Source organism: Zonotrichia leucophrys, chromosome 4 (assembly GCF_028769735.1).
Source record: "Zonotrichia leucophrys gambelii isolate GWCS_2022_RI chromosome 4, RI_Zleu_2.0, whole genome shotgun sequence".
Classification (NCBI taxonomy): domain Eukaryota; kingdom Metazoa; phylum Chordata; class Aves; order Passeriformes; family Passerellidae; genus Zonotrichia; species Zonotrichia leucophrys.
In genome coordinates, this window is record NC_088173.1 from 28,917,485 (window position 1) to 28,989,573 (window position 72,089).

At 40.1% G+C, this 72,089-nt stretch overlaps 1 protein-coding gene across 2 annotated transcripts; it reads left to right on the forward strand.

Moving 5' to 3' along the window:
• The first annotated feature begins 1,981 nt into the window (after positions 1 to 1,981).
• Positions 1,982 to 60,180, forward strand: EGF (epidermal growth factor). 2 transcript variants are annotated; one of them, XM_064710960.1, is made up of 25 exons: positions 1,982 to 2,590; positions 11,549 to 11,680; positions 15,126 to 15,325; positions 16,298 to 16,479; positions 17,790 to 18,020; positions 19,589 to 19,791; positions 23,962 to 24,087; positions 25,087 to 25,209; positions 27,405 to 27,527; positions 28,654 to 28,779; positions 29,962 to 30,098; positions 31,954 to 32,102; positions 33,714 to 33,818; positions 35,524 to 35,747; positions 38,829 to 38,996; positions 39,728 to 39,877; positions 40,333 to 40,479; positions 41,109 to 41,225; positions 42,239 to 42,364; positions 44,478 to 44,597; positions 47,343 to 47,493; positions 49,845 to 50,021; positions 52,862 to 52,964; positions 55,880 to 55,982; positions 57,444 to 60,180. In XM_064710960.1, exons 1-25 carry the CDS (start codon positions 2,464 to 2,466, stop codon positions 57,665 to 57,667), a joined length of 3,774 nt encoding a protein of 1,257 aa, XP_064567030.1. In that variant the 5' UTR covers positions 1,982 to 2,463; the 3' UTR covers positions 57,668 to 60,180. The 2 variants fall into 2 exon arrangements, with proteins under 2 accessions (XP_064567030.1, XP_064567031.1); XM_064710961.1 differs by lacking the exon at positions 55,880 to 55,982 and having other exon boundaries at positions 57,444 to 57,597.
• Positions 60,181 to 72,089: the final 11,909 nt, after the last annotated feature.

The following is a 72,089-nucleotide window of genomic DNA, read 5'->3' on the forward strand; positions in this document are numbered from 1 at the left end:
TCTCTACCTGGCTAAAGGGAAGGGTTCTCTTCCTTCAAAAAAGGTTGTTGGGGTACCGGCATGCCAGACAGTTCTATATTTATATTTAATTTAGAAGGAAAAAAAGTAATTCTGGGATGTGCTGTGTTTTGTGTAAAGGCAAATGTGGAAATGGAGCAGTGTGGGAAGATTGAGGGAGATGCTCAGAAAATACAATATGTGTAGATGAGAGATGAAAAGAATGTGAGACAGAAATTGTTTCTGGGTTTTAAAAGGGAAGGGAGAGCTTATTCGCTCTGTCTCCTTCAATAAGTTTGTGTGAGTCTGCCCTGGAAGAGGTCAGGATGTGCTGGGATGGCCACCCTCACGGTCTGGCAAACATTCTGCTGGTGGCTGCTCACAAAGAAGTGACACATTCCTTCTAAGCTGTCAGGGTTGCTTTCTCCCAGCTTGAACAGCGAAGAAAATTGTGTGAGGAGGAACTGATGACTGCAGAATTAGTAAAAGAGGTTCATGTGGAACATACCACAGTTCCTGAGCGGGATCCTGTAATCCTAGATGGGATGGCTTTATACTGTGCTTTCACATTGTTTGCCCTTTTGTATTCCTAGGGACTATTTGGAGAAGCAAATGCTCTTTGGCATGAGTCTGGCCCTGCATAATTTACATTACTGTTACTGTATTTTATAGCATAGAATGAGGGATAAAGACTGGGCTCTGAACAGAGTGTATGGAAAAGTGGCTGCCATTTGTCAGTCTGGATTTAATTGCAGTGGCTGTAGCAGTGAAGATTGAGAGACTAGAATGTGCCTGCACACAGACAGAAACATCAAGAATCAGTTATTTTTAATGGAGAGTGGTCCAATTTATCATCAGATTTTAATCCTGTTTTCTGACAGCACAAGTCTGGACTCTTACTGATTCAGGCAAATTTGGGGAGAGGATAGGAGAAGGAGAATTCTGAGAGGCAGAACTCATACAGTTGTAGGTACCTTCTGATGCTGCTGTATTATCCAGCTGTTGTGTTCATTCCAGCACAGCACTCCAGAAATAAAATTTTATCAAATCAAAGGAAAGAAAAAAGTGACAGAACCAGATTGTCTCACAGTAGTTAGCTCAACAAAGCCTGGCACAATCAACTATTTAAACACATGCTTAAATCCCAGCACTTTCAACATTCGGTAAATCTTAGAAGCACAAACTTACTCTTGTGCTTTAGAGCTTTGCTGGTCTAGGCTGATGAGCTGTGAAAAAGGAGTTTTTTTTCAATACTGAAGAATTATGAGCCTCTGGAATTTGTCTAGTTTTTATACTTCAGTGGAACAGGTGTAAAAGAGCATTGCACCCCGACAGCAACCTTGTGCAGCAGCAGTGCACATATAAATGTCTGCAACATTTATATGGGTGATGCAGGCTCAGAACACATTACCTCAGAACACATTACCCCTTGCTCTGACAACAGGTATTCTTCTGGAAAGGCATAAGGGCCAAATTCAGACCTGAGAGAGATAGTTTCAACTCAAAATTACAAACACATAACCTGAATCTGAACTTGTCCTTAATCTGATTTGGATTTCCAGTAAAAATATATCAGAGAAACCAGAGGGATTTTTTTTCCCCCCTGATTTTTGCATGAAATGTTTTGATGACAAAATTAATTTCTGGTGGTAAAACACATGATGATATTAATAGGAATGCAACTAATTGAGAATGAACAGGAATTGAATAAATTTGCCTACAATCTCTGTGGAAAAAACTTAACTGGCAAGCTGCAGGTACTTCTCGAGCAGGAGGCGTTGCTTTTCTAAAGAGACTGTATTTAATATGGGTGGCTGGATATCTGCATGCTGGCTCAGTTCCCTGTAGTAAGGAACTGACCACATTACTATGTGCAAACACAGGGTTCACTCAAGTGGTACTAAAAAGAGAAGAGGTGGGGCAAGCAGAGCTTTAAAAAGAAAAGAGGAGTCCATCCAAGTCTGGATGTAAAAAACAACTGCGGGTCGGAGAAGGACGGTACCTGGAGATTTTGCTCCCTGCACTCCACTGAGAGCTGTGCTGAAGAGCTTTCTGAATTCTCTGCTTTAAAGATTTAAACAGCAGCATTGTTGCAAGGAAATTTGAAGTGATCCTTGCGAGCATGGCTTTTGAACTGTGTTAAATTTGTGGCAAGAGTGTCAGGCATTTCATACTTGGCTTCCAAAAGAGAAAAAAAAGAAACGAAAGAGCGAGAGAAAAAAGCCCTGATGTGTGTGGGGAAGAAATCTCCCAGGAATTTCTTCAAGGTTGTAGTCAGACGCAGTAAGGTCTAAAGTGACAGGAAAAGCAAGGCAAAGATAAAACTTGAAATTGTGATAAGATGCCTGAGTCTAAAGTGACAGATTGCAGAAAACTTTTGGGATTACACATGCTCATCTTGTCCTGGATATGACTGAGTACAAGCTAGTTTTTCTCTAGTGACAGCTCAAAAACCCCCTCAAGATTATGTTTCTCTTCCTTGTTGCTTTTTTGCCAGTGGTTTTTAAAATTGGTTTTGTCAGCCTCTCAGCTCTGCAGCACTGGAACTGTCCTAATGGATACAGACTAAAGCCTGAAAACTCTGCTTGTGTAGGTAAGTTGCTGAACATTAAGAAGTGTTTCCACATTAAGAAAACTGCATTTATATTCTCTTAATTTGGCTTTAAAATTTTTGAAAAGCTTTTTTACAGATTGCTTGTGTGTTGTACTGGCAGAACTGATAAATCGGCTTCTCAATTCCTGTTGCATTTCAAATGTACAGAACTGGTTTTTTTTTTTTTTTTTCAGAAATCAGCACTGTCTGTTTAACTATCAGAAAGCAGAATAGGTTTTCATATGATCATTGAGAGATATGAACTGTTCTCTACCATGGCTTTAGTGTCTCCATAGTTTCAGTACATGAGCATGCATGTATTCATGCTTCAATATATGAAAATTTTGAGTATAGGTGTATTTTTTATTTCTGTGTGCATATATGAAGAGTGTTTCAATTATTATGTATTAGTGTGCATTTAGATGTGGGCTAGATAACTTTAAAAGCTATTTTTTTCTATGCTCATTATTACATCTACATGGGTGAGCTCATGCTAATAATGCATCTCATACAGTACATGAATAGCAGGTTGTTTAATACTGTGCTAGGGAGGTCTGGGAGAAATGTGCAATGCTAACATTCCTGTAACATCTCCAGTGATTTGGAGCACGTAAAATGCAGGTTCCAATCTTTTAGAAAGTGTAAGACAAAGGATGACAGAACCCTTCTTCCTCCATTGCTACCGCGAGGTCCAATTTTTTCAAGAAATCCAGAGCCAATTAAATTGTGAACTTTGCAGTTAGGAAATGAGGAAATGTACTGAAAGGATTCAAGCAGCTCCTGATACTTGGAGGTAATGCTTTTGCCTTAGATTCCTCGGGCTTCAGAAGCTCTGACTCAGTTCTTGTCATGACTCTAGTGATGCAGTAACAGGTGCTTCCTCTGTGCTTTCTGCCAAGACATTTCATCTCATAAGCACAAAATAGAAGCCTGCATGTTAAATGCTGTCAAATTGAGGGGGGAGGAGCTGGGCATTTTTTGTGTACAAATTGTAAACCTGACTGAAGGTTTATCTGAGAGCCAAACACACCAAGAGTGCTCCTACCCTGATGCTTCAGTTCAAGGGAAAAGCACACCTCTGAAATTAATCTCCATATTGCTACCTCCTACTACGTTTGCTTCATGTAGAAAAGCACTCTCAAAGTGCACAGACTGAACTCCCTTTAGGCAAACTTAAACCAGAGGGTGTCCCTGTAGGAATCATCTTCCCTCTTTTTGCTCTTGGTGGCCATTTGGTCCATGGGACCAGCCTAGGCCTGGTACTGTAAGTTCAGGCTGAGATACATGCAGTGGGTGTGCCATATCCTTAGCAGCTGCTGCTGTTTACACAGCCTTTCCCATAGATCCATACCATTTGCTAGCATGTACTTAGCTTCCAAGAGCTCTTTAGGATGTCCATTATCTATGGCTTCTGCATTACTGGGTTTCCCAGTTAAGAGCTTGTGTATAATGGGAGAATCCTACTGAGATGAAGGGAATTGCTTGGCTACTGTTCAATGAGTTAAAAACCCCACTCTAAATATTAATATGCAAAAGGCTGCAAAGGCTTTTTTTTCCCAGTGGACATATTTTGCACATTGATGCATATTGCTCTTCCATTAATGAAGACATAACCAGCTCTGCATAAAGTCTCTTCTGTTGAAAATTAGCTGCTGTATGAATGAAGAACTCTAGATAAAGCACTGAAACAGATTGGCTGGTAGCTCAGCAAGCTCTTCAAGAAATATCAGCAGAAGAAGTATCCTGCATAAGAGTTGATGTTACTGTGACATACTCTGAGCAATTCCATGTGACACAGAGCAAGTGAAAAATGAGAAGCATTACGGCAATTTTTCAATTACAGGCCACTGGATTGCAGGGGATTAAGGAAAGGTGAAATTTTGACATGAAATGTAAGACTGCAGGATGCTTTGGTGTTAGGGATTTCCCTTTCTCTTTCCTCTGTGTCCTGGACACATGACTGGTGCTGTGAGCAGAAGACCGGATGCGTGATATTCTAGTTCAGTAATGATGTGAGACAGAGGGTGCAGTGGAAGCAAGTGGCAGGAAGCTGGAGGCAGGCTTTGAAGGTAATACTGGGGTTAAAAGTGGTGAGTGGGAGATGCGATTCATACCACTGCACTGTGAACAATGACAGCAAGCTGAATCGTGGCTTGGCCACCATTCTTGGCAAGCTGTAATAGATACACCGATTGCAAAATGGTCTTCATCCTCTGAGGCTGTGGTGGCAACCTGCCAGCCATAAGGGTTCTCCTGAATTGAGAAGGTGTCTGCTCTTTGTTAGTGAGCTGCTACAAGTGATACTTGCAGGAATGTGTGTAGGCTTTTCTAGATCTGGTTTCCACACGGAGGCTGAAGACGAAGGTCTGGGTCATCTTCTTCCATTGCTAAATAGCTCACTCCTTAATTAGTTCCTTTTATTTCTATAGATATTCAAAGATCAAAGACTTCCTCATCCTGTGGAAATATAATGAAATCTAACCCTAAATGTCTCACATAATTTTATACAGTTATTTTAAGAGGGATTATTTGAATCCTGACTTGTTATGGCAAGAGAGAAGGGACTTTTCTGAGGCACTGTTAGTCCCAAAACTGCAAAGCTTATAGGAAAGAAAGTTTGGGAGAAGAGATCACAAGGTCAGAGCTAAACTAGTCTGATGAATGAATGCATCAATATATTGACAAGTTATGGTAGAATTGTAAGCACTTCTGCAATTTTTGACATGCTGTCTTGAATTAATAGCTTATTTTGAGATGCTATAAGGACTGTGGATCAGTTGCCTTCAATAACTCCTGTTTTGTAGACTCCAGTGGAAACATAGAACCTTCTACCTCTGAAAAAAAATAGTCTGGCCTACAGAGGAACTATTATTGCTACAAGGAAAAAGCCACGTGCATAGTTGGTCTCAGGAGGGCTTTGATTTGTAACATATTTGACAATGTAAGCACAACAGGGTGTACCAGAGGATGGGCCTACGCCCGCTAGAATCAGTTGCCTTGTGCCCTCCTGAAACACCACATTAATAACAGTATTTTTTATTCTCTCATGGTGCATAGATGCTTTCCCTACTCAAGACTGAAAAAGTTTTCCATGTTTGTCTGAAGAAGGCCCTAGAGCAGCCTCTTGCATTATCAATTTTAGAGTAGATATTAATGTCTGTTAGTCTTGGGCTACCCTAGGTAAATATATTATCTTCTGGATACTGCAAGACTGGAAGTGTACTTTGGTTTCAGGGCTGACTTTAAATACTGTGTAAGTTTGAAAAATGAAGAAAGATAATAATTTTTAATATACCAAACAGTATTGTAAAAAAGTCTTGGAAGAAGGCAAAACAAGACCCATACATTGAGGTTTTAACTGATCCTAGGTTTTTAAACTCAGCACATCTCTACCAAATTCTGACATTAACTGCTGAGCCCTTGTCAATTCTACAGGGCTAACATGCTGCTCATTCCTACAGAGCTACAGCCTGCAATTAGAAGGTGACAACTGCAGCTATCTAGGTCACCTCTTTTGGTCACATGCTTCCTTCTGCGTGTCAAGCTTTACTCTTTTCTTTCTTCCTGTTCACCTCTCTCCTACCACTGAGATGAGGAACATAAAGTTATTAGTCTTTGATTTACATCTTTGAATTCCCCTTAATTATCTAAATCCTGTCTTCACTTGTCCATATTTCTAAAGACATACTGTTAAAACTTCTTGTGTGTATTCTGAGAAATATGAAATGCCAAAACATTTTTAACTCTCCTTTCTTTCTTTGCAAGCATCTCATAAGGAGCAGTAAGAGCCAATGAAATGGGCAACTGCTCCCTACCCCTGTCATGACAGGGATAAACCCGATAAGATGCCTGTGCTTCCCTCTGTATTTCAGAAGAGCTGCAGTGGAGGTGTGTTTCTTCCTTGTTTTCAGTAGCAGTCTTCCAGATAGCTTACTTCTTATTTTACTGATGTGGAAAAAGGAGCTTGTAAATATTTTTACCAAATAGTAGTCAGGAATTCTTGAACATGAGTCTGAACCACAGACCAATTCATAAGAAGATTCACATTCAGCTGGACCCAGCTGAACGTGGAGAAATACTATCCTCAGCTGTGAAAACTTGGATCAAAATAGGAAGGAGGCAAATATGTTACAAGAAAAGACAGAAATGGCATCACCCATCACATGATGCCTAGTACTAAAGAGGTCTAAGGGGCAGATTCCTGAGCCAGTAACTAATATTAAAAAACTCATTGTAAAATAACAGTTACTAATTTTGTATTTTGTTATAAAAAAAACCTGACTACTTTTTAGTATCTAATTTGAAATCTGATTTTAAAGGGAGCTGGATGACAGTATTTGATGATGCTTCATGGCCTCCATCTTTGAAAGGCAAGCCAGCAATAATATGTTGGAAATTGCATGATCCAGGAAGCAGAGGTCTGTTTTGTAGCTACTAATTTACACATAGACTTTATTTCATATAAAATTGATTTCAAGGGTAGAATTTTTTTGCATTCTAGTGACAAAACACTTGAGATCGGAGTCCAGAAAGGGGAAAAAAAAGAGATGATGTTGTTCCTGGGGATCTTTTTGTCCTTTCTCTACAAGATATCTGCAACTCTTTTCTAAATTTTATTTAAATTATAAATTTGATTTGCTTTTATACTTGATAAATCATATGTTCTCTCTTGGTGTCATACCTGTGACATGGTCATCTCTGGCCTGGAAGACACCAGGAGTTGTAATGCCCTCATTGTGTTCATATTGTATTTCTAACCATGGTACATGAGCATTTCACAACCTCTACTCTCTCAAATTTTAGGCCTCATTTAAAATTGGAGATAAAATATACTGAACTGTGCATCATCTGTTTCATTTTGAGCTGCTGATAGCTGGAGTGTCTTCTTCCATTTCTAGCTATCTTCTGTTCTTTGAGCTGGATGCTTTAAACACAATAGATAAAAGTGATGGGTTTCTTTCTTTGTCACCTAGATGAAATTTCATATTCAGCCTTGTCGAAAAGATTATGGTGGTGGTTGGGCACAGCTGATTGAATTAATCATGAGTCCAACTCACCAGGAGCTAGATTGGCATGAGGTTATTTGAGTGTATGTATCTGTATGTATACTTCATGTATATAATGTATGAATTTAGGGCCATAGTGAAATTCAAGTTCTGGCTCACTGTGGTTTCTCTGTGTCCCTGCCAGGCATACTAATGCTTCAACCTTCTGCAAGCAGAGCCTTTCTCAGGACTCTCAATAAAGTAGTATATTTGTATGCAAAGTCTTTGAGAGCTGCCAACATCGTGATGACATGATTCATCGTTTTTGCTGATTCTCAAGGCATTTTTTGCATAAAGAAGTCTTTGAGAACTAAGCAGAACCTCATTCTTCCTTTCAGGGCTGGCTGTCAGGGCACTGCAGACAGCTTTTGTGTTCACTAAGCCGATTTCTTTCACAGGGTAAAGTTCCCACTGGGGGATGTGGTTGCCAGGACACGTAAAACAGCTTCAACAGGATGCAACTCCATGCTTTCCTTTGGCACTAAAAGTGCAGATGAAGGCACTGCTAGTTACACCTGATGGATGTTTTTCTGATTGAGTTCTCCTAAACCTTAGAAACCAGATTTTTTTGGTTTATTTTACTTTGGGGTTGGTGGTTTGATTGCTTGATTGGTTGGTTTGATTTGGGTTTTTTGCCTGGATTTTTTTTTTTTTGTACTTTAAGCAATGAAGAGAGGGTGTTAAGCATAGGATGCCCTTCCATTGTTAAAGCCATAAAAGCCAAACATTGGCAGTGCTGTGGCCTGTTTCACAATAACAGTGTCTCTTGGCTCTTCCTGCTCACCACTGGAAGGGCACTGTCCAATGGCTGAGCTGCCTGTGGTCCTGGGCCCCTGCTCTGTTATTGGGAAATTCTCCTTGCTCGAGAGCCAGTCTGCAGCTGGAGCCACGGCTTGCTTTTCAGTATGTGTGGGATTTGCTTTTACTGTGTGAATTTTGGTGGTGATGAAAATGGGCAGGCTGATAACCCTGAAATCTTTTCTTAAAGTACTTTTACTGAGAAAAGAGTGTAAATTCCTGCACCCTGACCAATCAATGTTCTCATTCTTGGACAGTCAGTTTCGTATACTCATATAAACCTGGAGAATCACCCCTGGAAATAAAGGGCCATTGTCCTTTTACCTTGGTCTGTTGCTCAGTAACCTGTGTTTGGCAAAGGATGTCTTCCCAGTCTGACCTTGACTTTAGGATATTCACTGCCTTCATGGTTTTCCTTGGTAACTAGTACCCGTAGTGATTCACCCTTCCTGTTAAAATGTGAATTTAATGTCCGAATTTGAATTCCCTGGCTTTAGTTCTCAGCTATCACTGCTTGTTAAATTGTTCCTGAAAAAGATTATAGTGTCTTTTAGAAAATCTGCTACATTTTCTTTGTGAAGGTATTAATTTGCTGTGCTTAATCCTTCTTCCAAGCTTCTTTCTGATAATTTAAGCATTCTGAGCTCTTGAATTTCTCATAGAAAGGCACTTTTCTTTACCTTCAAATCAGGCTTTCTATTCTTGTTGTATACACTTTCTAATTTTTCAAGATCCTTTAACAACCTTTATCTGAGAAATACAAACAGCATGCCAATATAGTCTGACTACTGCCATATGTAAAAGCATTTTTTGTCCTCACAGTCATTAATTTCTCCTGTGTTTATTTGTGTTGTGATTTGCATTTTCTTGTCAGCTTTCTGTCCATTATGAACACAAATTCTTCTCAGAGAAAGCAGTCTTTCAGGTCTAATCTATAGGCCAGGCCTATTTTTTTTTAACTCTCAGTTTTATGTACTCTTTATTGTGATTGAATAATAGCTCAACTGTGCTTCACACTGCTTAATCAAAAAACGTCCTTCTTTAGCAATCCTATATCTACACGGTTGCCTTTTTCACCCATACTTATGATTTCCACAGAGAAATAAGTTCAGGCCCATTTAGCAAGTATAAAGTATATTGACAAACATGAGCCACATTATCAACACATTCTCACACCTGCTGTGGGGCTGGATCATGCCAAGTGCCCAGCTTAGTCAGCCAGTTTCTTGATTTGATAACCAGTGCACGAGGGAGGGAGTGGCAAACAGCGCTCACATCTAACTCTGACAGCAGCTGGACAAGGAGCTGAGCTCATCACAGCCCTTCCCCTTGGGCCACCAAAGAGCCCTTTGGTGTCACTGGCATCCAGGCAGTGTTTGCCAGGAGTATCTAGTTTTAGTGGTGACCTGGAGCCCATGGTGTCTGTAGCACATTAACACACTTCTAAGCCCATCAAACCTTCCTAGAGGGGATTTGGAAGAGTTTCTCTTTTAATGCCGTGGAGAATGGAATGTACAATCCTAGTACATGTGGGAAAATATGCTCCTGAAAGCTGATTGTTTGGAAAAAATTGTGGGTTGGAATTAGAGTACTTTATGGAATTACATTGCTGAAAACGCTTCTGCTTTATCTTTGTAATCTAACAAGAATCAGTTGCATGTGCTCTGATTACATTTCATACGTTGTCAAATTACTTCAGCTGCTATTTGGAGCATGAACTTGTGGGAGAACTCTGTAAACAATATGGAAGCCTTCCCTAGTTGGTACAGACACATTAGGTGGCTGAAAAGCATTGACATTCTTTTTGAACACCTTTGGTACTTGGGCACAGATGAAACCCTTTGGAACACTTCTTTCTAAGCATAGTTTCTTAAAGCAGTTTGGAAGAGTGGTTTGCAGAACCACAGGATGTCAGAGATCTGCTTGCTTGGGTCTCCCTGAGTTGCTGGGAAAGTTTCTTTCAAAGTCTTTTGTGAGTTGGTTAAATTGCTGCTCCTCGTAGTCAAGGCGTTGTTCTTTAAACTAAGCGAATTCTCACATAACACACCCAGACCTAGTTTGTTGTGAATCCAAATCCTTTAGTGACTTATTTAAATGTATCTCTCTTTAAAGCAAAATATGTTTATTCCTTCGTTCCTGCATGTGCTGAGACACGGGCAAGAAAAAAGCTACTCCTTAGAGCAACCATCACACAGTAGTTGAAGAAGGAAAATATACAGGAAATATACCAGCATATTGTACAGTCAGATGTCAAGTACCTTGGGAAGTTAATATCAGATGTGTTTGTTTTCAGTAGGAACAAAAATTTATCACAATTTCGTGGGACAATTATCCATGGTACTGCACATTTCTTTCCCTCTTAGTACAAACTACAGTCCTCAGTGGTAGACTTTTTTTTAAACAGATTCCTTTGTTTAGGGCTTAATTAATAGTCACTTCCTCAAGCCTTGACAAAACACCATAAATACTTCAAATGTCTTTCAATTCCTAAACCTTCTAGGCTAACCTACCAGTTAAAAGCCTAGTTTCTAATGAATTTGCTCAGTGCCTTGATTTGGGCTTGTTTCTGTCAGAATACAGTGGGACTTTTAGTGCTTTGTATGTCTGTTTGAGATTTGACTCAAACAAAAATGAGCTCAGTGATGACCTCAGTGCTGTGACAATCTGTTTTCTGCTTTGCTGTTTTGCAAAGTCTTTTAATTTGTTGGCAAAATTATTACTGTTGAAAAAGGGATAAAGACAGAAGCAAGCAGCTGCAAGCTGCATTTGCATAGCAAATAATAACACAAATCAAGACAAGTCTGTTCCCTGTGTTTGAGCAATTAGAGGCCAGTGCCCAGACACTAGGGAAAAGGGTAATTTTCCTTGGCAATCAAAAAACCCAAAATAAAAACCCAGCACCCTGCAAAACCACTCTGAATGTGACAATGATAAATTACCCCCCCCAACCCCCTATAATTCTGAAACCAACGCATGAAGGAAAGCATAGCCACCCTCATTTAATTTTTACATTTTGTGACAATTTATTATGGGGTAAGTTTATCAAATTTTATTCTTGTTCTTTGCTGCCTTTGCTAGGTGAATTTTCCTGATCTTTTTCAAATACCTATTTCAGATATTGATGAGTGCCTTGAAGGTGGTTTGGGAACCTGTGGCCAAACCTGTATCAATATTCCAGGGTCGTACATCTGCTCCTGTTTGCCTGGCTACTCCTTGGGCATTGACAAGCAGTCTTGCTATGTGAATGGTAAGGACATTTTCTTTTTTGATAACTGAGAAAGGGCTTTGGAGATTCAGTTAGCATTCCTTTTCAAAATGAGCCAGACCTGCTGGTCCCTACTTGTCAATGGCTGGGGTTCTCTGGTTTGCTGACAAAAATCCTGCTACTGTGTGGGTAAGAGACAAGGCAAAAAACAGATACCACATAAGAATGATGATGAAGAATGCAAACTATAGTGGTAGAAAGATGAATGAACATATGAAAACAAACCACTAAACTTAAAAATTACTTCCAATTTGCCCTCTCTGCCAGTTTGAAACTGTAAACTCTCTTATCCCATCCTTACTTCCAAGAAGACATGGCAGTACACAATATTCTGCTACCTTGGCTGCTTTTGGTCTGTTGGCCTTGGTGTCTTCCCAGTATGTTTAGGTTTTCTAGGGACAGTGCTGTAAGATCAGAAGCAGGATGCCCTTATTTTTGCTTTCATCCATTGGTTTTCATGCATTAAAACACAAGTGCCACTGTGAGTTATTTCTCTCCCTTCCTCTGACATGAGTGTATAAATTGATTTTTAAAGGCTGGAGATGCATTGAATTTTAAAAGTTTTTAGCTCCTCTAAGAGGAAAATTTCACAGTTACAGCCTTTGATTAAGCCTCACTTTGTCCTCAACTGATGCTACCCAGGGAAAAATAAAGAGTTGGATTTTATTGATTATCTTAGTTCTATATTGCATCTAGAGTTTCAGGTGGGAATGCTCTGAAGTTCATCTCTTACCTCTACACTTTGACTTCCTGAAAGCTTGGCTTTTGTTCCTGCCTGGGATACACCATAGCTCCCTTCTGATCCAGGACCTCAACTTTTCTAGTTTTTGGCTAGTATTTTTTGGCTAGTATTCATCTTGCTGATGCAGAGATGGGATGTGACAAGGCACGTTTCTGACCTGAGAAGTGGGAACTGTACTTGAGTCCCTATGTGTATAGATTTTGGGACCATGAACATAACCAAAATTATTCTGTAGAGCTCCCAAACTGTCATCCACACAATTATTTTAGAATAGAGGCCGTAGAATCATCAGAGTTATCAGCAACACGTAACTCACAAAGACTCAAACTGGATTTTCTGTGGGCCTGCCTAAACATCCATAGTTCCTCTGCAAACTCTCCACTCCTGAACTGAAGTGAAAACCAGTGTGTTTTTTCCCAGTGATATTTGTGCACAGGTATCCTTCAAAGAACAATCTTTCCTTCATATTGGAATACATAAAGTTTTTAACATGTCATTTCTAATATTCATAGTAACTGCAGGAAGTGACAGATAGAGCTCCTGTGATGGATAAGGAGCCCTTAAGTCAGGTATAAACCCTTCTGTGGGGGATACACCAGGTGAAATACCCTCATGTTATAAAGGTAGGAAGATCTTTGGTGCAGATATGGTTTACTTGGTAATTAAAACTGAGTTTTAATTGATAAAACTGATAAAACTGAGTCCTTAATCTGACTGGTGCCTCTGTAGCAAAAGTTGGCTTTGTTCAGCTCTTTTTCCATTTAGAGCCCTCATTCACAGGTACCTGGCAGGGAATTCAGGGAGTGGAAAGGAGAAAACCAAAGTGTGTAAATATTCTTGGTCAACTAATTGGCAAAACTGCAGGCAGTAGCTGTCAAATCCCTTAGATAAATCAGCCTGGCCACTCTTCAATGTTCATTTAACACTCACATGAAGCAAGTTCATTGTTCAAATATGGGGTTGCTCAGTTCAAGTAGCAGCAAGAAAAGGGAGTAATTAAAATCCTGTAAGCAGCAGTTATAATTAGGTGGTAGCTTTAAAATTTGAGATACAAAATATTCTGCTAACATAGAAACAGTGTACTGACCATTTTCCCTGTGAACAAGACAAAATTACATTTTGGGCGTTCATCAGAACTTTCTTCACTTGAAGAAATCAAAATTTGTCTCATTCCTCTGCTTTGAAAGGAGAGTTAAACAACCTTGCAACTATGAAGGTGAAGCATCTGTCTCAATTTTGTAGAAGAGCTTTTAGTTGAGATTAAAGACTCGGTTTTCATTCTAATAGTAAAGATAGTTAAAAAAAGAAGTGGTCCTTGTCAATAAAACCAATTTAATTTTCAAAGGTATATGTGTAAGGAAACTGGTGGTAGTGCATCTTTGGTGGCATCTATTCCCAATTAATGGAATTGTGTAATAATTCAGCAATTGATTACACAGGTTTGAAAGCTGTCATTCTGTTGGATCTGTATCAATAACTTTATTTCTAAGTCAGCTGGGTTGAGGACTACTTGTATGCCAGGATCTGTTGTTTCAGGCAACCATGTTCTAAAATTCCAACATTATCAACACAATGGGATTTATGCTTTGTATGAGTTTTCAGTTAAAAATTAAATTAAAGAATAGACTCGATGCCTGCAATTAAATATTTATATATAAACAAACAAAAAAGCAAACAATACACCTATGTTTATTTTCAAAATGAAAGTTAAAATGTGTTGGTTACATAAGAACTGCTTTCCTATATGCACCTGATAGATAGCCTAAATGAAAACCCTTGTGGTTTGGAGCGGTAGTTAGGGTTCCTTGAACAATTTTAATTGTAGTTAGAGTTCCTTGTGCAATCTTAATCATGCTCTATTAGTGATACCCTAAAAAGAACCAAGAGGACTTAATAAAACTGGATCAACCCCAATTATTTTATCATACCAATTGTACTTCCATACTTATCACCTTGTTTTAAGGTTGCATGAAGGCTATTGGGATCATCCTAGCTGCTCATCACTTTCAGCCTTAATTGGTTTTCTGGAGTATGGGGCATAATTGGAGCACCTTTCATTTTAACTTATTTTATGTAAGAGTACTTACCATTTGCTCATTGCAAATAGAGATTTTGTCTGGAAGAAGTTGTTGCTTTTGAGCTGTCAGAGTTTTAAGTATAGATCTTTTGCTTTCCTTCAGCCTTCTGCAGCACAAGAAACCTCCGCAGTCTCCAGTTTCTTCCTTTTTCCTGTCTTGGGATCTTCAATTTCTCTTTTTGGATAGTTAAAGGAAGGTTCCAGGCTACCTCTCTGTGATAAATTCTTGCTATAGCACAATAGTTTGAAGTGATCTTCAGCTTGGAGGCACATCCATGGCAAACTTCTTTCAACCTCAGCTGGCAAGCATGCAGCTGTTGTTCTGACTTCTGACTGGGCTGTGGTTGTTTGGGATAAGTGGTAATTTCATTGTCATTTCAGTTTCCTAACTCAGCTTTTTGTCGTAATTTTCAGCATCAAATGTGAAAGGACCATTCCATTTATATATAATTGGTTTTCTGTGATACACCTAGAAAGTTGCTATTAAGAAATGAGACATCTAAATCTTGAACTTTCTCTTTACTTAGTATGCAACTGATGAGAATGTAATGCAACAAAAATGCAATGATTATCAATTAATTTGTCTCATTTTGCTTTCTCCACACCAGACCCAGCACCATTCCTGCTTTTTAGCCATGGAAATGCCATCTTTAGAATTGACACTGAAGGCACAAATCACGAAAGATTGGTTTCTGATACTGGTCCATCAACACTTATGGATTTTCATTATATAGAAGAGAAAGTGTATTGGGTAGACTCTGAAAGGCGACTACTTCAAAGAATTAATCTGAATGGCACAAAACGAGAGGTAAAGTAATCAGTTCTTTGAAATTCTCATGGTTAATGTGTAAAGCCCTCTGTGGAAGCCACCTGCTCCTTGGGTGCCATTCTGCCTTTACTGTTCATCAATTAGCACTTTACTTTTGCTCTTGTAATGGTTCTGACCCTGAGCCCAAGCTGTTTTACTGGCATTCACATTCAGGACATACAGTATTTTCTGTGGATCAGGTGAATGCAGGAGAGGATTGAGTTAAAAATGCGGGAGAGGAAATTCAAACAAATAAATGCTGTCTAGACTTTATGTTTCTATCAGTTATAGATTATTCTCTGGCATTAAACATTGTCTTCAAGATTATTGTAACACAAGCTGACACAAATGCTATGAGAAGAATGTGCTTGGATTCCTACTCATTTCTCCTCAAACCTTTTATTGGTTTCTATGGTTGCAAAAATGCCATTAGCACTTTATTCTTGGTTCAGGAAAAAACCTGTGTAGTTCATTGCATCTGGCTGATTAGGAAGGGCAGACAGGCTGTTCTGGCTGACTTTTATTGCTGTGAGAGTTTTGTTTTCTTTGAGAGAGATTGCCAGTATCATTTACCTCTGTGGAGTTTTCACTCATGTATTTTTACTGATTTTAAGGGATCAGGGCCCAGCAGCAGTGTGTTAGGAGACTTCCATCTGTAACAGCACAGGCAGGGGTGCTGCATGGTGTGCCAAATGCAAAACTGTAGCTAAATATTAATCCAGCATATTTCCTGTGCAGAACAGTTTCTCCTTTTGCAGGGAGTCACTCAGTTCAGAGGAGGTATGTGTAAGCACAAAAACCAAATGAAAGTGATGAAAGAAAAAGAAACAGCTATAGGTCTGAAAGAAAATAAAGCAGGCAAAGGAACGAATGGGAAAGTTTCAGCTGGGTCTTCTATTCCCTGTAACAAAAGCCAAGTTTAGAGTAGTCATTAGGATTCCTCTTGTCAACTCATTTTTTTCTTGTTTACAGAGACTATGTTACATAGACAAAGGCATTTCAGGATTTGCTATTGACTGGATAAATCAAGACATTCTCTGGGCCAACAGGCAGAAAGGAACCATAGAAGCAACTGACATGAACGGGAGGAAACGCCGAGTTCTTCTGAGAGCTGTTGGTCGTCCCACAAGGATTACCATTGATGCTGAGCAAAGGTAATTATATAGGGATCAGTAATTTCATTGCAATGGACCCCAAAATTGTAAAGTACTACTGTGGTTTCATGGAATCATAGAAATGAGTTAGAAGAGACCTTAAAGGTCATCTAGTTCCAACCCACTCACCAGGGACAGGGACACCTTCCACAAGACCAGGTTGCACAAATTCCCATCTGATCTGCCTTGAACAGATCCAGGGGTGAGGCATCTACAACTTCTCTGGGCAACCTATTCCTGTGCCTCACCACCCTCACAGTGAAGAATTTCTTCCTTATATCCAATCTCAATCTACCCTCTTTCAGCAAAGTTTCTGGGTAGGAAAGCAGTATTGGGAAGCAAAGGGAATGATGCCTGCAAATGCTGGGAGTCACTTGTGCTCCAGACTCAGCACACTTAGAACAAAAATTGGTATATTTTCTGAAAAAAAAAATAGTCAAAACTGACAGTTTGCTGCTGTTTCCCCTGTTTCTTTATCAGTGTCTCCAAATATTCGTTCTGAATTCACTGCTGCTGCTTAGCATCACTAGCACTTTGGCCTTCATAGAGATGCTCCTTTCAGCTTCAAGTAATTTGCATGGAGAGCCATGCTCACATGAGAGGCCTGGCTCCTCAAGGGTTACCAGTGTGAATCGTCACAATGGTGTCCCCGTGCTAATTTCCCCTTACACAAAAACCTCTCACATTAAAGTTGCAAAAAAAAAAAGAAAAAAACAAACTTGAGAAGAATTTGAAATGTTTCTATTTTGTTTAGCAAGGGCATATATTTGTTGCCACTTTGGATTTGCATTAAAGCTGCTCAAGGTGTGTGTAACTATTTTAATATTAAGACTCTTGTGTCCATTCCTAACACATTTGTACATAAACCAATTTTCTGATGATAGCAGCATTGCTAATACTCTTTGGAATCTTGGCATCTCAGTGGGATTTAGGGCAAGGACATCAGACCTGCCTTTCCTCAAATTTGCAGATGCTCCCCATAGATTTGAGAAGTAATTCCAGTTTCCTTGACTGCATGTCTGAACAAAGTAGAGAGACAGACAAAAGTGCCTTGTGGTTAAGCTGGGCTGATTCCTGCTTGACCTACTTGAGGGAAATTGCTACTACCTCTAGTAATGCTAGTTTCTAGTACCACCAGCAATACTTGTAGCTCTAGTACCATACAGAGAAATTCTGTATACAGGAGCAACTAAATAACTTTGTAAAGAGCGTGTAGCTGTGATGTGATTTTGAAAATGTGGGGTTTGTTTGTTGTGGAGTTTTTTGCTTTGTTTTGTTTTGTTTTTTGAACATGCCTCTCTTGCCTGCAGGCTGTTATTTTTGTCTTCAGATGGTACAGTTTCCAGCATATACCGAGCATCTCTCAGTGGAAGTGATACGATAAATATTTTGAAAACTACAGAAAAAATAAAGACCATATCACTAGATTTGGTTGACACAAGGCTCTACTGGATCCAACATGACCACGGTAAAGAGATTTCCCACATTAGATCATGTGACTATGAGGGTGGAGCTGTTCGTTTCCTCAGAAATTCTGTCCGGTGAGTTTTCCTCAGCTTGTCAGAAATAAAACATTCATTTCAGGGATGCAGTTAAGCTCTCTCCCTCATCCACCCTTTTATTGGGTCAGTCCACAACATGAGGAGTATAAAGTGTAATGCAAATGGCCTGTGACTGTAAATGTAACATTAATGATAGGAAAATGGAAAAATGTCGCTGTTATAAGAATAATAATTGCCACTCACCACTCTCCAACTTCCAAGCTTTCAGCAAATGATAACTAATTAATCCTTAGAAATCCTCTCTGAGTGTTTGTTAGTGGCCTTTTTCTGCAGAGAGAGGAGCCGAAAGGAGAGATTAAATGATTTATCCAAGGTCACAGTGGGTGAGCTCAGGTGTCTGAGCTGTGCTCAGGAGACTGAACTCCATCCTCATCTAAGCCTGTTGTCCTCCTTAGCTGCAGCCTGGGGAGGCTTGGCCCTGAGCTCAGGCTCTCCAAGAAGCATCAGCAGATGTGGAGAAAACTGTGCTGTGCAGGAGCATTGTCCTGCCCCAGTGCCAGTGCTGAGCACATTTAGGGGACTCTTAGACCCACATCCTTCTGGTGTTCCTGCTGTGCAGGGGTGCAGGTGCCAGTGGTGGCCACGGGGCCAGTGAGGGGATCAGGAAAAGGCTGTCACCACAGAGTCTTTCAGTATGGTTGGCTCTCCATGTGCGGAAAAGGGATTTCCGACAGTAGAGAAAAATTCAGTTTTGCTGGTCTGCTTATTTAAATATGTGGTCACCATTTTCATATGATGAACACAAAGTTGGCTTCTCCTGCAACACCAGCAGTCAGTTTGGACTTTTCCTTACTTTTTCCCCCTTTCTCCCTTGTGTTGGTTGTTGTTCACTGGGGTATTTAGCCTGGATGATCTGGATTCTGCAGTCTTGATCTGAATTCTCCTTTCCACCTGGAATATGTTTTCCTGGAAAGCAGAAGACAAAAATACCTTTTCCAGTATTTTTTCTGATTTCTCTCTTATTTAAAACTTGACCCTTTTGTGATTTCTGCTAGCTGCTGTAACTGTGGTCAGTGAATGGAAACTACATTCCTGAGATAGGAGAAACAGCAGAAGATGGGCTTTAGGAGTGCCCTATTACCATGTCATCTCCACCCTGATTTCCTCAGACAGTCAGAATTGTCAGAGCAGGCCCTGGATATTGGGAAACAGTGGAACTTATCTGACCTACATCCCTGAACTGACCAAGTTTCCATTTTGGTTGCTGGATTCACCAGAAGCAGGGTCACACCCAGGATATCTCTCTCAGTTAAGTCAGTCCTGACCAATAGATCATTAAACCTGTGAGAAATGCAGGTTATCCATTTTGTGTCTATTTCCTGCAAATAAGCAGGATTGAGTGCTGAATTATTTTGGTAATGTCTCTGCACCTCTTCTGATTCTCTGATTCTCAAATATAGAAGATACTATAGTGTGTGTGTATATATACAATATTTAAAAAAAGGTAATTTTCAGTGAACCTGACTAAACTAGGCACTCAGAAAATGTTTGAGTGAGTAAATATGTAGGGATCATGTAATGTGCCACTTTGCTCTCTTCTCTTGTAGACATCAATTGCTTGGTATGTCTCTCTTTGCTGAGCACCTGTACTACTCAGACTTGAAGTCTGGCATGATATGGAGGGCCAACAAATATACTGGAAATGTTGTGGTCACAATTAGCCTGAAACCATCATTTTTCCCACCAGTGGAGATAAAAATAGTACATCCATTTAAGCAGCCAGGTGCAAGGATTGATTCTCAGGATTTGGGTAAGTAAATGTAATGCTGCTATGTGTGAGAATAATAATGTCATACCCTCTGATTCTCTGCAGTAAGAATTGTCTTTGGCAAAATTCCAGGCATCAGTGAAATGAAGGAAAAAAATTTTTTTCACTTCAGTGATCCACAGTTCCACTTGGTGTGTGCAGCTCCAGCTGAGTATCAGGGTAGAAGCATGCCAAGCATGAACTGCTTGTTTCATTAATGTATACGCACATGCAGATAAATGTGACTTTCTTATTCTCTTGCCTTTCTTTACACAAAGACTTTTTTATGCTTTCCTGCTAAATGCACAAAGCATACAGATTTTTAACCCTCTTTCTACATTATCCTCACCAAATGTCTGCTTCATTCTGGAAGTTTTAGTCTAAAGCACATGTAAACAACTCTGAATTATTATGGCAGCGAAGGATTTTAAGTACACAGTATGTTCTACAAATGGATGTCTCAGCTTTGCTCACTCATCACAGTGAAATGATTCAATTAAAATTCAGCAGATCTTAGACAGTCTTGAAGCTGCTATAACAACTATAGGATAAGAGACTCCTGCCTCTTTAATTGATACCAATTGCAGCCCACAGTGTGAGTTGGTCATCTCGCTGCCTTTCACTGTGAATCCAAAATTGAAGGTAATTGGCTATCAATAGTTCACCTTCCTTGGGGATTCCTGCTGAGGCAGTAGGAAGTGAGGGATGTCCAGGGAAATAATATCTTGTTCCCTAATCTCTGGGGAGCAGAGCATTCTTGGCTTACTGGAACAGTTTTTGTCACCAGTTTTGCTTGGGTAAGAGCAATGGGGCAAAGAATGTGGAGGCATTTGTGTGCCAAGCAAGGGTTGCACAGCTCCCAAGGGAAGACAGCCATGGATTCCCAGAGGTATAAAGACATGGGGAAAATATAATGTTTGTTTTAGTTCATATGAGCAAAAATCAAACTGTAAATGTGTCTTTTTGAACTATTCCTAAATAGCTACTATAAAATAGGCTTTGTCTTTCTTCATGCCAGCCAACAGCTGTGCCCTCTGAAGATTGGTCTGAGTGGCAAAATCAAAACCTTCAAAGGAACTTCCCCCTCACACACTTTGTTTGCAGTGCCAAGACATGTTGAGATGCAGAAGATAGTGCTCCTGGAAATCAAGATTACCCTTGTAAGCACAGGGAGTCTCTATTCAGAGACAATACTTGATCTGTCCTTACTTTGGGGAAATTGGTTGTCCTGGCAAATGGAAACACTTTTTTCTGCTGACACGTTTGGTGCTCTCACATAGAGGAACTAGGGCAAGAATGTGCAGCTTAATTTCAGTGACCGTGGGTGCTTAGCCTTTATTCTTCTCTCAGAAGATTTACTCCACTTCTTCCACCAGAGCGTTCTGCTTTCTAGCATTTCTCTTTCCATGGAAAAGGGTTTTCTCTGCTTTTATTAATATAGGACCTGCCAATGTTTTCAAATGGATGTATATTTCCAACATGTTTAGTAAATTTTTGTACCATAGGCTGTTTACATGTTTAGTAAATTTTTGTATGATACTGTTGTCAGCAGTAGGCTTTTTTTAAAAAATTCCAAATAACTTCTTGTAAAATGTCTGGGAAGGGGTGGAGAAGAAAGAAAGAAACTTAAGAAGCTGAATCCAGATGAACCTTTTGGACTTTGTATGTGCATTGCTTGGCTTATCCAATGCAAGAACGGGGATGAAAGGAGGACTAATGAGCCTGGAGTTCAAATGAGATTTATAGCTGATCTTACAACAGAGAAACCTGGAGATAAAAGCATACCTAGACTAATTGGATGCTCTGTACAAGCTAAGAAATTGTACATTGCAATGTAATGTCAGCTGTGAATTACCAAGCGTTCTTTAAAGCAGATAACTAGTGAGTTCCTTCAGATGAAAAGGGAACTTAAGAGAAGTGTGCAACTGATATGATTTGATTTTTTTACTGTTATTTGAATTATTTACTTTGCTACTTAAATTCCTTATGTTCCCTCTTCCCTTTCTCTTTCAAACTACTTCCTTGGATTGGTCAGGGCCAATTAGTAGAGGGAAGAGCATTAATTCATCTATGGGTTTGCTGTAACCCCACAGAACAACTTTGGTGTGTCACTTTTAATAACGGCACATAAAATATCTGAAATACCTTAAAATCTCAAATACTGCTGCTGGAATTCTTTGAAAGAATCTTTCCCAACAGAGTAATGATATTCAGTATTCTTTTAATTTTTTTTTTTTTGAGAAATTGTCTTGTATTTCTTTACAGTGTAAGATACAAGCATCAGGCTAATATCTGAGCATATGTATTTCCATGTAAGACAGGTGATGGGAGGGGAAAAAACTCTGCAAAACACAAATAAGTTAGTAAGAGTGGTTTGTAATGGTGTTCTTCCAGAAAATATTACATTACAGACTTTGTGATTCATAATTTAGTCCCCATTCTCTTTAAGCTTTGAAATGTGATTGGATTTTTCTGCATCGATATGGCTACAGAGAGTTCTAATACTTAGTTAAGAATTATTGTCTTCCAGAGATTGTCCAAATAGCAAAATTATAGCTTCTATTATTTATTCCATAACTTCAAGGTGTCTTAGGTCTTTTTAGGCCACTTAGATCAATAAGGGTACAACCATGGGGAGAAAAATCAGAAACCATGATGAGCATATGATGCAGCCTTGAACGTGGTCTTGTTTGTGGATTCTCTTTCTTTGTGGTTGCATGCACTTACACTTTTGTCATTCTAATGAGTTCTTTATTTGAAGATTAGACTCTCTATTACTTTATGTTCCCAATTTGGTTGCAGGAGAAAAAGATTGCATCCAATTTAAAATTAATTCTACAAAACAAGAGGCTCACCTAAAACCGCACAAAATTCTAGCCCATTGAAAGATAGCACGCTAAATAAGATAGATAATATCTACCTCATCATCCATTCATAATTTTGGATTTAATGGTATGACCTTTGCTAGAGAAGACTTAACTAGTTAACCAAATATGTGCAAGGTGTCTGTGCCAAGCTGTCTGGGAAGTTATATATTATTTTATAGATGTGATCTGTCTTTCCACCAAGGGGCCAATGTTTTCTCTGTTGCAGCTGGCAGAAGAATAAACTTGGAGCTTAAATATTATGCAGGTTTCCATCTTTTGGAGTTTAGACTGTGAATGGGAAAGAGCAGAAGAGAGTTAGTAACATACTCATTTATTTGCCTGTACGAGCCCGTGATGTCTTACACACACAGCCCAGGGCAAAGACAGCATTCTGTGTGGCTGAGCACCCACATTCAGCAGCATCAGTTCAAACAAAAATAACCATTTTGGAGACAAAAATAAAATAATGAGTGCTGCATATCTGTAAAAGCACCAGTCCTGAAAGGTAGCTGAGCTGAGACATGAGGCTCTGCAAATCCCCATGAGAAAGGAAACTGGAGTAGCTTTTCCTGAGAAGCAGGAGAAACAGGAGGGCTCCTGGACTTGTTGGGCACATTTTTTCTTCTTCCTTTGAAGAAAGGTTCTGAGTTTGAAATTTGAACTCAACATTTATAATGCTTGTACTTCTCATAGAGCCACACCAATACAAAAATTCTCTAAAATGGGCCAAATGGACCTTTTGCCCAAATGAAGCACATGGTCATTAAAATCTCCCATTATCTTTTTTTGTTAAATAACATGAGTAGTAATGTGGTAATGATACTCCAATAACAACAACAACAGTCTTTGTATGCTGTGTCTTAAAAATCTATTTTCTCTCCTTTTTGCATTCATGCTTCCTCTCTGTTGTTCTTATTCCTGAGTGTTTTACAAAGTAATATATAATATTGTGCAGGACTGGGGGCATAGGAAACTTGAATTTTCCCTTTCGTAGTCACTCTAGGTATGGACCCAAACCAAACCATCCCTTAGTTCATGCTCTCTCTAAATCTGCTTGTGTTGACATAGAGCTCAAAATGATCATTTGGACACACCTACTCCTAGTACTCCTAGTACTTTCATTTTTACAGTGACTATTTTTTTCCTGATTTTACCAATGGAAAAAAATGAAGTTATTTTGCGTTAATAAGAAGTTCCTCAGCTTGGTTGAGCAAGTAGTTGTTGACAAGAAATACATCTCTTATCTCTACTGGAGGGTTAATACGATAAGAACTCCAGTCTACTTATGCTGTGATTGTTCTTTCAGAAAAAGGAATCTGTGATTGGAACAGAGAAAAGTGCAGAAGAAGAATCTGCAGGCCAGACTGGAGGACTCATAGGTGTAAATGTTCTAGTGGCTTTATTTTAAGTCGAAATAAACAGTTTTGTGAAGGTAATACAAGAATTTTTTATCCACTTTATTCTATCACATGAAAAAATTCTTCTGTTCTTTTACTTAGTATCTTGAGTTTGAAAAATTACTAAGAGCTTTTAAAAATTTCAGTGTGCCACTTCAGTTTTGTGTCCTTCCAAGTCTGAAGCAGTTTAAAACAAGGCTTGTGAAATTGTCACAGATGTTATTCTTGTGAGAAATTTTGGTCTTGGTCTGAGTAGGTAAAGGAGCTTCAGACAAGTAGAAATGCTTATGTGTGCTAATTTAATTTTAAAAGAAGGATGAAACTGGATGTACCACTGAAGGTGAAACATGGAATAATCCAGCAACAAGTCTGTCTGAAATATAATTTCAAAAAAGACATAAATACTTAACATGCTTCTAAATATTTTAATCTGGATTGTTTTATTAAAAATCTAAAATTTCTATTAATAATAGATAACAAAATGCTTTTTAAAGCCTCTCTTTCACAACGCGACCAGATTTTATAAGACATAATGGCACCAGAATTCCTAGCTTACAGGATTTACAAACTTGCCTGAGCATCAGCCTCCCAGTTCTCAGGAAATTCTCGGATTTGATTTCTGAATTTCAACTTTTAATACACTTGTGTTTTGAGGCTTTTACTTAAGTCATGTTGAACCCAAATTTTTAAAAAGAACTTTTGCTTTAGGATGGTGTCTAATGTACATGTTTTGGATGTACACAGGATTTAAATGGCACTGGAATCTGTATGAAAAGGCATCTTTTGGTAGCCCTCTAGGCACCTATGCTGGACACACGGAGCACGAGTATATTTTGCTAGAAGGTTTTTAACACTGATTTGAATGAGGTCTGCAAACTTGTTTTCTTATGGTTCATTAGAAAAAAGCCTATTTTTGTGAAATGAATGAAAAAAAAGGTTGTACTTTTTCAGACTATTACTTTGTTTCATTAATCTATTCCCTAACATTGGCTGATGAGGTTATTCTGACACAACAAGTTCTCTTTTTTTTGCAGACATTAATGAATGTGGCTTCTGGAATCACGGCTGCACTTTAGGCTGTGTAAACATCCCCGGCTCCTATTACTGCACCTGCCCGAGAGGCTTTGTTCTGCTGCCTGACAGGAAGACATGCCATGGTAAGGAGCTGAAATACACAAACGCTTGGAGTCTCCTGTTGGAGAGAGTCCTCATTTCACACTGGAACTGCTGAAAGTTTTGTGTATTGCATTGCTGCTTCCAATCCCATGTTATGTAAGCAGGATCGGCTTAAAGTGAGTGAACTGATTTCAGGTGTCGTGTTCAAGGAAGCAGAAGTTACACGTGAGAAACTGTGTGCACTTCTTCAGAGGGGGAAAAAGGAAACAAGTCATGTCTCCAGAGAGACCTCTTCTCAGATTAGGCCTGGTGACACAGCAGTTATGTATTTTTAAATGTGGTCTCTGAATTTGGCTCATTCTCTAAGGATTTGCCCAGTCTCTGAAAGAGCAGCTCACAGCATCATGTATTTTCGTTTCAGATCAGGGCTGACAGCCTTGCCAATATGTATGACATTAGTGGAATTAAATGTGTATGCTCAGCCTGCAAATGATTTAAGGCTTTCTGACGTAAGTCTAGAACATAAAATGTGAAATGCTTCCAAGTTTTGAGGTCTTGGAATATTGTCCGTCACTTTTGAAGTGAGGCATATGCATAGAAAAAGGTCCTTCTAATTTGTTTATTTGAAATAAAACATTAGTATAAGGCCTAAGCAGGAATGTCAGTGCACACCAATGAGTTCTGTTTGGATCATGGCAGGATAAGGATCTAGGGTATATTAAATATCTCTACTGGAGAGTATTTATAGCCACAGAATCTAACAGACTCTAGCAGTCAATCTGTTTTAGACTCCGAGAGTCCTGGGCAAGGCCAGGAGTTGGACTCGATCTCCATGGATCCCTTCCAGCTCAGGATATTCTGTGATTCTGTTAGAGCCACTTCTTCCTTTTTACTAGGAGGAAGCCAGGAGCAGGATTCAGTGACCCAGAGTGGGGGTCCAGGGTGCGTGTGGCAGCTGCAGAGGGCAGCCAACTGCAGCAGCAGAACTATGGCAGGGCTGCAGCCAGAGGTTCCTGGGAGATGGGATATCACTTTGCATCCAAAACAACATCGAGACACTCTGAAACTCAGTCCTGCTTTGCCTGACCTGCTTGAACTGTATGCCTGCATTTTGGGTGGCTCAAATTAGATAGAAAATAATGTTTTTCCAGCACAGGCTAGGGATGCAGGATGGACTGTGTGACCTGCAGCACAAGGCAGATGTTCACCAACTATCAGCTTGAGAGACACACACAAGATGAGAAGTCCAAATGCTGGCCAGAGATTTTGATACTTTGTTCTCCAAGTCCTTTGTGAAGGTCTTCATCTAAAGCCACAAGCTCTGGTCAGAAGGAATTTTCTGGAGCCCATTCTCTGTACTGGAGTGTTTGGCACACTCCAGTCCAGCATGCAGGTGTCCTGCAGAAGCAATATTTGCGAGAACTATGCACCATGTAGGCCAGTGTGTGCTGCTGATTCATAGAAGCAGCTGTGGAAATCTTGCATTGGTTCCAGTCATATGGCACTAGAACTGGGACAAAGAGATGGAGTGCTGCAGTGCAGGAGGTGGAAGGAGCACATCTTGTGAAACTGCATTAAAGAAATACAAAAAAAATGTTGGCACTGCAATATTTCTAATAGCAAGTAAAGGAAAACTCTTGCCAAGCCCTCAGGTGATTTTGCCCTTATAACTTCTAAAATTGACACTAAGGAACATAGTTTTGTTTCTGGAAGGTCCATCTCCTGTTTTGATTGATCTTAGCTCTTTTATACTTGGAATAGTAGGAAAGTGGTTCTTCCTCGTTCTCTTGGTCTTTTATATTTATTCTTTCAGTACACATTCCTTGTAGTTTTTAGAACCTGATCTATTTTTGATGAAGTACAAGAAAGAAATTTTTCAAAATTAACTTCAATTTTGCTAGCAAATCTTCAGAGTATTTTTGAAAAATTAAAGCCTGGTAAGTATAATGGCTTCAGGACTCAGCAATTTTGGCTTTCTCCTGGGCTGTAATTAGGAGGAGATGTGGAAAAAATTTGGGAAAGAAAAACAGAAACACAGCATAACAAACCACATAAAGATTTCAGAAGTGTTGTACTCTAAACATCACAATTATATTTATTTATATATTTAATTTCCCTACTTTTTTTTTCTTCTTCTTCTTCTTTTGCTATTTAAGATGTTAACATCTCTTACTGGGGGCTTAGTAAAAATTTTTATCATCATTTAGGATTTTTTTTTCTCCTTAAATTACTGTAGAGCTAATTACCTGCACAAGTAATGACACTGGCTGTAGTCATGGCTGCCTTCAAACATCCAAAGGCCCTGTTTGCTATTGCCCAGAAGGATCTGTGCTCAAAGTGGACGGCAAAACATGCACAGGTAAGGAACATTTTTCTTAGCTGAAGTCACTGCCAGACTCTGTTCATTCTTGGCACCAAGAACCAGAATTGAATGAAGGTGTTTTACACTCATTTTGAACAGCTGTAAATGGTTGCACAAGATAATAGAATGTAAGGTGATTTGAATGCTGACATGAACAGTATTCATCTTCCTTTTTTAATAGATTTTTAGTAGCAGCAACATCCAATATTTGCTGGCCAAGTTCTTTTGTTGTCAGCACAGATCAAGACATGTCTCAGGTTTTTGTTGTGGGAGACATCTAAAATTTATACTTCAGAGCACATATACATACAACATTAAGGCTCAGGTGATAATTTTATTGATGTCATGCACCCCATGTCCAGAGTCACTCTAATTTACCCACAAATTGAATTTTTGCAGTCAGAATACTTGAAGCTGCCACACTCAATCTGTCATTCCCCACTTCAGCAATTTTCCAAATTCAGGGGACTGTAGCTTCTCAACTGCATCTTTTCAGTCGTAGTGGTCAAGATAGCTCCATTACTGACAGCCTTATGCTGTGAAAAATCCTCTTTCCCTTTTAATCCCTTTCATATTGTGAACTGTACTTTATACATCGATTCAGTCATTATTTCTGTTTTGCTAGTTCATGTTGGTATTGAGACTATAATAGAAAATAAACCCCAAAAGAATGGTTTCTTTTCACATGAAATCTTGGTTTGTTTTCTTAGAAAGTATCGATTTGTCATCCTAGCCTAATTAACTTCTGGGGAGACAATTGCATTATTTGCTGTTTCTTTGCATGGAGTGCAAAGTCTGATAAAATTTATTACTTTGTTGTAGATGGGATGAGATTTGCATGGGAGAAGAGTTCTCTGAAATACATGAAAGACCCTCTCTCTTTACATATCCCACCCTCCCACTTTGTGTTACAACACAACATCGAGTTACTACTAATTTGTTCTCACTTCTCTAGGCTTCTGCTTTCAGCAGGAGGCCTTTTGGTAAATCTACCAGTCACTGAGATGATTTGCACGGTAGAAATCCTGAGCAGAGCGAACCATTCTCTTATACCTCTGATTTTGTTGTATTTTATTTTTCTTTTAGAACGGCACAGTAAAATTTTACAAATGCTCTATTTAAGGTTGTACATCTCCAGATAATGGTGGCTGCAGTCAGATATGCTCTTCCTTAAGCCCATCCTCCTGGGAGTGTGCTTGTTTTCCCGGATATAAGCTTCAGCGAGACAGAAAGCACTGCACTGCTATAGGTTGGTGTCTTGGTATGCCTGCATATTTCTGCCAATAAAGTAATTTATTGGCAGAAAATTTATTAAATTTATTAAAGTTACTTCAACAAAGTAAATCCTTTGTTGAGTTCTTTAGGGTGGATCAACTGGGATCCCTTTTTGCACTGTTTTTAGGTTACTTTGTGAAATTTGGGAAGTATTAGCTGTTAGGAAAGGCAACCCATTTTGGAAATAAACCAGAACAAGCAGCAGTACATGGTTCTGTCTCCATCACAGAATGTTCAATCTGTGATCCATCTCCACCATTTCACTCTGGGCTCCCTTACTGTGGAGGCCTGTCCTGCAGTACACAGGGGTTTGTGCCTTCACATAAATATGGGCGTAGTTCCTGCCCAGTGTTACAGAGCTGGGGCTGAAGTCTCTCCATTTGGTGAATAGGATAGGGAATAGTCTGCAAAGGACTTTCCATATTAGGATATTTCTCCCCCTCTGGCCCCAGGAAGCTGAGGTGTTTATGTCCACTTTTGGATTCCAGACCTTTCTGCTCTTGCTGAGAAAAGGGCAGACTCTGGTGATCAGCAAGGGTATAAGCAATTGCCAAAGAGAGAGGAGGAAAAAGAAGCTTTTGATTTGTGCCCAAAATAAGGAAATAAGGGGATAGCTAGGTTTGTGTTTGTTTGTTTTTTTGTTTTTTTTTTTTTTTTTTTTTTTTGGGGGGGGAGTTTTTTTTTTTTTTTTTTTTTTTTTTGAGAACAGTATCTTTCTTGCTTTTACTACAAAAGACTTCTCCATATACAAATTCAAGTTATTCTGGCATTTATGCTAATGCTGTGAAATGCAGAGAGATGATTGCCTCGAGGCTAAGGCACTCAGTGTGAAATGCAGCAGGTCTAGTGACTCCTTTTCTCAGAAATGTTGAGGCTGATGCTGACAGTAAATCATGTAATGCTTGTGGATGATTTTTAAAAATGAGCTTTGCATTTTTGGCAGTCAAAATATGCTTTAGTCTGTAAACTTATATTCACATTTATCTTTAATTTCTTAGGCAAATGAAGTATAGGAAAATTGCAGTAATATCTTTTTGCTTCTGCTCTGCATTTTGTCTTTTACTGTGACTTATTTACACACTACTTAGGAGCAATGCAAGTTAGAGATCACTTTGAACTTAGTGCAATTAACATACTGGCAAATTTTAATCGGCAGGTCCTAAGCCATTTTTGTTATTTGCAAATGGCCAAGATATCCGCCAGATCCGTTTTGATGGAACAGATTACACAAGTTTACTTGACTGGCAGATGGGAGTAGTCTTAGCACTGGACTTTGACCCGGTGGAAAATAAGGTAAGGCATTAAAAATGAGAGGATTCTGGAGTGTTGCAAGGACAAAAGGATTGAGCTTTCATGTGCCTTAACCTTTCCTCTGTCAGTGATCTGGATTACGCATTATGCTGCTCCTTGTTCTGTCGCCTCTCTAGGAGCACAACAGGCTGCCAAATATTAGTTGAAGAGTTTCATCCTTTATTTATTTCCTTTTGTACATTGAAAATGATATTTCAATGTACAAAAGGAGAATTTCGATGTCTAAATTCACTTCAGGCATGATTTCAATTTGAAAGAACTTTTGTGTGAGTTTTCTCCATTAAGACTGCAGTGCTGTTTTCTGGAAATATATTGCAGACTTTCTTCACTGTGTAGTGGTACAAGCAAAAATATCTTTTTTTCTATCCAGCTAAATCTGTATGATTCCTAGTAAATGTTGGAGTAATCTTAATAAGAATTATGTCCCATGTCCTGATATTATTGAGCAAAAATACTGAATGCTCACAGAGTCTATTGCTCTTCCAAAACACACTCCTCACATACTAGACAGTGCTGTTGGAAAGAGGAATCTTCTCTGTATAAAGATCTGTTTGTCTGTGGCTACATCCTAATGCCCTTCTCCTTGCCTGCAGAGTTGGGAAGAATAGTAGTTCAGCTGTGCTTTGCTAAACCTGCTGTGTCAGACAGTTATATTTTCCCATGGAGAGCCTTATTTCCACTGTAAAAGTGTTGCAAAGAAATACTGGACGGTACAGTGAAAGCTGATGAGGAGCTCAGTTAAGTTGTTGGAAGCACCTCAAGGCCCAGATGGACACAGCTAAACAAATGTGAATGTTACCAGATCTGCATTTACAGGAGGAGCACTCCAGGCACTCCTGGAACATCTCCACTTGCTCCCGAAATAGGGCCTGCTGGAGAGGCAGCAGTTGCCCTTGCTGTGCCAAGTGTGGATCAGCTGTGCCAGGGACTCTGCTGTGCACCAGGGATCCCCTCCTGCGGTGTTGGGTGGCAGAACAGAGGTGGGGGGACATGCAGGCAGCAGGCAGGCTGTGTCAGCTGAGGGACAAGGCAGCACCCCTTTGTGCCCCCAGGGTGTGGAATTAGCTGGGCTAAGGCTAGAGGCTCCCTCCTGTTTTGTTTGACCTCATGGCCAGCATCAATGCAAAGTTATTTGTTTTGCTGTTACCATTTCCAAAGAAAGCCTCAGCACTACTTCTGATATGGTTGTGCCATGCAATGTTTTCCTCTACTGGTATTTGGATACAAGACAAAATTTACGCATCCTTGGAAAATGCAAGGATGCTTTCCCTACCAGCAAAGAACTTTACTTTTGACCTCAAACTAAGAAATCTCTACTGGAAATGTTGGAGCCTTACAGAATAGACACCTAGTAAAGAATTAAGATAGCTGCAGGATAGAAGAGTGGAAGAAAATACAAATAAATTTTATACCTCTTTTTCCCCTTCCCAGCTCCTTGATATACATAGGGTGCTGCTATCTTCTCCACATTTGTCACTTTTCAACAAGAGCAGCCAGTGAAATGACAACATGGTTCTTTCTGCCAGTCCCTCAGCTGTGCTTCATGTGAAGTAGCTGCTGGCTGAAACAAAACTACAGGATATTCAGAGGGCTGTATATAGGGCAACCAGGATTTACAGCTAAGCACAAGCTGCCTGTAGAAGTCATCCTGGTTGAAGGATAAGTGTCTTTTTATTTGATCAGGGATCACAGGTTACCTGTGCAGCCTTTTGTGAATAAGCAGTTTAGGGAATTTTCCAGAAGAAAAAAGTGTTTAGAAATGGAGTTACAAGACAGAAAAGGTAGAGTGGAAAGTGAGATGAGAACTAATGACACCTTGTCTCTTGTTTATTCACAGATTTACTTTGCCCACACTGCCTTGAAATGGATAGAACGAGCTAATCTGGACGGCTCAGATCGGGAAAAGGTTATTCACGGAGCTATGGATACCCCCGAAGGCCTTGCTGTGGACTGGATTAACCGTAAATTGTACTGGACAGACAGAGGGTACATGCTCCACAGGGCATTTATGCTGAAGCATGCCATTAAATATTTGGAATAAATTACTGGTGATGCAGAAATAGCTGAGATATCCCTTTAGTTCAGTAGTGCTTCACATTCTGAGTGGGTAGTTTTAGTCCCAAGTATGTACAGTTGGAAGATTCTGTAAAACTAAAATGCTGGAAGTTCACTTGCAGTCTGTATTGTGTTTTTATCTTTGTCTTTCCAAGAAGCAAGGATTTGGACTCAGTTGCAAGGAATCTAAAGCATGCACTCCATGCATACATATGTGCACATGAATATATTTCCTTACACTGTTTTTTATATACAGACGCTGCATGTGAGTGGATGTGTATAGGTATATCTTTATATATACATACATATAAAAAAGAATAGAAGATAAAAAAGATTATTATGGTATTGAGTATATCTTGGGCAGAAGTCAGTGTTGTTGGCAGGTAAAATCATGTTATTAGAGACTCTTTGTCAATTATCTCTGATAAAAGAGAAATGACTGCTGCCAGACAATGTGACCACCTTTCAGCTGATAACTAACCTTAAACGCAGAGGGAAACAAAACTGACCTTTGATGAAAAGGCAGTTTCAGATCACAACAGGTAATGAAGACACCTTGAAGAGTGGTCATGAGTTTTCAGCATGATCCATAATTCGTTAGTCAATAAAAAGTAATTTTGAGTGTTTAGACCACCCTCATTCTCAATTTTAAATATTCTGCTAGTCCACTTCCTTGCATTTAGGTACAATATTGTCATATGATTGAGCTGCTGTAGAAATATGCCAGTGTTTCTTGTGAAATGGGAGATTATGGTGCTTCTCTCCATAAGACAGGACATATTCAGGGGGAATATGAGAATTTGAACCTGGGACTTCTTTCTCATTCACTGCATTTACCCGTTTGTATTCCACATTTGCAGGAATGTATTTCTCCTTCCATCTCTGTGGGGCCTTTCTTTGAAGGTTCAAAGAGGCATGGAAGGCTGTAGGCTTGCTTGCAGGTAGAGACTGATATTTGTTTGGCAAGATGAATATTGCAGCAATAAAATCAGTTTTCTGGAAAAAAGGTGAATTGAAAGATTGGCATTGTAGATTCTATGCTTGACTTGGCCACAGATGTTATGAGTAATCTTAAGAACCTTTGCCTCATCCTTTCCTGCAAAATAGATGTAATATGCAAAATGACCACTGATCTCTGGATGAAAAATGCGATGCAAAAGTACTATTTTAAAAAATTCTTTATACATTTGGTAATGGTATTCAGTTAGGAGCTGGTTTTCCTCCTGACTCCTTTTAAAGCTAGCATTTACCTATTAGTGATCATACTTGGAATTCATTATTCACCCAAAGAAGGAGAACTTCAAGTCTTCTGCAGACCAGCAGGTATTTTATCATCATGCCCTGGACCAGATAATGAAGCTGTAACATGAATTACTTGTTGATAAAACAACTAGACATCCCACATCAGCAGGATTACTTCCTGTCACTGTGAAATTATTTATTACAGCTTAACTAAAGCAATGCAAAATCTTAGTGCATTCAGCCCAAGAAGGCAATTAAAAAGATGGCAGGGAGGACCTAACAGTGCTCTTTGTGTTGCAGGAAGGTGTGCATTGAGAGGAGCAATCTGAATGGAATGCAAAGAAAAATGATCATCTGGGAGGATCTCTCCCAGCCCCGAGGGATTGCCATTCACCCATTTGCTAAGTAAGGAGTGATAAACACAGTAAATCATGTAATGCTTGTGGATGATTTTTAAAAATGAGTGTGCAAGCTTTGCCCTTTTGGCAGTCAAAATATGCATTAGTCTCGTGCTGGATTAGTCATTGCCTAGCAGAGCTGTGTGAACTGTAATGTTTTATTGCAAGTTTGTTTCATGAGCTGGGACATGTTCATTTCTCACATAGATTTTAGAAGAAAGTTGGAGCATTAATGATACTACATGCAGTTTAAGCTAAAGATAAGCATGAGCATCTGAGGTCACTGACAGCTGTAGGTGCCTCACTACAAACTTTGATGGCTCCATATCTAGTAGTGTGAAGAAGGTAATAACTTTTAACCAGCAGTACTTACATAAAAGCCTTTTTTATTTTTTGGTCCATGTTTCAGTTTCAGAGGAAACTAAACCTAATTTACTGTTCTGGAGATTTGTTGTTTTAAATGCACCTTGCATCTTCTTAACTAGTGTTGAAATGATCCCATGTGTTTACATTCTTGATGAAAATCTGGCTGTTTCAATCAATGGCAAAGTCCCACGGATTTTTAGTCAGTATGCTTGTAGAAGGAGTATTTTAAATCTGGTCCTTTAAATTTTGTTTTGATGCTCACATCCTGCTATAACTAAGTACTGAAGAATCAGAAAGAAGCAGGTTTGGGGAGGATGTTTTGCTAGCTTGCCTCTGCCCATAAAAGACCTGAAAGAACCTTTCAGTAGAGGTCGAATGCTATAGAAACATTTTGCAGGAAAACTTTGAAGAAAGGTACGTTCTTTCAGATTGTTTACTAGAATTATGGTAGAGGCAAAGCATGCAATGGGAAAGTGAGGAGGAAACATCATTAAAACCTAACTTTTTAGAAAGTTCATTGTGAAAGGATGAACAGACATTGTTCATAGTATTAGGCAATGTCCATAGTATTAAAGAGGGATATGAAACACAATTAGAATTCTTGGAAATACTGATCCTTGCATTAGTTAGAGCAAAACTGCTTGTGTAACTAAAGCTAAGTGAATCTCTGGGTTATTTCAGTAAACCTGACAGAGGCAACTGGTACCTGGGAAGAACTTCAGATATTATTTGCAATTATAGCTATCCCCATTTTGAGTTGCCTTCTAGCATTCTCTGTTCATTGAAAACTGCTAAACACCCAGTGAGTAACAGACACGACTCTAGAGGGAGACCCTGAGAATCATGATTTTATTAAAGGAAGAAGATTCTGGACCTGATATTGGTGTATCTTTTTAAAACAACCTGCCTACTTTTGCTTGTTTTTCATGGCTAATGGGTAATTTTAGTTTCATTTGTTTATTGTTGTACCCCTCTTTAGACAAGGGTCTGGCTAATGCATAATTTTCTGTTGTCTGGGTTTGATAAAACACCATCAGCTGTCACATGGAAAATCAAAAAGCAGATATGAAGAGCTGTGGCAGTTAACATAGTCAGGAATTGCTTTCCAAAGGTTTCATGCCAGTGAACAGAGTGAGGATTCTGCATAAGTCCCAGTGCAATCACCTGGAGTCTCATGGCAAGCGTGGAAGGATCAGCAGGAATATGTTTGCTTGACGTGTGCACTTTTTCTCCTGTGAGTCAGGGCTGCGTTGCTCTGATCTGACCTTTCTGCTTTGAAAGAACTCCATGGAGAGGAGGACAAACATTTACTTACTGACTCGCTGTATTCATTTTGTTTTCTGAAGGAGATTATTCTGGACTGACATGGGGGTCAGCCCGCGGATTGGCAGCTCTTCCTTAGAAGGCTTCGATCGCCGGGTCGTAGCCAGCGCCGGCCTGCTGTGGCCCAGTGGAATAGCTCTGGACTACTTGGCTGACAGGGTCTACTGGTGTGATGCTAAACAGGCCGTGCTTGAGAGCGCAAACCTGGATGGCTCTGGTCGTCGAATTCTTGCACAGAATGATGTAGGTGAGGCTTTGGGGTTGATAATTACCTACTGCTGCTTGTCTCTGTGTGTGTATGTGTCTGCATATGTGCATGAAAACTACTGGCCAGCTGCTGTGCTATATATCCCATGCTATGTTGAGGGTAATGACAGCACATGAGTTTTTCATTCTGTTACCCAGCTGACTTTTATTCATTTTAGCAAAAGAATTTCTTTCTAACTCTCTCCGCTTTTACTAATGAGTCACTTTGCATTGCACAGAAAAGTTTGTGCGATGCCTTCTTCCTGCCTGCACAGAAAAATTAAAAGAATAAAAAAATTAAAAATGTGCTTTGCTTTTCCCATGCATGGCTGCTTAGTTTAATTCAGGTTTTCCTGTGTTTATTGCATCAATGAGTTATATTGACACAAGAAGAAAGGGAATTAATCTGGGTTGTTAAGGTCCTTGAGCAGCAAACCTGTATCTGCAGCATTGAGCACTGGAAGGATACTAAACACACAATAGATACCAAATGAAAAATGATTTTACAATGTGCTGGTAGTTTTTATGGCTAGGATTTCTACTGTTTGACACATAACTGTGCTGTTCTGAAGCAAAAGAACAGAGGTGTTAGCAACAAGGAACTGATGTTGTACCACGTCTGAGGTAAACCATGTGTTTAAGAATCTTGTACATGGCAAATTAGTTTCTGGAGAGGATGATTTCTTTTGATCATGGGATCTCTCTGGCGACCATTTTGTAGGTGTGCATACAACACATGGGCAGAGTGAGGACTCATAGCTCAGTGCCATGACTGCTGTGGGTAACCCTATGCTTAGGCTGTCGAGCAGCTTCTGTTCTAGTTTGCGCTCTGGGAAGGCTTGTGCTCATCACCTAAGCCAGATATCCTCCCAGTCTTTTGGAGGTGACCAAAGTGAGGTCCTGGAGGAATAAGTGTTCTCCAGTTTATAAGACATCAAAAGGCTCAGGAAGTAATTTCCTAGTAATTTCCAGCCTTCTTCTCTCTTCCCTTTGCTCCCATGGTGACTGCCTTCTTCAGGAACGGGGCAGATCTGCAAAGGAGGACCTTGAAATCTCAGCCAAGTTTCATTTTGTTTCTCCACAAGGAGTAAGACAGAGTCTTACAGGGAGCAAAAAGAGAAGGAGAGCTAGGAGCACTGTAGAAACATGGATTATGTGAAAGGAGCTCTTTGGAGGTGAGAGAAAAGGACATGAACATCTGTATGCAAGGCAGTGAAAACAGATGAAGGCCTGTAAGGGTATGAATTTAGAGAAGCATCTCCTGATCATTTGCTAATGCTGCTAGTGAAGACTGGAATTCAGATTTTGTTGTTGAACAGCTGTACACTGGAGTTCGGGAAGGTGGCACCTCTTCATAGGTGTTCTGCTGTATCATGAATTTTTATTGCAGCAGCTCCCTCTAGTGCCCCTGTACTGAGAGCTCGTTCAGTAGAGCTGCATGCAAAACAGTAAATCATTTCTGCTCTTCCACCTAACCCCATTCTCAGCTGTAAGTACAACAGCCCATAATAACCTGCCCGAGGCAATGAAGAACACAAGCATCCCTTTTGTTTATGCAGTGGGTCACATTTGTGGTGTACCTGCTGTCTCCACTGACTGACACTAGGTTTCTGATTCTAATTCTTAATGTATTCACAAAATAAGAGGTTAATAAAGTGCTGGACAAAGCAGGGTGCTGTTTGTGAATAGTGCAAACTACAGATCCTAAAACTGTGAGGAAATGTTTGAGTGTTTGGGGACAGTATCTAGGTCTTGGTCTAGTTGTTCAAATTTAATGAGAAGAAAAGGTAAGAACCAAGATCAGTGATTAAGCATGGGTCAGTGGAGGTAGTTATGTGCCCATAATACACTCTTCAAATAACACTAAAGAACATTTACACAGTGTCTTAGAAATGTTTTTGTAAAGGACTGGTTTTTTCAGTTTATGTGTGAGGTGAATTTAAGATATACCAACACATACTCCTTTCCCAAGGTTCTAATGGCTATCTGTATTGGTTATCTGTTGTGTTGTTTTCTTGTTTGCTTGCCTTTGGTTTTTTTTTTTTTTTTTTTTTTTTTTTTTTAAGCTAATACATGTTGGGATCCCAGTTTCATTACTGAAATGAAACACTACCTAGTTGGGGTCTACATCAAGAAGCAAATAAGACCATAAAAAGCACGTGCTTAAAAAACATACCTTTCAGAGGGGCTCAGACTGCAGTGGTAGAGTGCAGCGCCACTGGGGCTCTCAGGACCACAACACAACAAACCTGCTTCAGCCAGGAAGCGTCCACTCTGAAGCCAGGTGTACATCCATGGAAGAATAGCACGTGTTGTTCTTACCTTCCATCGCAGCTTGCCCAAAGGCTACCTTGAAAGCAGGAGATTTCTGAGTGTATAGAAAAAATGCATAGTCCCAGGTGAACTAATGACAATTTTCTATCATGACAGATTAGAAAGAGTCAGAATTATTTTGTAAAGATCTTGATGGCTGCCATTATTTATATGAAATTGCCCTTTGGATTTTCAGAAATTGCTGAGCTTATCTCTGGAAGTCAAACCAGGGATCTGAGTTTACCTGGTTCCAGTAGCAATATTGTGCTACTAAGGGAAATTCCTGCGCTCTGAACTTAGGGTGGAGTTTCTTGCAGCTACAGTCATGTAATTGTTAGGTGCCTGGTTGAAGCTGATATCTAGGATCCTGTTGCCATCAGTGAAAGGAGAGGAAGTTACCTGGATGACCTATTGCCTCCTGTGGTTTATGTTAGCTGGCTGTATGCCCCTGTGCGTTGCACTTGTGTGTTCTTTTGGCACTTGCAGAGGCCACACACTGGCTTTGGAGTCAGCGACTGCAGTGTCTGCAGCTCCCAGGCTGCCCTAGGACAGGATGCTCATGCAGGATCCTGGCAAAGGGATTTTTCAGAAAACATGACAATGACAGCTCATGAACACTTATCCCTCCCCATGGAAAATCAAAGGGAGCACAGGCTATGTCTAGGCCCCTGTGTTAGAAGTTGATCTATATGCAGATAATGTTTTCCTTTGCAGGATTTCTTGTGTGTGCTCTACAGATATGGAAATGACAAACCCAATGTCTTTGCAGGGCACCCTTTTGCGGTAGCGGTGTTTGAGGACCACCTGTGGTTTTCTGACTGGGCTAGACCGTCCCTGGTGAGGGTGGACAAGAAGACCGGCCAAAACAGGGTACGTCTGCGAGGCAGCATGCTGAGACCCTCATCAGTGGTTGTAGCTCATCCTCTGGCTAAACCAGGTACACTGCAAAAATCCAGCAGTCATTCCCTTCCAGCCTCCTCGTGTTCACTGACACCAGCAGAATAGATGTCCCTGGGTAGAGGATTGTCTTCTCAGAAACAGGCTCTTTAAAAAGCCTTGCATAGTCAGGCTGGCATTTATTGAAAGCATCATCTGGGCATGTGTCCCAGGAATGCTGACAGATTTATGGTCATGCCCAAGAATAGATGCTGATCAATTGCTATGAGGCTACCACAGTCTTCAAATTCCTATTTTTCCTAGTCGATTAGCACCCCCCCCCTCCCCAGTAATAACAAATGACACAGGGAAAGATTTTGTGAGATTTATTAGTTTTTGATCAAATAATTTAATTTTCTGTTGGGAACAATCTCCCTGTAAGCAGAAACGAGTAATTCAATAGGTCAGGATTGAGAGAAGGTAATTACAGGTTCCTTACACCATTGAAATATTAGGACTCTAAATACCAAAGGAGAAACAATAAAGGAAATAAAATTTAAAAGTGTGGTACATGCATTAGATACAGAGTACATGAATCTCTTTTCCTGACAGTGGCTAGATGATAATATCTGCGCTTTACTATATGCATTTGTTGCTGTATAAAAAAAAAATAAATTAAATCCTAGTTTTTGTCAGTCCTTATTCTTTTTCCAACTGCTTCAGCTCTGCATAGCTAAACACAGATGTTTAGTGAAGAAGCAGCTTGTTAATTTTCCTGTTTTTCTTCATTAGGGGCAAATCCTTGCCTTTATGAGAATGGAGGCTGTGATCAGATCTGTGAAAACAGTTTTGGAATTGTCCACTGCAAGTGCTATCCAGGATTTGTGAAAACTCAAGGTGGAAAATCCTGTCATGCTCTGGATTCTTCCAACTCAACAGCAGGTACAGCCCTCCAGTTCCCAAAAAGCCCCCTCTCAAACCCTTGAGGATCCTGATAGGTAGCACTGGAAAAATTCACCTTGCTCTAAAATAAGGAATGATGGTTTTTCTGAAGAATGAAAATGCTGGAATGTTGTCTTTGGGAAAACAAGGCAACAGATGTTGTTTGGCCACTGTAGTTCTTCCTTTAGCATTTTAGCAGTGAAAAACGTGTGTGCAATGCTGACAATTATTGTGAGCAATGAGTCACATTTCTTCTCTTTTGTATTTGAGAAAACTCACCAATGAATGCTTTAAGGAATAATTTGACATCAGAAACAGGTCAGTCTGTGAGGATACTGTTTCTTATTTTAAAAGGAAACCACCATGGTTATTAGAAAATACATAAGTATTTGAAAATCAGATGGCTATTTCAGTAGATTTAAATAGTCCATGTCACTTTTTTCTTGTCTTTTCAGGAAGTGTCTCTGTGCAGAAGGAGATAATGCCAATGCCACCACCTGACACTGTGCTCCAGAGCACACGGAGCACTGGGATTTTTAAGGATGCAGACAATGGGAAAAAGCAGAAAATAATTTTTTTTACTGCTGAAATCATGGTATCAGGTATAGTCTGATGGTTATCTTCCTTATGCTTACCCTGAGGCTCTGAAGAGGTTTATAGCGCAGAAAGAGGTAATAGACCTTAAAGAAATAAAGGTTCATTGTTGAGACTGGTGGTATTCATGCTCTTAACTTCTAACAAGAACTTGGGTCTGTGCAATTATTCCAGGTAGGACTGCTTTTTTTGTTTGTGTCTCTATTCCTTGGCTATATAAACAAAACATTGGCAATATTATCCTGGACTAGAGAACAAACATTTCTAATTTGGAACACTTGAGAAAGTCTCTCCCTTAGGTTTTTAAGTATATTGCATTCCTTTAAAAAAGTTAAAATAAGCCCATTGAATTCTACATATCTTTGATGACACTAGGTCATTAACTTTTGCAATAGGTTTTGAATAAAATATTCAGAAATCCTGATACTAAGTGACATGTCAACTCCATCTAGACAAAGAGAACAGCTGCAGAAATTGTATTGGCTTACCATTATTAATCCTGGAGAGCTAAGTTTCAAACTTAGCTTATTATATTGTGGTTTTCTCAGTTTGTTTTCTGTAATATAGATATACAGTACCTCCTTTGATATTTCCAAGGACATCTAGTGGTATTTCTTTTGTTTTGCTTATGCTATAGATGAAGATGACTGCACTGCACTAGAATGTTATGCCAATGCAGAGTGTGTTTTGTTGGAAGATGGTGCAATGTGCCAGTGTTTGAAAGGATTTACCAGGAAGGGGAAATCATGCTATGGTAATAAAAACATTATTATAACTTTTGAAAAATTGTAGATTGTGGGGGGAGGAAGAAAATCTATCTCCTTTCACACTGGCAGCTCTGCTGTGTGAGGCATCAGAGAAAGGTCAATAGTATGAAAGGGATGATGAGCAAAAAGCATGTGAGATAAAATGGCTAATTATCTCATGCCTTTTTCCCCTCAAGCCATGAGTGTTAATCCTATTAATATTAACAAGCAATAACACAGAGAATAAAAAGTATAATGTGTTTATTTGTAAAACTTGACTAATTATAAAAGCTTAGTCCATAGACGTTATAATTAATGTATAATTTAGACATAAGAAATCTCTTTAAAATTAGTATTCCTGATGTAATATTTGTATAGAAAAGTAGTTTCTTTCTAGCACTAGAAAAATACTCTAATAGCCATGCAAAACATTTCTCAGGGTGGTCTTTAAGTTTCTGGACTTATTTGCAACATAAATGAAATAACTGTTTTGCTCTCACAAAGGTCAAGAGAGGAAGGTGTTAGAAACAGAAAAAAAAAATAATATTTGGTGGCTAAGTGTGAAGACTCAGAAGAATCTGTGTTTCTATGGAAAGGGAAAAAATTGTAAGCTGAAATGGGCATACATTTTTTCCACTGTAGTACTTTTTCTTTTCTCAAGCCCAAGCATTCTTTTATAAAACAAGATTGCTAAATGCTCTTAGAAGTCTTTTCCAACTTAATAGATTATATGATTGTATAACATAAAGCAGTTTTTGAATTGGATAATTTCCTCTGAACAGGTTTTCTTTAAGCAAATGATATTTGTGATATCATTTTCTTGACTCCCTTTGATTTTGAGCACCCCCATCAAACTTCATACCAAAAAAGACCACAAAGTCCTTCTCTTCCCATTTGCTTCATGTGCACAAATGCCAAGCGAGAGCAGAGTGTGGGGGAGCTCCATGGTGCAGATGTCTCGGTGTGCTGACTGCTGTGCTGGTTCCTGACCCAGTGTCCTGTCCCTTGCTGTGTCCCGCAGACGTGGACGAGTGCGCGGCACGCACGGACCGCTGCAACCGGAGCGTGTCCCGCTGCATCAACACGGACGGGGGCTACGTCTGCCAGTGCCTGGGAGGCTTCACTGGAGATGGAGTCCATTGCCATGGTACGGGCACGTCTGAGGGCTCTGCCCTGGCTGGAGGGCTCAGGCATTTCTGCCTCTGTGATGCCTTCCTCCCTGTTTGAAGCGCAGTAACATCAGCAACTGATCAATATGCAAAGCTTGTAGTTGTCAGTGAATATCTCCTCTCAGTGTTTGCACTTTTTTTGTTGGCTATAGAAGGAGAGAGAGGAGGAGGGAAGCGGAGGTGAGGCAGTAGAGCTTTATTGGAAATCGTTGCCATGAATATAAACGAAAGCAGATATTGAGTGTGTCATAATACTCATCAAATAATTCCAGGTCTGTTTAATAGGCATGAGGTTCAAGGTGTGACACTAACAACTTGAGTACATTTAGAGTCTTGTTAATAATCAGACCCACTGATTTTCCCATCCAGCTCTAATGCCAGGTCTTTAGTTCATTCCCTACGTCTCTTAAATTCTTAATCCATTTTAGTGGTAAATATGAACAGGAAGCTTTTTCTCTCCGGTATTTGGCTAGCACACAGTTTGTTCAGAGCTTTATGAGAGTCTTGCCTTCTCTTTTGTCCTTTTTTTTAACTTTTTTCCTTTATAGCTTAATTCAAAGCCCAAGAAGTTTTAACCAATTCTTACATAATCTCTGCTGGTCTTGGTTCTTCAACACTGATTAGGATGACTGAAAAATTAAAAACAATATCATTATAATGGGTAGAATGTGGAAAGTATCAGAGAAGAATCAAGGCCTTTTGCCTGCAGGGGTCAGAGGCAGAGTTCATGTCTTTGAGGGTGTTTGGAAGTGCAGATGGAAGTGCACACAGAAGTTACAAGATCCTCTTGCTGACCCGGCACAACCTAGAAGGCAAATACTCAAGCAGCCCTGGGCTTTACTGTCTTACTTACCACTGCACTGTGGAATAGTTTTTCAGGATGTAGTACCTTCCACTGTCACTGAAAAACAGTCTATTATTTTCCTGAAGTTTTTAAGTCCAGAAAATAGATTCTCAGATGATAAAAGATGTAGTATTACTAAGATGTAAATGTAACTGAAGCTAATTTTGTGTTTGATGACTTGAAATGTACTATGAAATCCAGAAACTGGTAAGTGATTTTGTGCTTCAGTTGTAAGTGCCTGCAAGCATGCACAGTGTCCAGGAATGTGATGGTATGTTCAGTGATAACACACAATGAGTTCATACGGTGTTGGTGAAATCACATTTCATGAAATATGCTGCAGGAGTTGTGTTCCCCTCCTCTGCTCCTTTTTTTTAAGTGCTCTGAATTTTCTGTACTGTTTTGAGCTAGATCATGTTAATTTTACTGTAGAAAAATTCCAAGCAGTTTAAGCAATCATTTCACAAAAATTGGGGTAGCAGATCTGTGATTCCACAAATCAGACCTGGTACATTTATTCTGCTGATGGTTCATAAAATGAATCAGAAGCTCCCGAACTCGGCTGAGTGAACCAAAGATTTTGCCTTTGAGGGGGATGCTTCATCACTTAGCAAGGTGCAGGAGCTGCCTTGGAGAGAAGTGTGGGGGCAGAAGGAGGGGGTGCAGCAGAATGGGGGTCAGAGATGTGTATGAACCTAACATGGTCTCTGAGCCTGGAAACTTTTGTAGTCAGGGGGCCTCTTCACAGTCACTCAGAACCTCACTTATTGAAGTGTTTACACAAACTAAATAAACCTGTAAGTTTCTAGACACTTTTCTTCTGCCTAAACTCTTGTTAGGGTGAACTAGACAGGTGGTACAGGGGTGGGCAGCTCCCCACTCCCAAACCCTTCTGCAAGAATTCCAACATATAGATCCAGGCTGCAAGCTAGGACTAGCAATTCCAGGAGAATGCATCTGGTAACAGTAAGTCTCCTCTTCAGCTCTGCTGTACTTGTTGCATTTCATGGGGAAGCCTTTGCCTCCTTCTCCCCGTGGAGAGTTTCTGCAGCAGCACAGCATGGTCTTGCTATAGAAAACAAGCTGGTTGCTTTTCCATTAGGCTTTCCATGAAGGCATGTTTGCAGAGGGAGAGGTCTCTGGTGTTTTTCCCCACTGCCTGGGGAGAGCAGTGCTGCTACTGCTGCCCCTTTAGCCGATGCTCTGAGGCATTTCATTCCTCTAACTGCAGACTGTTTGGGTGACAGATATTGATGAGTGCAAGACGGGGTCCCACACCTGTGGAGAGAACATGACCTGCACAAATACAGAAGGAAACTTCACTTGCTCGTGTGCTGATCATGCTTCTGGGACTGGCGACGGTTGCAGTGAGTAAACGCAGTGAGCAAATACAACAAAGTGGTCCTAAATTAAGAACTGTGTCCTTGGATAAAATGTTATACCTGGAAACTAAGGCACCCCTGTATAGTAACATCCTGACTAGATTGTGGATCCATTTAGCATTGCCTTTAGAAGGCTGTTCTGTGGTGAACTAAGGAGAAGAGATCCAAGTTTAGTAAAGAAATACCTACATTGAGGTTCAATGTAAATTTTTTACTGTCTAAATGTACCAAAAAATCTATCAAATGCCATTTACAATCTACAGCAGAAGTAAATGCTCCTTGGAACATTTTTTGAGGGAAATTTCAGTGTGTGCCTTTTTCAAAGTCACCGTGCCTTCTGTTACTTTGCAGAAGGCTAGCAGAGGAAATGCACATGATTCAAGTGACATTTGATTCTTCAGTATAAGCTTGTCTTTCAGTTCCAGTCACTGATTGCTCAAAAGGGCTCTGAAATTCCTTAGAAAATCTGATTATCAATTTACTGAAGGGAACTGCTAAAAGTTCAGCACTAGTGACTATCTGACCTTCATTTTGGTGCCTCAATGGGTTGCAGCATTCTCTGAAATTGAGAGGGACTCATTGTTTTACTCTGTGTCAGCCCACTTGGTCAGGGTGAATTTTACTCCAGATTGAGAGCCTTTCTGATGATGGAGGGACACTGTCACAGAGCTGTTTCTTCAGAAAAACAAGGAAATTACAGCTTTCTTAAATAGTGCACCTACCAGGATTTCCACTCCCATTTCAGTCACTTAATCTTTCACTAGTTTCAGGTGTCACTCAGGAAATGATGATTTTAAATGATGCATGACTTGGAAGTAATGTTTCCTAGGTCCCTCATGTGTCAGTCTGATCCCATGTCTTTATAGATGTTAACACACTGTTTTAGCTCTTTGCCTAATAAGCTCTTTTAGCAAGATGAAAATTTCTTTGCTGAATGCATGCACACCTGGGGTTCACTATAATCACTCATCCCTTTCCATTCAGGCTCTTTGCCATGGCAGTTCTCCTGCAAATGAAATTTTAAAGCCCAAATGTCATTGAAGGTCATGTTGCAATAAAGCTGGTGTGAGTCATAGAACTGACCCCATAATTATATGAGAATGATCAGGTGTGTCTCTGCCAATCCTTGCTGCCAGAAATTCTTTGCTATGTAACTGTTTTGTTTTGACCTACGGGTTTGTTGTAGCACCAAAGCAGGCATGAAAGCACTCCTTTTCTGTGCACTGTGGTCATGCTGTGCAGAGATATTTGTGCTACCTTTAAAACCAGCTGGTTTGGATAGGTGTGTAGGTGGCAGCAAGTGTGATTCAGAGCAGGCTGCAGAATGTTTTGGTAGAACCACAGGGCTCCCTGCTCCCCCAGTGATGCTCTTATCTGCACCTGAGCTAGCCTGAATCAGTAAAAAGTGTGATCTGCCATTACACATAGGTGCAATTAACTGAATGGCAGCAGAGTAGAAATAATCTGCATAAGAATCTCAAGTTTCTTGTAAAAGCTTCTGAGTCTGAGATCCAAATGCATGAAATACAGTCACCCTTCACCTCTGCCTCTCACTCTGGTGATTTATGCATAGTAGAGATTTACCATATGTCAAAACTTCATAAGTTGCAAAAAACATTTCAGAGTAGGCACCTAGATAGTTGGTGGAGTTTTTCTTCAGGGCCGGGCTCATACAAGTAAACACACAGAACTCAGTCAATCACTATAGATCTTTCACTGTAAATCTAAAGTATGTATATATTTACATACTATATTAATATATTAAGATATTATTGTATCATGCTAATAACATGGTATATGGAATATCTATATATTTATAAAGAATAAGTTATATATTATGTATAAACAATAATACTTAGTAATATATAATATATATTTATAAATAATATTTCCATATCAATATATCATATTTAGTAATTTTATTTATATTTATGCTTGCCTAAGTTTGATAACAGCATAAGAAGATAGGAAAAAACAAGTAATAAATAGAAAGTGGATATTTTTGCCTAGTTTAGTATCTTGAAGTTCTGGAACTCTTTCATAAGATTATGTTGCCAATGAGGCCAAAAGTTTGAGATGTCCCTTTGTGTGGGATCTCAGCACCTCAGGACTGAGGTGCCGAGTCACCGAGACCACCCTTGGGGGGCTCGGGAGTCCTGGAATGTTGCCAGAAGTGTCTGGTGGCTGGACTTTGATCCTACACAGGAGACGACACCTGTATGAGGATAGGAGGATTTCACCGGAGTGAATGGTGAAGGGATAAGTTAATTAGAGAGTGAAACACAGGGTTTAGGATTTCTGTACAGGGGGGTTTAGAGAAGTAAGATGGAGGAATTGGGGCGTGTCCTGTCCTTCTTCTTCTTCTTCTTCTCCTCCATCTTCTGTGGTGATGGTGGCACTTTGGGAGATTGGTTATTACTAAAAGTGCACTAGTTAATAAGGGTAAAAGGTATTGGGGAAAAATGATAAATATTGTATATGTAACTTTGAGTATAAAGATAGGTGACCGCCTCGGAGGGCAAGGAGTGTGCTCATGGCTGGCTGCTGAGCAGACCTCTGTTGGGCCGATAGAAAATCTTTTAGATAAGCAATTAATAAACACCGAGACCGAGAAAAGATTTGAAGCCTCTTCTCATCCTTTGAAGCGCGGGCTGCCCCAAGGCCACCCCGGGCCTTTCCAGGCCATCCAAACAGCCGAAAATCGGACACCTTTGAAACTCTCTGTTTCAGAATCTACTGTTCCCCCAGCTGCTGCCAGCAGTGAGTACACTACAAAGGCTGTGCAAGGTGATGTTGTGCGATGTCCTCCTTCCTACGAGTCGTACTGCCTCCATGGTGGAGTGTGCAATTATGTTTCTGACCTGCAAGACTATGCCTGCAAGTAAGTACAGAAATTTGTATTTTCTCTGCTGAACAATGGCACCCTTGGAATGCTACCCTCCGTTTGCTGCAGGCATTGAAAAGAGTTTGTCCATGAATGATCTGCTCATATCTCATGTAGCTCATTAGCATTTGAATCTCCTCTTTCCTGTAAGTGATCAGTGTAGTTTTCAGTGCATGGCCACTCCATTGCAATTCATGGTAGGATTGGATTTGTTCCCTGAGCACTTGATTCTTTACTTTGGAAATGGGCGGTAACTTGTTAGATGACTTGAAAGAGGTGCCTTCTCTCTCTCCTGTACATGTCCTGCTGACTGCACCTCCCTGTTGGCCTTGCTGTTCATTGGGGTTCACTCTGTCTTGCCTTCTCTGACTGGGGCCAGGGAGCAATCTTCTGGTGTCAGCATCTTCCATTACAGAAAGGCAGAAATGGGTAGGATATAACTGCCCTCTTAAAAACAGGGAGAGTTACAATGAGACCTCAAATTTGAAACCTACTTCCCCTGTCGATATTTTTAACCCTGTCAATATTTTTGTGAAGCCTAATTCTGGATTCCCCAAATGCAGGTACTGATAAAAGCCAGGAGAATCTCATCTCCTCAGAAGTCAGCCTTGGCTAAGTCAATGTGACAACCTAGTTCCATTGGGTAATCATTTCTTCAAAACATTTAGTGCTGGCATTTAAGTGTGTATCCTGATTATATTTGAAGCTGTACTCAGAATCTTTCTTCAAAATCAAGCATAAAATCTTTGCAATGGGACAAATCCAATGCCTGCCTCCTCCCCTGGGGTCACAGATGGTAAGTGAGGACCTGTACAGGGGGCAGATACTGTTCCAGGGTAGGAAAATCTGTGTCTCAGGCTTTCCTGTTTTGAAGTATGAGTGGTCTCCCCTGCCTACAGACCTCTGTACCTGTAAGAATATGAAAGGAATGTGTCTCATCTGCATATATGGGAATGAAGTCAATGCTTTGTGCTGTGGATCTCTTGAGCTCAGCAAAGCTCTTGGGCAAAGACATTATGGGAGACAGACTCATGGTCATTCAGTTTTGGAAGTGGAAGCAGTAAAAAACTTAAGAGCAACCTTGCTTGGCCTTGATGTTGGGATACGTGTGTGGGTGTTGCTGGATCCTGTCCCCGCTGAATCCTCACTAGATGGCAGCATTCATTCATGTAGGCTGTGATTTATTAACTGCAGAAGGGAAGGAATGGAAAAATGTTATCCAGCAAAAACCACATACCAAATGTGATTTGTATGTTAATTAATAAATGATCATTTGATCATGCACTAGAAAGTAGATCTGCCAGCATGTTTGCAATTCATTGTAATTTAACATTAAAAAATTAGCATTTTTTCTGCCTTCCAGTGCACACACATTCTAAATTTTACAGAATGAGAGTGCTTGTGCCTTACTTAATAATGAATTCTGATATAACGTTTTCATGACATTAGGTAAAACTGCTGCAGGTCAAATCCCGCTTCTTTTTCTCATCTGACTAGCTCTTGGACTTGAGTAAAATTAGACCAATTAGAATTGTGATGAGTTGAGTCTACATTGCTGAGGGATTGTTATGAGCTGAATAGACTTTTCATTTTTTCCATTTATTATTTATGTCTTGCCTTGTGTAGTAAAACTAGGCTGAGTTTATTTTTTTGATGTATTTCTCACTTTCTAGTAATTTTGATTTGAGGGTTTCACGCATCAATAGGATATTTCTGTGTTGGGTTTTACAATGGTAAAACCCGTCAAATAAACAAAAACTGTCTACGGAAGAAGCTTATTTTCAAAGTAAGTTTTGAAGATATTTCTAAATGAAGATATTTCTTATGCATGGGTTTTTAAAACACTTTCATTCATCTTTAATTTTACAGTAAAGACTGAGATTAAAATTTGATTCTCTTAATCAAGTCACTCTGAAAATACAAGTTGGTCCTGTCCTGCCTACTTTAAAGGGAAGCTTGCTGCTGAAAGAAGTTTAATGGAAAATCCTGGTGAAACACTAATCACACAGCAGGATTTACAGGATTTAAGAAACTTTTCCCCCTACTTTTTAACCCATAGGAATCTGGTAATAACAACCTCTCTGTACAATTCTATAGGCAATTCAATGCAGTAAAAAATAACAGTACAAAAAAAAAAAAAGATGGAAAGTAGAAAAAGAAAAATACTTTTAATACTGGATTCTACAGGTTTCAACCGCATACCTTTAAAATGGTTTTGTCTTCCCCATGCTAAAGTGAGCCAGATGTTTCTGTAGCGGTGACCAGCGGTGCATCAATGCGAGGTGGCGGTCCGGGGCCGCGCCCTGCCGCCGCTCAGCGTGTCCCCCGTGTCCCTCTTTCCTTGGCAGCTGTGTGACGGGCTACGTGGGCGAGCGCTGCCAGTTCAGCGACCTGGAGTGGTGGGAGCAGCATAGCGCCGGGCGGGCCAAGGTGCGGAGCATCGCCATCACCGCGGGCGCGGCCGCCGGGCTGGCGCTGCTGCTGCTGCTGCTGCTGCTGGGCGCGCTGGCCGCCCTCCGCCGCAGGTACTGCTGCCAACGCCGGCCTGCCCCTCCTGGGGCTCAGAACCGGAGCTGCTCCTCGCCTCGTGGGAGCTCCTGCTCTTTTCTAGTTCAGTAACCGGCTCTGGGAATAGTGCAGAGAGTTCTGGCGTGTCCCTTGCCCGCAGAACTCGTGTTGGTGTTAGTGAGCAAACGTGTCTGGAGGGAAGGGGAACAGACCTTGCTAGAGCTCAGGAACATGCCATTTACTTCTTCCTGCCTTTCCCTTCACAGCTCTAGATGTCTGGAACTCTCATGGTATGGGCTGGCTCTTCTCTGCCATCTGTTCAATGAGCTGGCTTTTGTTTCCCATTGAGCGTAGAGTTCCACTGGAAAATTTCTTTGCCTACTAACCTTCCCAAGGTTAGTAGGAAACAGTGAACTGTTTCCATGTTCACTGCTGGAGGCATCAAACTTACAGAGTGATGCTTCCAGCAGTGAACATGGAAACAGTTTTCCTGGCAGCAGAGAGAGTAAAGTCACGGGAGTGAGTCTAAGCACATCTGCTGTTAAAGTACTCCCTGGCATTTTCCATGGCTGTAATGAATTGCACAGATTTGGGATTCTTCCTGTGGCAAAAAGAATTCCAACGGTCACTATTTAAGAACCCAGTCTGATGTGAAATTAAATGTCATCGGTGTCCTTTAGACTGGAAAGTATTAAGCATTTAAGCTAGAGTCTTTTGGTCATGACCTTGGCAGACAGCTGTTCTCAGAGGCTGATTTAAATGCAGGATTTTTGTTTGTGGTTTAGGTCAATTTTAAAATTAGATCCTCCTAGACATAAAAAGTTAAGCTACAAAAGAAGTTAACTATGCAAGCTAGTGTTTTTCATTCTTATGTAATGGCTCTTAGCATATTTAGTCCACAAGAGTAGGAAAGCAGCAAAATTTCTTATTTTCTATTAATTAGTGATAGGGGTCTAGAATTAAAGCTATGTGCAGCCTGTTTTTTTCTCATAACCTGGGGTTCAGATTTCAATCAGTGGATATAAAAAGAACAGAAAAATTGTGAGATTCTTGTATTTCTTATATATTTCATATATTGTCTTATGAAAAATAGACATAATATGATTTGTTTAAATGTATGGAAGTATTAAATTTCTTCCCTTCCTCTCTCTTTTCTAATTTCTCCCAGATTTATGTTTCTTTCTTGCCAAATGCTTTTGATCAATATAACTATTTACCACAACAACAGGTTTTCAATTACACACTTGACTGAGTTTGAACTGCAGCAATTACTAGTATAACCAGATCAAAATTAAACTGCTGATCTAAAATCCCTATTTAAGTGGAGTCTGGGAATCAGTATTTGGGTTGAAATTGCTATACCACTTTTTCAGATAATCTACTGTATTTCAAAATGTACCGATTAAGTCTTTGATAGTCCTGTTCCTTCCCCTGCAAAAAGGAGATGCCAATCTCCTTTTAATTGAAGGAAATGAAGCTGGAGGTCTGCACCTGCCAGTTTGAAAATGTGGGAACTGAAGGCCAAGTGTGCTGCGGGGTTGCGTTGGTTTATTCAATCACTGTTGTCTGCTGAAGAGCACTGGGTGATTCTTAATGTTAGGTTTATGCAGTCTGACTGTATAGTGTGCCAAGTTTCTTATCTTTCTTAGAAAGAAAAGAAACAACTCTTTTGCACAAAAAAAACCCCAAAAACCCACAAAACCAAAAAAACCCCAAAACAAAACAAAAACAACAACAAAAAAAACCCCAGAGCCAAACCTGAGGCATAGATTCAACATCTACAATTCCTCCACCTCAGTTGGCCAAGGCTGCACAAAGCAAAATTTATTAACATCGTATTTTCGTGAAGGGAGCAATATATGATAATTATGCCATGTGAACTTTCTCAGTTAGTATATAAAAGCTATGTAGCAATAAAAGGAAATTTCCTAAGTAAAAGGAAAATTGCTGTTTTTGTTGGTAAATATCTACTACATTTTAGTTAAAATAGATCAAGTGAAAAGATGTTATAAACTCAGACTTCCAGAATCTGAAGACTATAAGATTATTTTTTTTTAGCTGATGCTTAGAAGGGCAAAAATGTGTTTGTAAAGTGAGTAAAGATATACTGATTTGTATCTCAAGAGAAGTAAAGTAATTTTTTTCCTTTGGGCCTATATGGGCTTTTAATACTGCCTTATAAGTGATTACTGTTTAACTGCAAAAATAACAGTCTTTGAATTTATGTAAGTAGCCTCTTAAGGCTGATTATTCATACCTTTTCTAGCTCCAGATTGTACTCATAGCTTTTTCCCGTAAAGCCAATTTTATGGGTCAAGAATTTTTTCATGGAAGAGCTTATTTCCAAGCTTTTTGAGACTTTCAGTTTGTTTATTTCATAGTAACTTCTGAAACTGGTGCTTTGCATAAATGATGGAGATGAATACAAAAATGACTTTCATAATTGTAGCTACCAACAGTGTACAAAAATACAGTCAGCTTTTTATTTCTGAGCTTCACCCACAAACACTCTTCATTGCATTGGCTGAAACAAATCTTTGTAAGATAAATCTATTATAAATAGAATAATGTAAGAAAATGGAAGGTTCTAGTTAAAATTATGAAGCCCATTGTTCATTCCAATGAATGACCCTTTACAGATTGCACATGGGAGCAAGCATTTGTGCACTTCTTACTGACTTCTTTTTCTGACAAGCTGTTTGTTTTAACCACTGTGTGGTAAGGGATAGCAATACACAAAACAGTGAGAGAAAACAAAATATATGTACTTCTGTGAATACTGATAGAATAATGTGTGAAAAAAGCATCTGTTCCTCTGAAAGCAAAATAATTGGCTTCAGCTTTTGTTCTGTTGCAGAAGTCAGAATTTGTATAAGAAGAATCTCTGTGCAGAAGCGATAAGAGCTGCCAGCAGCCGCGCTGACAACGAGAGCGTAACACCTACTGGCAACAACTCTCTGGTAACCATATTAATGTGGAGTGGAGAGGGAATCAGGAAGGATCAAAGAGTGTTAGGGATCCACTTGAGATTATCCATCAAATAATTCACATCTTAAATACATTAAATAACTGCCAGAGTCATCAAGCGCTTTGCTGTGAACCCCAGTTCATCTTACCTCATTGTTATCCCTCAAAGTTCACAGCTGCCTGGATGTATTGCAACCATTAGCCAGTGTTATTGTTAGCTTTGAACACAACAGTTGGGGAACTGTGTTCTAAATTAAGGAAATGGCAATGTGATGACATGGCATATCACACAGTTATTTTCACAGGAAAGTATGCCCTCTGTAAAAAAGCCTTCTTGGAAGCCAAGTATTGTGTGTGCTACATGAGATGTTGAACTCTATTTTGAGGCTTGATGAAATTAAATGTCTTGTATTAGAAGCTGCTGCCTTGTGAAGAAAAACAACCAGGATTTTATCAGGCAGCTTGGTAGGATACATAAAGTTCCAATTTTGCACTGGTGTAGGTAAGAATGCCGACATGGTCTGGTTGTACAGGCCTGTGGTTGCTGTCGTTTTTGAAGCTGTTTTTAGCCCTATAAAATCTGGTTTAAGGATCTGGTTCTGACTGGCATTAGAATAACATGACACTGCTGGGTGATCGTAGTTGGAACTTGAAGTTGTCAAATGACATAATTGGCATCTGTGGCTGCTTCTGTGCTGTCTGAGACTCTTAGAATGGCCTTGCAAGTGATTTAGTGAGAGTGTCTGGCAGGATTTGTGAGTGGGTAGCCACTGAAGCACTCTGTCAAACATATGTTGGTAGTACTGGGTCGACTTGCCCCTGGTTGTGACATATTGTTCCTTAGCAGGTCAACTGCCTACTCTTATGAACTTTTAATTATCAGCACATTTCCTTCAGGACACCAAATGAGCTGAGTTATGGCAATGCCATAATTTGTTCACAGTAGAGGTAAATACACAGTTTGTAAAATACTTGAAGTTGAGAAAAGCAGAAACATTTGTTGGGACTGAGAACAGTTCACTGCCAGGGAGCAGTGCTCCATGAGGCCTGCAGCCCATCAGCTCTGTCCCCACCTTCTGCTGACCCTGCAGTTACTGCTGGTCACCAGTGACATTTTTGCTTGAATATAAAGCAACTAAACACCTAAGCAATGAACTGAATCAACAAAAACAAATCAAGCTCTTACATCTGTTATACATTTGTGTTACATTTCACTATGCACCAGGAGACGTGGAATACATTAATAAAGTAATTTATTGCAATGGCTTGTTGCACACTGGAAGAGGAAATCAGTGACCCTTTGCTAATTGCTGGTGCTTACTCAGTAACGATTGCTGTGGTTTCATGCATGTGATTTTCTCTGTGCTGATGTAGCCATTGATTGTTAAGTTCAGCAGGGCTTCATGCATGCATGCACTCAGGTTAAAACATTAGAGCTGCCAAAAAGCTGCAGGAAGTTGTCCATTTGAGCTATTCACTTCAAGTAGGTTATTGCAGAGCCTTATGTAAAAAAACAAAAGAAAATGTTATAGTTATACTACATCAGGGACAGAAAACTATAGCTGCTCAACTTTTAGGGTTTTTGGGTACTATTGAGCTACACAATGTCAATGATCTTAACAAAGGACTTCATATTGGGGCTGTGTCTTGTGTATGCAGTAACTGTAAGGAGCTCATGAATTTCACCCCTTTGGTGGTCCTCAGTGCCACTGCTCATTTTCGAGGCTGCTGAGAGAGAGAGCAATGACTTGCTTCCTTTTGCCTGTCTGGGTTGATGCAGAGGATAACAGGATTTTGTGCTATCATACACATCAAAAGTTAGGTATCGTGATACTGAAACTATACCTACAAATTGACCAAGCATCATTCACTTTTCCCTTTACATCTTTTCTGCCAGGTGAGGATGCAATTAGCCGAGGGTATGCCTGCATATATTTTTACATTCATATTAGATTTCCAAAAGCCAGGCTGGGTTAGTCCTGCTGATATGTAAGCCTTGGTAAACTTCTGCATGTGCCTGGATTTTAATGCTATTCTGAGACTTTTCATCCACCAACTGTTTTGCACAGTCAAATATATTTTGCAGAACTGTGTGTATCTCTGCCAGGAGTCAGTCACATGTGGGTTAGCAGATGTAAGCGTACAGATTTTACAGAAATTAACTGATGCCTAAATAGGTGCACCTGCTACATGTGTATTCTATCCCCATAAATCCACCAGTTATCCACCTTGACCTCTGAATCTGTCAGTCCTTTGGTTGGAACATCTTATTTACAGATGTCTTCTTCCCTGTCTCTGCTCTTTAAACCTCCCCCCTTTAAGGGTTTTTCATCTTTCCCTCTGTACAATTTCATCATAGTCCTTCACACGGCTTTTCTCTATCCCATTCTTTTCTGTTTTACCCCTGGTCCTTTCAGTATGTTCCCCCAGAGAGTCTCATCCTCTGACTTCCACTGTCACTGTGACATGATGGAACTACATCCTGCAGGGGATGCTGCGAGCCAGGAAGGGAGGCTTGCTTCCTTCCCTGGGTTTGACAGAGTTTCCTGATGTCTAGATTCCTGCAGATATCTTTAATACTTTAAAAGTGGCCCTCAGTACTATGGAGAGGGTTGATTTTCATAAACTTTTGTCCTTGCCATTGGAAATGTTGATTTGCAAGCAAGATAGCAGTTCTTAGCTAGACTGAGACTGTGCACTTTCCAAAGAAAGACTGAGGCTGTCATCAACTCAAATGTTTAATTACCTGCAGGGGGAGGGGTCATCCCAGAAGCCAGGATGACCTTTTTCCCTGTTCTGTGGTTGGTGTGTGTGGCCTTTTTAGTTTGCCTCTTGGGTTTCAGAAAACCAATTTGTTTTTTATTAATTTGGGCTCTGCATATTTTGTGCATATTGTATGTATTTGCAGTTTGCGGTTTTTAAGGAGGGTAACAGTTCTCTGGAGACTAAAGCAGTTGATCTAATTGAGTGTGAGACAGCAGATCCTCATCCTGCCTGTCCTTCAGAATGTGGTGAGTAGGATGTCCTTCCTTATTAGCTCTCTCCTCACTTGTACCAGCAGTAGCAGTGACTGGTAGAGGAGACGGAGAAATCCAGATTTTATTTCTGGCAGAGCCTATGTTTGTATTGATGTGAACAGACTATTCAGTCCTACATTTTGCAGATTAATCATGAGAAACTACACTACAACAGTGCTTTCACACAGAACAAGCCAGAGGATTCTTGTGATAGAGGGATATCAGATGTTTGCATTAATATAGACCTTCAGAGCCTTGCAGGTGAAGTTATGCCCATCACACTGTTGGGGAATGGATGTCCACGGAGCAGCACACTTTGACAGCCCTTATTCGTTCAGGCAGGAAAACTGGGAAGGTGTGAGGAGTCCAAGTTTCACCCTGTGGCAGCAACTGCAGCTCTGCTTTTTGTGTTAAACAAGGTGTTTGACTGCTTGGGCAGTGTTTGGTGCTTAAACAAAGACGAGATGAATGGAGGAAATGCACCTCTCATCACTGGTCCAAAGGCAGCAGGTGGCACAGAAGCACAGAATGGGCTTCCATGACCCTCAAATTATGAGCTGAACCACTCTGAATTTTCAGAACTACTGCCTTCTAGGTGACAACTGGATCTGTTAATTGCTCAATGTTGCAACAGCTCAGATGGTGAAAACTGTTGGAGAAAGACTAATGCCCTAAGACATTTGTTTTATTTACCATATATACTTCCTAATTGCAGAAGTTACTAGAGATGCCTGTTTGCCTCAGCCACTTAGAAATATGCAAATACAAATGTTTGAGGATACAAACATCCAGGCATCTTGCAAGATTTTCAGAATTGCCAATCCTGTCCTTAGACATACACTGAGTAGTCACTTTATTCATCAGTAGAAAATGTGCCTCACATTTACTTAGATGCTCTAATATTGGGAACATGTGTAGAAGCTTACTGTCCAGCAAACGAGCGCTGATGTTTCTCATTAGGAGATTCTGTTTTCATTTACAGCTTTATCAGATGTAGGTATGGAACAGAAATTTCCTATGACAGGTGTCTGATTTTTTCATAAAAATTTCAGCAGAAGTGATTCCATTTTCTTAGACAACAAGATCAGTAAATAATCTGGTAAATTTTTAACATGTTAAAGGAAGTTCTTATTCTGTGCCAGTAAATAATTCTAAGATCTTTTGACTTTAAAGCAGAGATTTTCATTTTGCCAGGCAGGTAGTCTTGGCATGCCTTTCTCTGCTATGAATTAAAAGAGAAAACCATCAATCTAGCCTAAGACAAGTAATTTCTTAAAATGTGATGCAAGTTCTTGACTTTGCCTTTTTGTTTTTGTTCTTCTGTGAGGCATTGAACCTGATTCTGTGCATTCTTTCACAGCTTTCTTCTCTCAAAGCTGCCACTACATTTCTTTCAGCTAAGCAGCTGTGAATCTTTTCACATGGCTTTCAGTAACACATATCTGTTTTCTCCAGAGGAAGAGCAGCCTGTAACATGTGACAAAGCAGCAGAGACTTTGGCAGAAGAGGAGAGAGAACAAGACCACCGAGAAGAGGGTCCCGTTGGTGAGAAATCGCGCCACTCCACGGCAGCAGTGAAGAGCTCTCCCCAGGGCCCCTGGAGCATCCATCCCAATCCCCAGCCAGAAAGGGAGCCTTGCAACTCTGCCCCAGCCAGCTTGCTGATGCAGCCAGACTAGATGCAGTCTGTGTTTGAATGGGAAAATGAGGAAGTCAGCAAAGGATGGGACCTCACAAACACTGAAGCAACTTTCTTTTTTTCCCTCAAAATCTGCTTTATAAAAAACCCACCATTATTCAGAACAAAACAGAGTTTTTGCCACTCCTTCCCTGTCATCTCTGCTTGGAGGAATTACTGTGAGGAATGTGTTGGCAGTGAGTACTCTATAACTGCTGCTAACTTCATTACCTGCCTGCTGAAAGGTCACTGGGAGGAAGAGAGTCAAGTGGGTGATTTATCAATGATAAGTATTTTCTAAGGGAGCTTGTTTGCAAGTAGCGATCTTTACACACACAGAGTTTAGAAACTGCCGAGAAAATGGGACCCAAGGAAAGCTGCAGAGAAACAGGAATGGAGGATAAAGCAGAAAAATTAGTTCAAAATGATCTTACTATTAAAAGATTTTTATGGACACTATATGCCTCTCCCCAGTGCTGCTGAAAGACCAGTGCAACTTCTTGGATTCCACCTGAGATGCTCTTGTGTCTTAGCAAGTGCCAAATAGGATCTTGAATTTCTCAGGTTTTGTGTACTGGAGGATGGTTTGCAGTCACATGTTATTAAGCGTGGGCAACATCTAAGGGGAAAGGTGATTCCTCCATTTTTTTCCCCAGCCTATGCTGGTCCTTCAGAGCATGACAGGATTATTTCTGGGCTGAGGAAGTGGGTTTGTGTCTGATTTCAGCCCTGCAGAGAGGCATGTGCTGGAGCTGTACTTGTCTTACAAGGTGTGCCTGGCACCAAAACCTGGTCCATTATATGGGACTCAGTGTGAGGACAGAAGTCCAGCCAATTGCTGTTCCAAAAGACCAGGAGGAGTGGGACAAAAACACAAAAAAGCCACCTCAGTTTGGACTGACTTCCACTCAACTGATTTCTGCTGCCTGTGGAATCTGAGGGAACAATTGGAAAACTGACCCATTTTTTCTTGTAACTGGATTTCTAACACCTATCAGGTTATTTACTCTCTTGCAAAGCTCTGTAGTACGCAGGGATGAGGTCAGTAGGTGAGAGCCTGGTGCTGGTAGCACCAAGGTTGGGGTTTAATCCCTGTATGGGCCTTTCACTTCAGCGTTGGACTCAATGATCCCTGTGGGTCCCTTCCAACTCAGAGCATTCTGTGATGTCAAGTGACTTTCACCAACTTGTCTTGACTTCCTAAGGCTGTTTTCAGAATGTTTTGGAAGATGCCTGAACATCAGCTGAATTCCTAATAATGATTTTATTATTTGTGGGGGATCTCTCTGTCCTCCATTTTTGAAGCCTGCTGTTGTAACCTTCAAACTCTGCTATGGTGCCCACCACTAATGCTCCTTGTAATTCAAAAGATGGATAATAGTGGCAAATATTACTAATTTCTGTGTTTACTATTCTGCTTTTCTGGGTTCTTTTTGAATCCTGCCAGAAAGGCAGGGAATGTTGTAATTTTTTTTTTTTTTTTTTACCAGTTCTGTAGGCCAATAAGGAAAGAGTAATGAAAGGCTCTTACCTCTTATCCAAAATAGTTACACACTGGAGTAACTTTGTCAAGTCAGTTTTGTTTCATGTTGTTGAAACAGTAATGACACTGAGTCCTGTAGAGGGCTGTCACTTATTTAACTTCTAAAGTGATTTTGAATTGTTGAGTCTGTTTTCTAACCACATCAACTCTGGATTCAGAACAAGCTTGTAAAATACTCATTTCCAAGGATTAGTTGAAACTACTAGCAGTGAAGACCGATTCTCTTGTGTGAATGGTATCAAGGGTACTTCCACAGCAAGAGAAACAGTTGAGAGGTGTTAGCATACTAAACCATGTTCAGAAGCAGGCAACAACTGTGTAGAATCATTAGGATTTGATAGATTTGATTTTAAGTTTGGTATTGTTTAATTTCACTAACATTGTTCAAAGCATCTAGTTTGGATTCCCTGGTCTTTCAGTTAATGATCTTTTGTATTTTAATGTGAAGAGAGTCCAGGTCTAAAGTCCCTAGTCCAAAAAAGCATTTTGTTCCCATGAGAGCTTCCCAGCCAAAAGACTTGGGTTCCTGCACTTTGAGTTTCTCTGGTGAAATATGTTTTTGTGCTTAAAATCCACGTGTTGTGTCGAGTGACAGTCAACACTTCATTGGAAGTTTCCCCAGTCAAAAGAAATAAAGATTTGTAACTTTGAATCTTGCCTGAATAAAGATGTTTCAGACTTAAAAATTAGTTTTCTATTCTATCTTGGGGTTTTTTTGTTTACTTTGCTTTCCTCCCAATGATCTAACTTTAAATTTGATAGTATTCTTTACAGAAAAGGATAGGGAAACCAAACTGATATGTTTTTGTAATTAGAGTGTTTGGAGTTTTAAACATTTCCTAAACTCAGCTCTAAACTCAAAATAATCTTTAGTGTAAAAACTTGAAAGGATATTTCAATACAAATATAATATATTTGGTTTATTTGTATGTTTATAAAGTTATTGATCTATAAAATAAAATTAAAAAAAATACCAGACCAAAATCCTTGGTGTCCCTCTTGTTTTAAGAGATGAGAGTACAAAATTCTGGTTTCAGCTGACTGCCATCAGGTAAGCTGAAACCTCCTCTGGTTTCATACAGCCACAGTCTATAATGCGCTGGTGCTGCACATGCAGGTATTGTGGATTTCTTGTTCTCCAGCCAGAGAATCTATGCTAATGAGGATTATCTGCTGCAGATCACACCTTGATCCCACCTTGAATATGGTAAGTTTTCATTTATCTTTTATTTATATCTTCCCATAAACCAATAAAATCCATGTAATCCTTTTTGTTCACGTCTAAATGACTCTTAGGAATGCTGCTACTTATTCATCTGGAAATATTATCCATGGCTTCAGAATATGTTTTCGAATTGGTTGCCAAGATGTTCTGTTCAGGCTTTACATGCTTGTTGGTTGAAGTAAAATAGTTGAATCCTGGAGGTTGCTCAGTTTTTTTGGTTAAACTTCCTTCATCAAAAATGCTTTTAAAAATTATTAGAATTTCTCTGTAAGTAACAAATTTAGTATTGATCTTAAATCCTACTGCTATACTCTGACTTTTTAAAATGAAATTACCCTGTGTTATATTAAGCTGTAAAAGAAGAATTCATGAACATACTGGGTGAAAAGCATGACAAATCCAAAGTGAGAAAACCATGGGTCACTTTAAAGAGTAAAGTGACTCTGTTTCATTCAGTAAATTTTGACTTTGTTGAAATTAGCATTTCAATCCTCTAAAGCTATATTTTCACTGTAAGCAAGTGAGGAATGATTCATGCTCATTCATAAGGGACACAGAGGATGCAATGGTTTCTAGTCATAGAACTGCATGACACATCTACTTTTACATCCCTTTTTCAGTTCCTTGCAGCTTTGCACAGGTTTATCTGTTCAGGCAAAATTTTTTCATCTTACTGATCTCTTCCAGAATGAAAACCTCCCCACACCACCTCCCCACCACCCCCCGCCAAAAAAAAAAAACAAAACTATGGAAAAAGTGAAAAGTTATTCAGAATGGGATTAATTAGGGGAAGCCTATTCCTTCTCAATACATATCGTGTTTTTGTCATATTTAGAGTAATTTTATCTCATGTTACTTCAGGGTGATGCCTACAGCGTTCCATTAGTCTTCAGGACACACTTGGTGTTATTGCTTCACTCTCTGATAACTGGCCATCTTTATCTCTGTGCATGTGAAAAGGAAAGAAGTTAGTGGCATTAGAAGCCTCCCCCAGAGGCCAGGAATGCACCCCAAACATAATCTGCAGGGATGATAGCCTAATTTGGCTTATGTTTCTCTGATCTTTTATTGAGACTGCTGTTTAATGCCAGTTTTGATGTGGACCAGAACCAGCTAACTTTGTGAAGACCATTCATCATGGGATTAACTTTCAGACTCTCCTCAGTACCAAGGTGGACTGGGTTCACACCCATGAAAAGCCTTAGTCCCTTCTAACCAGACCTAGGCATCCTTTATACCCTGCAACTCCAGGACTTTGGAACTTGGCTTTTGACGCAACTGCTGCAATAATCATGTATAAAGATGCAGAAGTAGTGGATCCTTTTGTAGTGGGTCTGTGGGCACTGTCACCTCTTCCTCCTCAAGGTTAACACTTGTAGGTACTACAACCAAAATATCTTCTCCTTGCCCACTTTCTCTTTGGAGAAGATGGTTGTGGCTCTTTCATTGTTTTAGGTGCAAGCTGAAGCTAGCCAAAGCCTGAAAGGAATCTCTAGACTTCAGAGATCAAGACCTGTAGTCTGGCAGCTGTCTGTTTTCCAGGTAAGAAGTTGGGGTATCATCTCCAAGAGTAGTTTTAAGAACATCTGAGTCCTAGAACTGTTTTTGCTCCCACTCACTGCTGCATACAGTGTTACCTTTCCAAGTGCCCAGTTTTGTACCACACACATTGCTGGAGCTTCAGTTCACAGATAGTCTTGTCCTTGTAATCCCTAATCTGTCCCCACCAGCCTGAGCCCCACTGTGTGCTCACTGTGGGTTTTGGGATCCTCTCTGACAGCCAGTTTTCAATCCACATTGCAATATTGACCTCACCCATGTGGTCTTTATCCAAACCAATTTGGATTGGTTATAAAAGAAAGTCAAAAGACACCATGTAAAGGAATTACTCACTTTTATGTGAGCAGATACTGGAAATAGAACAGCTGGAGTCCTGGTCCAGTAGTAAGTTCCCTAGGTATTAGTAGGATGCAGAAAATGAAAAGAATACTTAATAATTTATAAAACAATTAGCTGCTCTGGGATCTCTATTGACTAAAGACAACAAGATTTATGTGTTACATTCAGTCTACAAAACAGTGTTCACACTTAAATGGACATGATCTTTGTTAATATTGATTGCACAAAATAATACATTTGATTGTGATGTAATAAATTTAAAGAATGCACAGTTGATATTTCATGAGTCTATTAACAGCAGCTAACCATAATGTAGTAAAAGCAGTGGAAGTGTGCTATGTCTAAATTTATAATTTCTTCACTAAAGAAAGAAATAGAAATATTTACACTAAGTTTATAAAGACCATTTTGATATTTATTTCTTCTTTAAAAAGGAAAGTTGGACCCAGTTCTGTGCAGCCTTTGTTCATTGTGTGTGCCTGTAAGTATGTTAAGAAGAAGAAACATGTATTTTAAATGGCTCTTGAAAGACAACCATTTAGAAAGAAAAATCAATAAACTAATACAGCCAGATGCCGAACATCTCACTGGAGACCAAAATAACTAATAGCTGTGGGAGATTCAGGGATCCCTACAGCATTTGTATGAAATAATAATAAAGTTCAAACATTTCCGCTGACCTTAGTGTTGCTCATTAAAGCTTTTAGCTGAGACCTGGATACAGTTGCATTTAAGTGAGGTGTTTGGAATTAAAATACAGATAAAAGGAAAAAGGTTAATCCAGGTCAAGGGAACAGACCAAAACTGGGATTGCATATGATTATAGTATCTTTCCTCATTTCTCCAATGGTCAACAGCAGTTAGTTTTAAGTAACACTCTTCTCTGCAAAATCTCTTAAATGAGAGCCTAAACACAGTATTAACTGTCCATTTTTTTGGGAGTTGTCAATGTCTTTAATCACTATACAATGGTTTTTTACCTCTAAGAGAGTTTTGTTGGCCTAAACACAGAAATGTGCTAAACACCACCTTCAGCAGGCGAGATATATAACAAAACACCCCCTACTGCTTATTGTATGTTGTAATCATAATAGTTCTTTTCTCTTTTCTCATACTTAATAATCTGTAGGATTTGTAGGAAGTACATCAAAACACACTCTGAGCCCACTTTCATAATGGAGAGGCAGCCTTGACCCCAGAGCTGAACATTACCAAATGCTGAGGCAGCTGGATCTGGATCTTGCCTTGTGGCTGAATGTAAAAATAAATCAAATCTAAAGTCTTCACCCAGCCAGTGGTTCACTACTCTTCTTCTGCATCCCATATAATGTTCCCTCAAAATGCAAATCCAGGGCTGTGTGGCTGAGGATGCTGCTACCTTAGAGAGTGGTTGTGAGCACTCAGGAGCTCTTGGATCTGCTCCTCGCTCCACTGCTCAATAGATGACAGCAGGCAAACAACTCAGCAGGTCCTTGCAAGCTTCTTCTCCACTAGAAGGAAAAAAATCATGAGAGGAGAGGGAGAGGAAGAGAGGAAGAAAGAGAGGGGAGGGATGGGGGGAGGGAGGGAGAGAAGTCAGGACTCAAGAATTGTTGCCAATATTGTAATAGCTCTTGGTATGATAGTTGTTTTGGGTTTTTTATCCTTTAAAGAAATTCCAACAGAAGGGCTACTCTTATAAACAAAGCTAACATTCAAATCAGTGTGCTTGGAATCAAGCTGATTGAGATTTATATTTCTTTCTTCTCCAGGGGCACACTAAAACCTGTTTGAAGTGGGTGCAGCTTTGGAAATGTTGTGTTCCCACAATTTTACATGAGATTTGAATCTTACCCCCTTCTCACATTATTATGTGCAAAGAGAGAGTACTGTACACCCAAACTACTCAATATTTTGTTTTTAAATTTTGTTAATTAATCTCTCTTGGTAAAAACTCGGCCCTTTGTTTAGAGCCTTAGAGTCCAACTCAAATCCTAAAACTGTGCTAAACCGTAGTGCAGAGGTGAATTCACCCTCTGTTTACATATGTAATGCTAAGCAGACCCAGATCTAAGATTTTCTAAATGCTTTACAGAGCAGAACTCCTGGAGACCTGCACGAGCAGCTTCAATAAGCAGAGCACAGGTATTCTTGCCTCAGTGTGTCCTGTGGGACAAAGGGAGCATTAGAGGCATTTGGATGTGATGGGGAGAGGTTTTCTGATCTCCAGTGACACAGGGCACACTCTGTGGAGTCTGGTCCAGGAGCCCTTTCAGGCGAGGTCCCAGGCAAACCCAGGCTTGCCAGCCTTGGGAAAGGGGGATGTGCAGGCCTGGAACCACCCAGCCTGCTCCAGGCACAGGAGGGAAGGGAGGCTGGGTCCTTCAAACAGTTGGACCTAACAAATGGCTCCTGTTTGAAGTCTTAGGAAAGAATGTGGGCTAGAGTGCACTAATACTGGCAAACAACAGCAGAGAAAGGGATATGGCCAAAAGTTGGCAGATCTTCTCTTGGAATGTAAAGGAGGTGGCGGGGGGAAGCCAAGAATAAAAAAGACTAGGTGTTATTCATTCCACATGTGTTTATAGAAAAGGGATAGATTTCACATTTCACCTTTTTCCAGTTTAATGTGTATTTTTTCTTCTGGTTTGGTTTTTGTTACTTTTTTTTCACCACCTATTGTTCTGTTACAGGTCATTCAGCCTTACATTTAGATGGCTTAATAACTTGGATAGTATTCCTCTGCTTCCCATCTGCAAAATCAAAGGGTCATATTTGGTACACTGCTAAGTATTTGCATTTATCCTGCAAGCTGTGCACAGATAACAGGAGTGCACAGTCTGCTTCTCCAAAAACATAAAAGCCAAACAAATGCCCACATGGACTGGAAACAAATGACAATGGCTGGCAGGTTTTGAATCTCCTCATCAAAAAAATTAATAGGAGTTTTTTTATTCTATAAATGCTCTCGAAGAGACAGAGGGGATGAAGAAACAGTAGTTAAAGGCAGTGGTTAATCAGAACAGCCTTTCCTGAGGCAAACCTAGATCATATCTCATGTGGCACAAATTAATGTAAACTTTTCTTTACAGGTCTTTCCTGTTATCTCCATTTGTGGAACTACCATTTCTAGTACAATGTTTTGAGGCTCTTGTGTTTGTTTGTGTGTTCCCATCTTTACCTAACCACACTGTGAGTTAGTTTGAATGTGTAATTTACTATTTTCTGTCCTATCAGGTGAAAGGGACACAACAGTGAATTGCTTCAGTTTCAGATGTTAGATGAAAGCAGCATCCAACTACCAGTGCTCTGAGCAGTATGATACATATTTCTTTAAAACTCCAAGAAGTAAATATAATTGTGAGTGTATGATTTGCGTTCTTGGTTGCTGGACTGAGAAGTGATAGCGAGCTTGAGGTAGCATCTTCCTCTTGATAAATATCTGTAATCAAGAAAAATTGAGAGGCTGGCTAATTCTCTGCAAAATTCCCAGTCACAGCTCCAGTCCTGCAGCATCTAAGATGTTCACGGGGGTCTTGCAGGGTTTTTGGCCCCTTCAGGCTTTTCTGAAAAAGTTTTTTCTCACGGAACTTTGCAGATCACAAGAGTTTGGCTAAGCTTCAGAGAAGAGTTATGTGAATGTGTAGCATCACAGCTGAAAGGAACCTTTGAAGGTTCAACTACACTTAGATGCACCCCTTGTTTTCTTAGGAAGGGTTTTGGGGCCCAGTTTTTAACCAAACTTGTAGCTGACAGCATGACTTAGCTGTAGGAGAAAAGAAAACCTCAAGAACAAGGACTGAAATGAATGAGAGAATATCAGATATATTGCAGAACACTTACAAAATGAAATGAAATGAATAATTCATTTATTCACTAGAAAAGCTGATCAATTGAAAATTATTAAATGGTGCATTTAAAGCTCTTTGTCCAACATTATTTCCACCACTTCATTTATAGGCATTTATTTCCTCATTTATTTCCTTTCCATCTATGGATTTTTGATTCACTCATTAACAAAATGATTTAGAATATATTTGCATTTAAAAAAGATTATTTTGGTTCTCAATCCTGATTGTATTTTATTGGCAAACTCCCTAATGAGATTTCAGAGAAAGGAAGCATTAAATTAATTTAAGCAGAAGCTTTAAAAGTAACAAACCATTTTCAGACAGAGTTTCGATTTGAAAGTTGACTTCAATGTTCCTGCTTCACAACATTAACACGTTGTGTAGACTGTTAGCAATGATGTTCTGTGTGGTATTTTTCTTCTGCTTTACTAGTATTGTTCAAGCTGCTCCTTCAGAAAGACCCAGAAGGAAGAAATGTCCCTGATAATGTCATTTAATTCCAAACACTTATGCTTGCAGTGCTTATCTTTCAGTAGGGGCAATGAGGCTTTTAAAGAACCTGTTCACATCTGAATTGCAGAAGTTGAACACAATGAGTTTAAGAAAGGATGGAGCTCCAGCTAGAGCAGTGAATTTCCTGACTTCTGATTCAAACCAGATGCTCAATACTGTTATAACATAGAGTTTTATGGGTGAGTACAGAAATATTTTGTTTCATAAATGTGTGCTTTACACCAAGTCTAATGGGAATTGTAAAGTAGTGCCGCACAATATCAATGTTTAAATGTCCCAGCGTAGCATATTGAAACAATTGCAGTTCTTTGCTCATGACACAGCTGAGGTGCAAATCCCTAGGCTGATACCCTCTGTAAAATGTGTCAGACGGAGGACAGAAATACACTCTCCCAGGACAGTATTTCATGGCCAAATGCAGTCTCTCATGGGATATCCTTAGAGATCGATTTCTTTGGCCTATGAAAAATAAATGTAAACATTCTTGCAAACGTCTGTCAGCATTTAGGGATTTGCATTATGTATAACTTCTGTCCATTCATGTCAGAAAGAAACACCACAGTGTGTCATACAGCCTTTCCTATATTGCATGCTCAGTGTTGTATTGGTGTTTTAATGAGGTTTCAAATTAAGTCTTGTCCAGCTCAGTGTTTGCCTTCTTGTAAAGAACTAGTTGCACATCCACATCTTTCTCCAATGAAAAAATCCCATGTAAAGCAGTCCCCCCCCCCTTATTTTTATCCCACTATTTTTTTGTTCTGGCAACTTGTGCAGCCATGTAGCAATAAAAGCAGAGGTATTGAGGGATGCTCTCCCAGCCAGTGAGTGTGGAGCCAGCTGGGCAGCTGTCAATCCAGCTGCTGCTTTCCCTGCCTGGCCTGTCCACGCCAGTGCCAGGCCCAAGAGCTGACACTGGAAATAAGGAGGCTTTGGTTGCATCCAGGCTGCCCGAGCTTGTCGCTTTAAGTTTTAACCCTGTGTTATATTTTATAGCACAGGAAATTTTGGCCTCTGGGGCAAGGCAAGGGCTGGACCTACTGTATAAACAGTGGTCAGAGTGCCAAGAGATGTGATTTGTGACTGTAACAGCTCTACAAGCAGAAATTCCAGGAGTGAAGACTAAGCTTCCCTTTAAGTGGGGATGGAGGTGTGGTGTGGTGCAAGCATGGTTTTCTATGCCCACCTTTTCTTTTTGCTTTTTTCCTGGAGTCCGTCCCTCTGCTTTCACGGATATTTCCCCAATTCCAGTGGGAACATGAGCACATGAAGGCAGATTTCAAACCCACAAGGTTTCATGTGAGCAGGAGATGTTAGAGCTATAGTGTTTAATGTACAGTGCTTACTCCAAAATGCTGGAGGAAGAGAGCTGACATGAAACATTATCACCATTTTTCTTTAGGGATGAGAGTCAGGACAAAACAACAACAATTTAGTGTCTACCTCATTTCAGAGTTAGAGTAGTCAAAATGTTGCAATGGTTCACCTGTAGGGACCAATTCCTAAATTGGGCATAATGCTTTTGTTCCAGGAATTGCTGATATGGCTGAGGTCAGTAGTGCTGGGATGGGTTGGTGCCTAATTTCTGCGCCAGGGACTCCGTACTTCTATAGGGAGTGAAAATGAAGGCATTATTTGGAAGAAAGTCTGGATCATCCTGGGCGAGGTCCATCATTTTAACCTTTTGATCTGCGGAGGGAAAAACCTGTCCTTTTACTCTAGATCTATTTGGTGTTTGTGAAGACATATGGAGTGAGAATACTGGAAACCACATGCCCACATTTATCTGAAGGTTGGGGATTACCTTCCTGACAGGTGAGAAGAAGTTGTCTCAAATCTCATTCAAATGTTTCCTTTGTTTCAGTAAGTCTTGGAAGAACGATAAAGTATAGCAAACATGTAATTTTGACATGAAAAACAGTCCAAAAGGGCCTGAAATGAAACCACAAATTCCTTTCAACTAGGCACAGAGATTGAGTGTGACTCTTTTGCAAATGATCTTTTCTCATATGTTGAAATTCCAGAGGTTGGCCTCTCTCCTTTTTTTTATCTTTTTAATTGAAAAAAAAGTATCATTGCTTCCCCATGTCACAAACTCTGCTAGTCTCTAGGATATTAAGTCTCTCTTCCTAGTAATTTAAAGCAACCCTTTTACATTAACTTAAACATATTCCACTGTCAACCTTTTGAGGGTCCTGCATCCAGGTATCAAGCTGGGGTGGTGTTAAGAGCAGGATCTCAAAGAGAGGATCTTCACATTCTGTCAAACTTTCCCTGACTTTGACCTTAACAGGGCAAAAATGACCTGAGGGACTGCCTGAATCAATGTGAACTAGCAACTCTCTGTTCCGGTTCCAGGCTCACCACTTACCTGCTCTTTGATGCTGGTCAGTGAGGTGTTTTATCTCTGAGTCTCTTGTTTGTACCTCTCAAGATAATCAGCTCTGGTGCACAGCCTGCCCATGCCATGCCCTGCAGTCCTGTGCCCAGGGACTTGTCCGTGTCAGCCAAAGCCAGGGCCAGAGGGAGATCACCCCGCTGCTGTGGCAGGCAGGGCATGAGGCTGGGCCATGCCTTTTATGGGCTGAAAGCAGAACAGAAGGATCTGAATGCAACAGGGAATGGCCTAGTAATTCTCTTGCTGATCCACAAATGGTAAGAATAAAAATGATGGGGTTGCTGTAGGATGCAGCACAAATGTCTGTGTAGAAAAGAGATCATGTGAGGTTTGTTGTCTCTCACTGAAACTGACAGATATGTTCTTGCTAGGAAACAAGTGTACCAATGAAATACCTACAAAATGATCATTTGCAGCAGCTCACCAGTCATTTTGCAAGTTCCAATATTAAAATTATTGTATTTTGGGGAGTGTCAGCTGCCAGCATATTTTTCATTAGTTTGTAGGCTGTCACATTATTGCACTCAACACTAGAAAGTGATGGCATTCTGAGGCCCATGGAAAGCTGCTGTTTGTCAGCCTGTCCTTCCCCACAGAAGGTCCTTTTCCATTACATTGTACCATTTGAACTTGGGAGCTGTGTTTTACCTTGCTATGGATTTACTTAAGGCAGACATTGGTGTGATGGGCATCAGTGACAGACTCTGCTCCAACTGTGATGTCACAGCAGCTTTGTCACTTCACTTCTGTTTTCAACTTCTCTGGCATCACTCTTTAGGATATACTGGGGAAAAATAAACCAAATCCAACCACAGAGTTCTTGTGCAAGCAAAATAAGATAGTGGGTTAAACTGCCTGCTAGATCTGGCTGAAAACTTTGCAATAAGGGGCAAGCTGCTTGTTAGAGGAGCTTGGAATTTGCAGGAGGAGACTGTACATCTGTGAGCTCTGTGCAGGCTTCTGGAGGGAGGAGGGAGGTCTCCTCTTTTATTATCTGATGAACATCAGTCCCTTTGGTCAGACTGCTAGGCGCCTCCTGGAGCTTAACCTCAGATTAGCATCTGCTTCATTTCAGTGTCTGTCTGATAGGGATATCAATAAACATCATCATCTTACAGTAAAAACTGATAATTAAATCTGTGCCTGCTGACTCACTATCTATTGTACCCTGGGGAATAATTCCAGATAGGGAAGATTTAATAGATAAAGAAATGTATTTTGTATATCACTGAGTAATGAATATGAGGCTCTTGTAAGCACGATTAACTGGATATAATGTGTATCTATAGATCATATGAAATACAGCCAGAAGCATTGTGCTGGTGTAGACCTGCTGTAAGGGGGTAATTCCTGTTAACCAGAGTTGGACTGGTTACACCAGGATGGTATCCTCAGGCTTGATCCATCTCCTTCCTGCTTTGCAAAGATCCGTGGCAACTAAAAGGAGTACAGGAGGAAAGCCACAGATGAACCCCCTGTCACACTGCCTGTACATTTGCATGTCTTTGTCCTCTCTTACCATCAGACTTTAGTTGGACAGACCTGCTCTTGAGCTACAAAAATCAAATTTTCATGATTTTCCTCTAGAGTGCCCCGTGGTGTCTCATGAACAGCCTCTTGAAGTGACGCAGCTGCACCTCCCACAGTGACAAGGAGTAAGAAACATCCTGAAGGGAAGCGTGAGGCACGAAATGCTGTGAGCGAGGAGAGGGCTGACAAGCACTTTCTAGGGTTACACGTGAGGCCCTGTTACAAACCAAGCCTGGTCCAGCTCCTGGGAGGCTGCAGCAACAGCTCTCCAAGGGACTGGGCACAGCAGTGCTGAGCATCCTGCTGAAAGAGGGCTCAGTCCCAGGAGAGTGACGGGGCTGTGCTGCTCTCAGCCCCCATCCATCGCTCCAGGGCCAGGCTGGGCTGAGGAGCACCAGGAGCTGCAGAGGGCTCGGCCTTGCAGAGGTGGGTGCTCAGCTCTGGGGGCTGCCAGCAGCCTCCTCACTGGTGCTGCAGGCAGGTTCAGAGCCTTAAACTGAGGGGTTTGGGCTGGCCTGTTGAGAAGAAAGAATGGGAAAAAGAGGGAGAAAGGCAACTGGTTCCAACTCAGTGTATTCTATGATTCTATGATTTTGTTTCTCCAAACAGACATATTTCTACCTTCAGAAAATTCACTCTCAAGAAATGGAAATTTGAAGAGTGAGTTGGAAGGAGACTAAAACAATGTAAGTCTGCCATAAGCAAGAGAAAATGAAATCTTGTGTTTCAAATCAAGTTCTTTCCTGCTGGTTTGGAGAAAAAATAAAAGAGCAGGGAATGTAAAACTGTTTGCATAAGCACTAACTTAGAAAGAAATTTCTAGTAAGCAAAAGAGTAAAAACTAGTTAAAATATTTCAACAGTGTGCACATTTATCTTCAGTCTGTCTGTTCAATAGCAGTTGGTGTAATGCACCTAAGGTCATTTCTTCTGGAGCTGGACCAAGGGATGCAGTTTAATCTTTCTGTGATTGAGGCACCATGTCATCAAACCTGAATTAGGATTTGGCTCACCCCTGAAATAGTGTCTGCAGGGTGTTTGGGGTGCTGCTACCCACTGGTGTACTGGGGCACACAGAACCTGTGCCTCTGAGTTTGGGATCTGCTCTGCAGTTCAGGTCATAGAGCCAGAACTGAAACTCTCCCTGGAATATTCCAGGATGTAATGTGAGGGTCTGAATTTAGTGCAGCTTGAGTTGTTTATGAACAAGGATATTTAAATAACTTTTTAGACATTCCTAGATTGCAATACATTAAAAGTTTATTTAGATTTAGTTTAAAAGCCCAAACATTGACAACCCCTTCACCCTAAAATCTCACAGTACTACACTACACTGACTGTCAGAAGATTAAAGCAGAGGGAGGTGAAATAGCACAGTGCTCTTTATGTGAGAACACATAAAATAGGGATCTGGGGACCCATATTTAAGGAATCTTTAGAGAGCAGAGATAAGCTGTTACTACTTTAGCTGATCTCTTTCATTAAAACC

Coding starts and splice junctions, on each gene's coding strand:
- EGF (XM_064710960.1), top strand. CDS start 2,464: ATGTTTCTCTTCCTTGTTGCTTTTTTGCCAGTGGTTTTTAAAATTGGT. Junction 30,099..31,953: donor TTGACCCGGTGGAAAATAAG/GTAAGGCATTAA, acceptor GTTTATTCACAG/ATTTACTTTGCCCACACTGC. Junction 47,494..49,844: donor CTGCAAGACTATGCCTGCAA/GTAAGTACAGAA, acceptor TTTCCTTGGCAG/CTGTGTGACGGGCTACGTGG.